Raw genomic sequence first — 72,089 nt, 5'->3', positions numbered from 1 at the left:
TATCAGTAACGCTACCGTGGCCACTAACCGCATGTGTTAGCGGCAAAACAAATAAATGCATTTTGCGATGCGTTTGCTTCTCCCCCTTGCGCCTGTAAAAATGCGTGCTACAGGGCATTTGTGTTAACATGCACCACTGCACATTAGCATCAACACAAACATGATGGAAACCTGTGTACCCTGCATTAACCCTAGCTGCGCTGCATTGCAGTACTGCACCACACTGCAATGGCAGCACGGCTAGTGTGAACGAACCCTAATTCAGTGGGTTGAACAAAAAGATTGTATAGAAATGTGATGAACTAAAGATTTTATTACAAAATCGCTTAATTTCAGGGTTTCAGAAGTAATTGGACAAATGAAAAACTGAAAATCAAATGTTCATATCTAATACTTGGATGAAACCCTTTCCTGGTAATGACAGCCTGAAGTCTTGTACTTATGGACATCACCAGATGCTGGGTTTTCTCCTTTGTAATGCTCTGCCAGGCTGTCACAGTAGGGGTATATATATAAATATCCTGCCATTTCCAGCTTTTAATAAGAAAAACTGTTGCAATGGGCATTTAAAAGTGGCACTTGGTTGTTTTTATAGAGTCCAGTGGATGCAATCTGACATTGATAATGGGCTCTTTCACACTATGTGCACTGCGGCTGTTTTTTGCCAGTAACGGAAGTGCTAGTGGTAACTACTGGTTACCCATGTTTTGCACTGCCCTAGCACCTCCAATACAAGTGTGTCTGGAAGACACAGCAATGTGCAGCTATGTGTGTTACCATAAACAAAGGGCCTGTGTGAAAGATACACAGGTTTTCTATGGAGGAAAGGGGTTGTTCTCTATGGTCAGGGTGTGCCTCTGTCCCATGTCTGAACTTTTTCAGATGATGTTGTTATATATATATTTTTTAGAAGACCAAAAATGTTATAGTAGAGCAAATTTAATCACTTGTTTTTATACTTTACTGTCTTATTTTAGTAAAGAATTTAATAAGAGAACGGTACTGTTGGTTTTAGCCCAATATTAAACATGAGTGGACCAAAGAAAAGGAAAGTGGACAGTGAATGCCAAGTGTTTAAGAGGGAGTGGACAACAAAATATTTTTTTCACCGAAGTCCATCAATGCCGGTATGTCTGATATGCCAGGAAACACTTGCAGTCTTCAAAGAGTACAATCTCAGCCGTCACTTTGACACAAAGCATGGCAACTATGCTAGCAAGCAGTCACCTCAAGAACGGGAGGCTACTGCACAGAGGTTGATGGCTAAATTACAGGCTCAGCAAAATGTCTTTCACAGACAAACTGCAATTCAAGAGACAACTACCAAAGCAAGTTTTATGCTATCATTCAAAATTAGCAAAAGCTAGCAAACCTCTCTCTGAAGGCGAGTTTTTGAAAGAACGTATGATAGAGACAGCAGGTCTCTTGTGTCCAGAGAGCAAAGGCAAGTTTGAAAAACTCAGCTTATCGCGCAGGACAGTGACTCGTCGAGTGGAACTGATTGATGAAGACTTGGCCAGCAAGTTAAATAGTAAGACAGAGTTTTTTAAGTTTTATTCACTAGCTTTGGATGAAAGTAATGACGTAAAGGACACTGCTCAGCTCTTAATTTTTATCTAAGCGATTAGTGACAATTTTGAAATTAAGGAGGAGTTTTTAGCCATTGAGCCACTGAAAGGAAAAACACGGGGAGAGGACTTGTGTGACCGGGTGTCTACTGTCATCGAGAAAATGAAGCTACCATGGAGTAAACTTGCTAATGTCACGACAGATGGATCTCCAAATTTAACTGGAAAAAATGTTGGACTGCTAAAAAGATTTCAGGATAAAGTGAAAGAGGAGAACCCTAACCAAGATGTTATTTTTCTTCACTGTATTATTCACCAGGAATCATTGTGCAAGTCTATATTACAACTTAATCATGTTGTTAATCCAGTCGTAAAGCTTGTTAATTTCATTCGAGCAAAGGGTCTTCAGCACCATCAGTTTATTAAGTTTCTGGAGGAAACTGATGCGGATCACCATGACTTACTTTACCACTCTCGTGTCCGCTGGTTGAGTTTGGGCAAAGTTTAGCAACGAGTGTGGGAGCTCAAAGAAGAGATTGGTGCATTTTTGAAATTAAAGGGGAAGTCTGACGAATTCACTGAGCTGAGCGACAAGAATTGGCTGTGAGACTTTGCATTTGCTGTAGATATATTTTCACATTTGAATGAGCTAAATGTGAAGCTACAGGGAAAAGATCAGTATGTACATGACATGTACACTAATGTGAAAGCCTTTAAATCGAAGCTGATTTTCTTTTCCAGACAAATTTCAGACAAAGTCTTCACTCATTTTGCCACACTAGCCGCACAGAAGGAGACCATCCAAAATGTGAAGAAATACAGCAAATCACTGGATGACCTGCATGCAGAATTCTGTCGTCGGTTTTCTGATGTTGAAAAAATTGACCAGTCCTTTGTCACAAAACCCTGAAACAGCACCAGAAGAGGTGCAACTGGAACTTATCGATCTTCAGTCTGACTTTGTCCTAAAGGAGAAATTCAGCTCTCTTGAACTAAGAGACTTTTATGCTTCACTTAATGAAGCCACTTTTCCAAACATCCGGAGGGTGGCACAGAAGATACTGGTGCTGTTTGGGTCAACCTATGTTTGTGAGCAGACATTTAGCGTCATGAACATCAACAAAGCCCCTCACAGATCCAGCTTAACTGACGAACACCTCAGATCTATCCTGAGAATAGCCACAAAAAAACTAACTCCAGACTTTGATGCATTAGCTAAAAAAGGAGACCAACAACACTGTTCCCACTGAAGTTGATGTTTTAAACACCAAAAACCTTTCAACCCAGTCTACATTGCCATCTACATCTACGTCCCGGGCATAATTTGGAAGTTGCACTAAAGAAAATGTTTAATTTACTGTTTACACATTTTGTTCTTTTCTATTTGTTTTAGTTTTAAATTATTTTATTATATTTAAGTTTAATTTGAAAGGCTTTTGTACCTTTCCTTTGTTAGGCAATTTTATTTTGCCTTTGCCATTTTCAATATAAGGTATGTTATTGTGCTATGATTCCTCCATTTTTTGAAGTTTCAAATTATAATAATTAGTGTTTACATTCTTCTTGTTAAAATGTTTGAAATGAATAAAACTATTGAAATAATAAAAAAAAAGACCGTACCCTTTTATGATTGATGTTTACTTTGAATTTATATTAGTTCACACAAACACTCCATCCATGCTTTTGTTCCGGCCCTCCGGTTCAGTTTAAGAACCCATTGTGGCCCTCGAGTCAAAAAGTTTGCCCACCCCTGCACTAGATTTATTTTCCATTTATTTTCAGAAAGATCAGTTTTCTTTCCTTTACCATCTCTTTAGTTTCTCCATAAGTTTACCATACTTTTTAAAACTTTATTTCATATTTTATTCTTATTTGCTATGAATTTCTTATCCAAAATTACCTGCCTTTCATTCATGGTTTATTTAGCACTTAAGCCACACAACTTAAAAACTAAATTATCTTACCTTATGTACAGAATATTCTGTTAGTTTTAAGGGATATTAATATGTAGACAGCAAATCATGTAAGAAGACTTGGTAAGTGATAACAGTAGCAGTTATTGTTGGTAATAAGAAATATTAAAAATGGTCAATAACTTGGCTACATTAGACTCTTGCAAAAATCTCAGAAAAGAATGCTTTAATGATTTTGGGGGGGGAGGGGGAAACTTTCAAAATTTTCTCCCAAATTGTAAATCAATAGAGAAATGGATGGGGCAGTCAGACATAAGGAAAGAAAACTATTCATTGTATCAGTTGTAAAGCTGATAATAGAAGGAAACTAGATCTGCTGACACAAGCAGGCTATCTGGCATTCCTACCCTTTCTTAAACCTGCATAGTCACAGGCAGACCTGAGAAAATACAGATACTTCTTCCATTTGTGGACAGACTGGTTATTGCAAAGGAGAGGAAAGGAGTATAAGTTGAGAGACAGTAAAGAGAGAAAACTAGAAAATAATTGAGCCACACAAGTTCATTTTCTTCTCTCTATATACCAATCAACCAGGCAAATAACTTTCTTCTCATGGAGAGAATTCAACAAAGGGCTATAACAAAAAGAGAGAGAGAGATGAAAGGCAACTCCAAAACCTTTCACTCCTGGGGAGAAGAATTTCTCCCTCTAGAGAAACACAAGGATGAGGAATGAACATTTTCCCTTTCAGTGGAAGGCATCACAGAGGGTGGAACTGGAGTTGCTCTATGAAGAAATGTTGGAGGAAAGTGCATTGCCTGGTCATTGGTGTAGAGGTGGGAAGTACACTCTATGCTTGAGCAGCAAGACTTTGTGGGAATATTTTCTCCAAGAGGATAGGTTCTTTGTTATAATATAAATATATCCCTTAATACCAAGAATAATAGTTTGCAAGTACTGGGCATTCAGTAAATAGATTTTGAATGAAAAGAAGTAGCAGGCAATTTGTGAGGGTTTTAAATTTGGGATGTAGGAATTATAATTTCATTTTATAGAGATGTGTGTAGATTTTCAAGCAAGGTCTGACAGGGACAAAATATCATTGTAGGAAGATTAATCAGGCAATGGATTGCATTACCACGGGCCTTGAGGGAGGGAGTTTAATTAGTAGATAATTGCAAAAGCCTTAGGATGATCGGACGATGGCCTTGATTAAAGTAGAAGAGGGTGGGTCTGAAAGAGAGTAAGGGACAGTTATGTAAAACCCTATGGAGGAAAACTGGCAGGCCTTGATAAATGACTAGAAGAGGGAGTGTGTGGAGGGGAATGATGATCAACTGACTCATCATTAATTAAGCACTTATCATGATGTAGGACTCTTGGAGGGGTACATTTAATTACACGATATAATTATCATTCTTTTAGTGGAATTATGGTGCTTGTAAAGGAAAGCTCAGGAAAAACAAATGAAAATGTCAGAAATGGATTCTGGGTGTAACTTGGATATCTGTGCAGAGATAGTAGCTGGAAATGTAGAAACCAGTAAAGACTACATATTTTGTAAATAAGAGATTCATAAAGCACAATAAGCTAATGGGGATAATTTAGTAGAGAGACGGACTCAGATTTTTGTGTTGTTTTGAGTCTTATGTCTGTTCTGAATACATGTATTAACAAGTTATCTTCAGAATTTATTTCAGTTTAGTATAATTCTTTATAAATGTAAATATAAAATAGTAATATTAATAAATGCATGATCCTTTAATAACATAACTATTATATTTATATTTTAAAGTCCAGGATAACAACTAAGCAAATATGAAGATGCATATGGAATATGAAAATTGCAAATGTTAAAGAAAAATAATGCAGTAAAGGCTTATGAAGAAATACATGAGTTAAAACATACTCAAGCTGGGTTGAACACACAGAGATGGGATATACCGACAGCAACAGGGACATAGAGTTTTAACAAAATGAATGCTTGATCAAATTTACTTTCATGCTCAAAAGTCATAAAGACATATAAGAAATAAAAGAAAGTAAAGAAGAATTTTTCTCAGTATTTAATTTTATATATAATGATACATAAATATTTCCTGATCCAATTTGATAGTATTCATTATGTCTAAAACTGGAAGCTTCATAATGACAAGATCATGTTTTGGGGAGATTTAGAAACACAATATTTTAAATACAACCAGATTACTTTCATTTTCCTTTTTTATTTATTTTTTATTTTTTTAAAAATATATTTTATTGATTTTTTTACAGAGAGGAAGGGAGAGGGATAGAGAGTTAGAAACATCGATGAGAGAGAAACATCGATTAGCTGCCTCCTGCACATCTCCTACTGGGGATGTGCCTGCAACCCAGGTACATGCTCTTGACCGGAATTGAACCTGGGACCTTTCAGTCCGCAGGCTGATGCTCTATCCACTGAGCCAAACCGGTTTTGGCCATTTTCCTTTTTTAATTTAAAAACTTAATAAAGAGGTTATTGTAGTTTAGTCTGTTACCTAGAAATGTGTCAGCTTTGGCCCTTGGTTTCATTCATAGAATCTCATAAAGATGATTTTTCTAAAGGAAACAGTGAGTATCCAGAAGTTTACTTCTTTTATACTACTAAGGCTCATAGGTACAATGAAACTTCACGAGATTCTTTTTAGATAATTACTTATTCCATGTAATGGGAGAATGATCTATGTATTCAATTTCCTCTTGTTTTATAATTATCTGTGTGTTGTTTTTTGGTGTTGTTTTGTTTTGTTTTTACTTTTTTTTTCCTTTTCATCGACCTCAGAACTTTAATGTACAAATTGTACATTGAATTTATTTGTCCTTTTTCTTTTTTTCCTTATTGACTAAAGTATTACATATGTGTCCTTATCTCCCCATGTGCCCACCCCACCACCACTGCCCCCCTCATGCCCTCACTCCCTGGTGTCAATGTCCATTGGTTAGGCTTATATGCATGCATACAAGTCCTTTGGTTAATCTTTCGCCCTGATCCCCACCATCCCCTACTTTCCTTCTGAATTTTGACAGTCTAATCAATGCTTCTCTGTCTCTGGATCTGTTTTTATCGGGTAATGTTGTTCATTATATTCCACAAATGAGTGAGATGATGTAACATTTATCTTTCTCTGACTGGCTTATTTCGCTTAGCATAATGCTCTCCAGTTCCATCCATGCTGCTGCAAATGGTAAGAATTCCATCTCTTTTAGCGCAGCATAGTATTCCATTGTGTAAATGTACCACAGTTTTTTAGTCCACTCATCTGCTGATGGACATTTAAGCTGTTACCAAACCTTAGCTATTGTAAATTGTGCTGCTATGAACATAGGGGTGCATATATCCTTTCTCATTGGTGTTTCTGGTTTCTTGGGATATATTCCTAGAAGTGGGATCACTGGGTCAAATGGGAGTTCCATTTTTAGTTTTTTGAAGAAACTCCATACTGTCTTCCATAGTGGCTGCACCAGTCTGAATTCCCACCAGCAGTGCACAAGGGTTCCTTTTTCTCCACATCCTTGCCAGCACTTGTCATTTGTTGATTTGTTGATGATAGCCATTCTGACTGGTGTGAGATGGTACCTCATTGTTTTTATTTATTTGCATCTTTTGGATGATTAATGACTTTGAGCATGTTTTCATATGTCTCTTGGCCTTCTGTATGTCCTCTTTCAAAAAGTGTCTATTGATGTCCTTTGCCTATTATTTGATTGGATTGTTTATCTTCCTTTTGTTAAGTTGTATGAGTTCCCTCTAAATTTTGGAGATTAAACCCTTATCTGAGATAACATTGGCAAATATGTTCTCCCATGCAGTGGGCTTACTTGTTGTTTATTGATGATTTCTTTTGCTGTGCAGAAACTTTTTATTTTGATGTAGTCCCATTTGTTTATTTTCTCCTTAGTTTCCATTGCCCTAGGAGCTGTATCGGTAAAGATATTGCTACAATGACATATGTCTGATATTTTGCTGCCTATGGATTCTTCTAAGATTTTTATGGTTTCCCATCTTGCATTTAAGCCCTTTAACCATTTTGAGTTTATTTTTGTATGTGGTGTAAATTGATGGTCTAGTTTCATTTGTTTGCATGTGTCTGACCAATTTTCCCAGCACCATTTATTGCAGAGACTGTGTTGACTCGATGGTATGCTCTAGCCTCTTTTGTCAAATATTAATTGAGCATAATGGCTTGGGTCTATTTCTGGGTTCTCTGTTCTGTTCCATTGGTCTCTATGTTTGTTCTTGTGCCAGTACCAGGCAGTTTTGAGACCCAAGGCTTTGCAATTACTTGTTGATAAAATACAATAAATAATTGCTAAACATTACTTATTATCTAGATAATCCCTTATCTATGCAACTTAACCTTTGTTTTCTTTTGTTAACCCAAAAAAATCTTAAAAATTTTAGAAATAGTAATAAATATTCTCTCATTTTTATTACTAAATATTTTCATCCACATTTAAGTACAACAGCTCTAGGAATCAACAGATACTTACCGATGTCATGGGTAGAAATATGTAAAAAATAATAATCCAGAGAACAAAAAAAAGGGGAGTTTTTTTAATTAAAAAATTGAGACCATATGAGAAAACAGTTGCAATATTAATTAGTACTTCATTTGAAGATACTTTTAAAGTTTGCCTTTTGATTAGGTAGATAAATATGCCTATCAAAATGCATTTTTTGTTTTTGTTTTCTTGGTTTTTTGTTTTTTGTTTTTTAATCTATAACCGAAGTCATTATTTGCAGTGAAAGTGGTTGTTCTACTCATTAGAGGAAATTTTCTGTTTGGACCATCTCCGTGTTTCTGTGAGCAGCAAGAGGATGCTTTCCTGTGAGGCTGGCTGCAGTTTTTTAGATACTGTGATGTCCCACATTAGACACGGCCAAGGCAGGAAAGGAGATACTCAGCATGTTCACAGTCATGCTGCTCTAAATGTATATGCTCTTGGCTTCTTGCACACACCATACATATGTGTATATAGGCCAAGGGCATTTTACTTCAGGCAACAGCCAGCAGATTCCAAATAGTCTGTTTGCAGTGAAGAACTGGGTTCAGGGACAGTCAGTACAGGATGCATCCCTTCCCCTTTGTGGTCCGAAGGACACATGCACACACTAACACACTATTTCCCTGTCTTAAGGAAGGGAAATAGGATGATTTTTTTTAAAAAAAAATTTAAATTAAACTGAATGTTTTACATGTAAGTAAGTGAATGACCAGATATTTTAATTACCCTAGGGCCTCTAGGCAATAGTAGTGTCTTATTTCATTACTGAAAGTTTATTATTTTATGACTATGTATATGAACAAATATAAAACATTGATTAGAAAACCAACAGCACATACTCACTCAAAGTAAAATCTTGAACAGCACTGATTTGATGAGAATCACCACTTTTGGATTAGTACCCCTTGGCTCTTCCTAGAAAACCTGTAGAAGGTGTGTTGTTCTTTGAGGTGTTCTTCACCACTGTTCTGAGTACATGTGGGACTGCAAATCTGTACTATTCAAAATGTGTCCCTTTTCTTTGTATCACTTTTAAAGGCTTTATTTTCCTGTATGTACTGCTATAAAATAATATATTATTACTTTTACTTCCTGGCACTGCTAAATGTAAAGAAACCCAGCAAGGAGACATCAAAGTCATCTTTAATTTCTCCCATTCCTGTGGCCCCGGATCCTTTGTCCAGTTTTACAATCTACCAGTGAGTTGTCTCAGATATCTATCAATCATGTTTTACTGTTGTTTTCCATCCCTATTGTAACTGCACTCACTCAGGCAACATTGCTCTCACATGGATGACTGTGTTTATTTCCTAACCACTTACTCTGCCGCAATCTCTCCCATGCTTAGATGCCAGAGCTCTCACTCCAAACCACTGGTTTGGTGCTCGGGTACATTATTCTCTGTGTAAAAACCTTTCCTATTACTTAGCAAATTAAAAATACTCACAATTAAGGCAGATAAAAATGTTCCTTTCTCCTCATGAACTGATGAGAGTTTTATAAAAATAAGAGGCAGACATCTTTGAAATGTACTAAATATTATTTTTGTCCCAGGGAAGTTAAGGAACACTAGTTGATAGAAAAGGTGATATTTGATCTTGGCCTTAAGGAATGAGTAGAAATTCAGCAGGTCAGATTGGAAAATCAGGAAAACAGAAGAATATTCCAAACATGGAGAAATCATATGAGCAAAGGCACAATTATTTCAACGCATAGTATCTGGTTTGGGAAATCATATTCACACTGGTATACATAAAGCAATGTTTTCCAAAATACTTTTCAAAAAATATCATCAGGCCTAACCAATTTGGCTCAGTGGATAGAGCATCAGCCTTTGGACAGAAGGGTCCCAGGTTCGATTCCAGGCAAGGGCATGTACCTTGGTTGAGGGCACATTCCCAGTAGGGAATGTGCAGGAGGCAGCTGAATTGATGTTTCTAACTCTCTATCCCTCGTCCTCTCCCTTCCTCTCTGTAAAAACTCAATACAATATATTTTTTAAAAAAATTTTTAAGAAATATATTCAGTCCTGAAAGAGATCTCATGAGAAAATATGTGAGGCTTGTGAAATCTTTGGCTAACTTAGTCTGTATAATTCAGCATCGTATGTTTGTTTATTTGTTTCAACTAATAGTGAGTTAACATATTAAAGGCTCTGAGAGGCCATATTAAAGACAGCTTTTAATATTGCTTTGAATTAATGTTATATAAAAACTGCTTTGGGAAATTTGATGGAACACAAATGATTTCTGAGGCTCTTTCACAAAAACAACTACATAAGTGTCATGAAATAACAAAGACAACTGTTACACAGCCTAAACAGTTGATAAGAGCACATACTCTGTGGGGCCTGATATAGAATGTTCTACGTTAAGGATTTAATTTTATACTTATTCTTATTTTAATTTTTTTACAGAAAATTTGGCAACATGACTTACAAACTATGACATATTTTTCAGCCCAGAAGGAGATGAGATGGGGGAAAGGGACAGTCAGAGGTATGAGGCACTGGCCACTATAAGAAACATTAACAGACATTAGTATATTATTAATGTATTATTAACAGATATCAATAAAATTTACTGCTGGTAAATATTAAATTTAAATTAAAAAAATGTTTACCAGTATGTATTATAAATAGCAGAGAATAGTTCATTAACTATATTGTTTCAATTTTTCAGTTGGGTATCATTGAAATCAGAGGGTTCAGAATTAAGCAATTGTATATGCCATCCTACATTCACACTGGTTAAGGACCTACTTAGAATTTATCCCCTTTCCCCACATATTTACTATCAAATAATTCCCATCTTCCATATACAGATATTACTCAGGATATTCTATGTTCTAATGCAACTTATTTAACATATTTAATGGTTTCTTAGCTGAGTAATCATAATATCTACCCCTGTGGAGTTTGCTGTGGATTAAATAATATATAGAAAGTGCTTGGAATGGCCTTGGAGATATAATCACTCAATACATATACATTATGGTCACAGTCATGATGTTGATGTTTTTGTAAATTCTTGTCCAGTGAAGAGGTTTGTAAATATTTATATTCCTAATTGTTTGACTTTTGATAAATAAAGTTTTCATATGAAAATTATACTTGGTCCAGTTAAAACTATTTTAATCTGTGCAATTATATTTATCAACTATGTGAGAAAGTTTTTAGGCATAATTATCTTACTTATAAATGTTATTTAGTAACATTAGTTGGTATCGTTTAAATTATCTTGTTTATAGCTCTGAAGTATGTCTTGAGTTAAAGTCTTTGCCTTATGGATAATTTTCCAGGATTTGTGTGATGTATGCCACTCAGAGGTGGGTAGACAAAAACTAAGGCAAAAGTGAAGCAGAAGAGGAGAAAAAGACCATGAAAAGAGCTTTTACTTCATAAGCAACATAGGCTGGTTTTCTTATCTTTTCTCTAATTCAGTTACTTCAGTTCTTGTTGATTTTTAATGATGTTAGTCAGGGGATGAGAAGAAAAACCCCTTAGGTTTGGAATGTATTTCCTGACTTTGAATATCCTTCTTACAATGGTTTTCTAGCACAACACACCCAATTATTTGGAAACCCGTCAATTATTCATTTATTTTGAAAAAAATTGACATTACAAGTCACCCCTAGGGCACAGTGAAGCAAACCTAAAGAAATAATGATGGAGGCAGGGGAACCCATCATTCCTGGCAAAGGAAGAATATTTTCATGAAAGTTACACAGATTTTAATAAATATTAGCTATGTAAGCAATATTTTTGGACAATGGGAATTGCTTAATTCTGGGAAGATGAGCATGAACTCAGTGTGTAGTTTCTGGTTAATAAGACAACCTACATAATGGGCTCAGGGTCATCGCTGTCCATCACATTGCCAGTCTCCTAGGTGCATGGGCACTGTATCCTTTGTTCTCATTCCCCAGTCTTTTTATCATGACTAAATAACTTAGGAATAGTATACCCTACCTAGGATGTTCCTGCAAGTACTCCTCCTGCCTCAGAAGGGGAATTAGCACTTTCACTGTATTTTTAAAGTAAAGAGAGTAAAAATCTTGAGATATGGATGGCATACCTTGTTTGTTAAGGGCAGAAGTAGGAAGGAATAGCCCTGGCTGGTTTGTCTCAGTGGTTAGAGCATTGAACCTTGAACTAGGAGGCGGTGGTTTGATTTCCAGTCAGGGCACATGCCCTGGTTGCAGGCTCGATCTCTAGTAGGGGGCGTGCAGGAAGCAGCTAATCAATAAATCTCTCTCATCATTAATGTTTCTATCTCTCTCTCCCTTTCCCTTCTGCTCTCTGAAATCAATTAAAATATATTAAAAATAAGTAGGAGGGAATAAAGATAATTCAAAAAGATAAAAATTAATAGGAGAAACTTTAATTATATATATATATATATATATATATATATATATATATATATATTAAATGAATAGGAGAACTTCTTGGCATTCTGGACATGGTTCAGTCATCCCTCCCTAGAGCCAGAAATTTGGTTAAGTTGAATCCATAACTGTCTCCTTTAAATCTTAGTTTAACTTTCCACATAAAACACCTTGAGTAATAGTATTGTTAAAATTAAGAAAAGAAACCTCAACTAAAATGGGAGTCAGAAAGGCCTATAGAGGGATCTCTCACTCTCTATCCCTCCTAGGTCAATTACCACAAGTAGGAAACCATCAATTACCAAAAGGAAAATGCCATCAATTCAAAGTCAGTTAAATCAGATACAAACCTAACAGGAAGAGATGTACCATGCACTCCCAAATAGGAAGCATAACTACTTTAATACTCAATAGAAGGAAGGAAGATATTCCTCTTCCCCAACAAAAAGCCCAGCAGATGGAAATGCCATGGATCTGCCAGTGAGAAGCCATTGCTACCTGACCTCTTACTTTCCCCCAATAAACTTTCACTTATTTTTGCTGATAACTTCCTTATCACCCCTCCCTTTTCTTAAGCTTTCCGTCCTGTATAGATGAGATGCTGCCATGAATCATTTAATAAAACCAATTAAACTTTCAAATTCACTTAGTTAAATTTATTTTATCAACAGAATTCTGGTAAAATGAATAGCAATTTTATGCTAAATGCTGATACTTCCAAAGCTGTATTTTTGCTATTTTATTTTTTTTTCAGTTTATAATTGTGCCTTAATATCTTTATTTACTATAATTTGAATATATTTAGGAAAACAATTTATACTGCTTATTGAAAGAGTCCTTCAGTTGGCATCTGATTCATCTATAGTGTTAAATTTTTTATCTCTTTTAATTTATTTTTTATTATATCAGGATTTTTATTGCTAATATTAAATATATTGCTTAAATTACAATAATATTTTTATTAGAAAACAGTTAAAATATACTGTATAGTTTTATGAAATGGTACTTATACAGTATTTTCTCTTCTTGAATGTAGTATTATACATATTCAAATAAATACTGAACATAATATTTCTCCAACAAGGAGTACTTTAGCTCTTAAATAGTACATGTGATTCTCCAGTTACCATGATAACTAGTCTTTATTTTACAAAAGCACAGATGTACAAAGCAAGAAAAAATAGACAAGAAAATGGCAGTTTTTCCAGAAATGGCACATTTTATTTAATCAAAACATTGAATCTCTTTTCTTTGCAACTGATAACTTTAAAATTTTTATTACAAATAAAGAATAAAAATAGATTTAAACTTTAGATTTTGTAATACATTTTCAATTAAAATCTAGTAAGTGTGTATGAGGTACTAAAGGACCTTGGACTATATCAGAAGGTGCCGAGTTATTTGATTAGTCATTCATTCTGTGCATTATCAGGTATCCTTGTGGGCATTGAGGAGATTTATAAAATGTTTCTCAAGCCCATTGTGTTTATAGAGAATTGCCATTCTGAAATAAAAGTGAAGGTATAATTTGGCTTTCACTATATTGCCCAAAATTTTGTCTTTTTAATTATCTTTAATAAAGTGCCACCGATATGCTCTACTCATCAAGCAGCATTGTATTTTTCTCTCACCCTTGGGGACTCTCCAGCTCCTTCAAAATGACAATCTTACCTAATAATCGACAAACATACAAATTGACCATACTTTTGCTATGCCTTAAGCTATGCCCAACAGCCAATCAGAGTGACTATATGCAAAATAACCCAACCAAGATGGTGGCCAGCAGCCATGGAGCTGGAACAACAGGAGGCTTGCTTGCTGCAGTGATGAAGGAAGCCAGCCTGCCATCAGCTCTGAACTCCACTCAAAAGCAACAAAGTTTCAATTATAGAAGGTAAATAAACCCCAGATACGTGCTTCCATTTGCCATGGCCTCAGAGCTGGAGCGAATAAAAAAAAAAAAAAAAAAAGGAAAGGCTGGGAGCTTCAGTCACCAGGGGGCTTGGTCAGTCTGAAAACAGCCATCAGCCCCTCACCCAGGCTGGCCAGGCACCCCAGTGGGGACCACCACCCTGATCCGGGACACCCTTCAGGGCAAACCAGCCAGCCCCCACCCGTGCACCAGACCTCTATCCTATATAGTAAAAGGGTCATATGCCTCCCAGCACCGGGATCAGCGGAGCCGCGAGGCCTCCCAGCACCGGGATCAGCATGATGGGGGCAGCGCCCAAACTCCCTGATCGCTCTGCGGCTCTGTGTGTGACAGGGGGCGGGGCCACAACCTCCCTATCAGCCCTGCTCTGTTCATGACAGGGGAAGGTGCCCCAACCCCCTGATCAGCCCTGCTCTGTGCCTGATAGGGGGGAGCTCCCCAACCCCCTGATCGCCCTGCAGCTCTGTGTGTGACAGGCTGCGGTACCCCAACCGCCCCCCCACAGGCGCTGCCCTGAGTGTGACAGGGTGCGGAGTCCCAACCCCCGATCCGCCCTGCTCTGTGTGTGGTAGGGGGGAGCTTCTCAACCCCCTGATCAGCCCTGCTCTGTGCATGACAGGGGGGAGCTCCCCAACCCCCTGATCAACCCTGCTCTGTGCGTGACAAGGTAAGGAGCCCCAAACCCCGTGATGGGCCCTGCTCTGTGAGTGACAGGAAGCAGCGCCCCAACCCCCTGATTGGCCCTGCTCCGTGCATGACAGGGGGTGGCGCCGCAACCTCCCCATCGACCCTGCCTTGAGTGTGACAGGGGGCGGTGCCCCAACCCCCCAATCGGCCCTACCCTGAGTGTGACTGAGGGTGGCATCACAACCTCCTGATCTGCCCTGCTCTGTGCATGACAGGGGGTGGCGCCCCAACTCCCCAATCAGCCCTGCTCTGAGCCAGACCAGGGGCTGCACCTAGGGATTGTGCCTGCCCTCTGCCACCCGGGAGCAGGCCTAAGCCAACAGGGCGTTATCTCCTGAGGAGTCCCAGACTTCGAGAGGACACAGGCCGGGCTGAGGGACCCCCCCCCCCCCGAGTGCACAAATTTTTGTGCACCGGGCCTCTAGTCTATATATATAAAAGCCTAAGCAACCTAAAGACTAAATGACTGAACGACCGATCAACTGGTCGCTATGACGTGCACTGACCACAAGGGTGCAGACACTCCATGCAGGAGCTGCCCCTGGTGGTCAGTGTGCTCCCACAGAGGGTGCACTGCTCAGCTGACTGACCCATCCTGGCGGCCCACCAGCCCGGCAGCAGCCACTCACTCCCTCAGTAGTCCTGCAGGTCCAATCTCTGGAGAACAGGCCAGGCACCAACAGACCAGCACTGCTGGCATGATCCTGACAGTGCTGCTGGCCTCCTGGAAGTCAAGGCCAGTTTCCCCCCCTATAAGAAATGACACAAGGAAGAAATGACATAAAAGCAGCTGCCAGGTGGCTCCCAATAACCGGTGTGAACATCAGCAGGATGGATCTGGATCCTGGGCCAGCAATGGCATCTCACCACCTGCCTGGAGGGCCGATCATGCCCCACCCTCCCTACACCCCTTGGGATGGGTACCAGATGCAGGGCTAATGGTTGGCAAGTGCATTCTTCTCCCAATAGGGACTGACTGGGTACAAGCCCGCAGCAGAGGGACAGGGATGTGCAGGAGTGGCAGGCAGTGTTGGACTGCCAGTTTCAGCCCGATCCACACATACCACCCTGAGGGATCCCACCCATGCACGAATTCATGCACTGGTCCTCTCGTCCTATCTATTAAAGAAGGAATATGCTAACTGACCCTCACACCATCACAAAGATGGTGGCACCCACAGCCAATAAGAATGGAACATGCCAATTTACTGCCCTGCCCTCAAAGATGGTGGTGCCCACAGCCACAAGATGGCAGTGCTTGGTCCCCTCAGCCTTACCAGGGTGGCAGACATGCAGCAAGGCTGGGCCCACCCCCAGACCACTCCGCACACCTGCCTCCAGAGTCCCCAGTCCCCTCAGCCACCCAGCCACCCAGGGCCAGCCCAGGGACAGCTAACCAGGGTCGTCTGAGGCTTGCACTGCCGGCAGTGGCAGCAGCAGAGGTGTGAAGGGGGCATTGCCTTCCCCTGAACACTGGGTTGCCTCCCACCCTTGAAAGTTCCCAGACTGTGAGAGGGGGCAGAGGGATCCCCTTCCAGTGCATGAATTTTCATGCATCAGGCCTCTAGTCTACACTAATAATAGACAGATATGCAAAATGACCGTACCTCCATGATGCCACACAGCCAATCAGGAGGGAATATGCAAATTAGTGGGACAAAGATGGCAACAGCCATGGAGCTAGCCAGAGCAGGCAGGAGGCTTGGGTTACCCCCAGCAACCCAACCTTCCTGTCTGCCCTGGCCGGCCGTTGAAGGAGGGGCCTGTGGGCGGCGGCCACAATGCTGGCCTGAGTGCACGAGATGCTTGGGTGGCATGGGCCGGCCACTGAGGGAGGGTCTGCAAACTGCCCTCAACCCCTCACCCAAGCTGGCCACATCCCCATGGGGTGAGGGTCCCCACTGAGGGGCGTGGCTGCCTGCAAACAGCCATCAGCCCCTCACCCAGTCTGGCCAAGCATGCCAGGGGGACCCCCACCCCATGGGGGCGTGGCTGGCCTGAAAACTGCCCCAGCCCCTCACCCAGGCTGGCACTGTCCCCAGTGGGGACCCCCCAATGGGGGCATGGACATCCTTCAAACCACCATAGGCCCCTAGACCAGGCTGCCCTGCCCCCCATGGGAACCCCCACCCTGATCTGAGACACCCTTCAGGGCAAACCAGCTGGTCCCCACCCATGCACCAGGCCTCTATCTATTCTAATAAATGGGAAATATGCTAATTATACTGGGAGACCTTCCAGACATTCTTCTGGACAAAGTCATGGTGGCAGGGTCAAGGTAAAGGCCATTAGGGGCCAAGAGAGGATAGCAGTTGTGGGTGATCAGGCCAGTATGAGATGGCAGTTGTGGGTGATCAGGCTGGTGGGAGGGCCCATTGGGGGTGATCAGGCTGGCTGGGGGGCAGTTGGGGGTGAGCAGGCCATCAGTGGGGGTCAGTTGGGGTAAGCAGGCTGGTGGGAGGCAGGTGGGGGCAAGCAGGCCAGCAAGGGATGCAGTTGGGGAAGAGCAGGCCAGCAGGCAGAGTGGTTAGGGGCAATCAGGCAGGCAGGCAGTGAGCAGTTAAGAGCCAGCAGACCCTGATTGTGAGAGGGATGTCTGACTGCTGGTTTAGGCCTGATCCCTGGGTCCCAGATAGGAGATGGTGCAGGCCGGGCTGAAAGACACCCCCCCCCCCTGCACAAATTTCATGCACCTGGCCACTAGACTATATATAATCATTGTAAGCTAAGGAAAAGGGGTTAAGGGTTTGGGGCTTCAAAGGGTAGGAAGATAATTCATAGGAAGAGAAGAAGAGCAAAGTCTTGATAAACTGATGAACAGATGTTTGCTCTGCCTTGCAGATACATTTTTCTAATATAAAAAGTTATCTCTGGTAATAGCTCTCTTCATGGTATAAGCCCCCTATCTAATTTATTTCTGGCAGTTAAGGGAGGGTAAAGTCTGCTGGGTCTTAATTACCTCCAGCTCACTACATTATGCATGCCAAAATGGCACATTTTAGAGCATCATATTCTGCTTCACCTCAACCCACACTGTTGTTGTTATTATTATTACTATTATTTTTTTCCTTTTTATTGAATTTACTGCGATGAGACTAGTTAAAAAGATTATACAGGTTCCAGGTGCACAGTTCCACAACACATAATCTGTACACTGTATTGTGTGTTCACCTATTATTATTATTTTGGAGTCACATTCTGCTTCCCTTCAACACACACTTTTGTTGTCAGTGTTGTTAATATTTTAATTTATATAATAAAAGAGGCTCAAAGGTAAATTGAGATTGACTTTCCTAATATTGTACAACTATAGATCTCACTGATTTCAATTTTATTGTTTCATACTATTTCCAGAGTAATTTTTCTCATATGTATATCTAATCTTACCAGTTACCTGCTGAAAATCTGTAATAGAGTCCCATATCATTTAGAAAAAAAACCTTTATTGACTTTTCCTTACATGTCTTTCTTTCTATATGTGTTGCTACTATAATTTTAGACTTTTATCAAATTAAATTATTCTAGCTCCTTTAATTTGTTTGTGTTTTCTTTCTGCTGCTAAAAAAAAAACCTTACTTCTTTTATTCAAATGATCAACTTCAATTCCTTTTCTAAAACCTATTCTGTCATATCCTCCAAGAAGTCTTCCACACTATCTCAATCTGATATAAATAAATCCTGCATCAACCTTTATCAATCATTATCTCATGTTATTAGAATTATTTCTTTTCTAACATTCTTACCCTTGGAACCACAGCTTTTGAAAACAAGACATTTTTTTTTTTCTATCTCACTAGTGTTTAGCACAGCATGTGGCCTACAGCACGTTTTACTTAATGTTTATTGCATGAACTAAAGTACACAAACATTTAGTAGGACAGAATGGATTTTAAAGATCAATATTTAGATCAAGTAATGATATTTCAGAAAAAAATGAATTTGGTCCTAATCCTAAAACATTATATTCCTTTTCCTTCATTTTTGTCACTTTCCTGATATCCATGATGTGATTCCACCATGAGAGGGAGAGCCAAAAATCATCAGGTGGATGCTCTTCTTGATAATAGCTGAAAAAAAATGTGTGAGGAGGTTCCAGTCAAGAAAACAGTATTTGGTTTTTATATCATACAAAACAATAACAATTAGGTTTTATCAAATTTTGTTATGTGGTAAGCACATTGTTGTTACTTTATAGTTTTCTAGTTAATGTTAATTTAAAAAATCTCTGGAGTTTATATTGTCATCTATGTTATAGATTATCAAACGGACATTTAAAGAAATTACTGTGTTGCTCAGGATCACACAGCCTGAAAACGACAGGACCCAGGATTTTTCCAAGTCCAATGTGACTTTGACAGAGTTCAGAAACTCTCTACTCTTCTGCGTCATCACTTTAACACAGATTAAGCCTTGGGAGGATCAACTACATTCCTCTAGGAATGATTTTCTTGGAACCACACTGTAAAGTGAGGGGGTCTGTCCTTCTGCAAGCTTTCTGAGCTGGTAACTCATCCTGACACTGACTGGGGTGGGTGTAGAGGGAAGGAGATCATGCTTTGCATCACAAATGAAACTAACATTCTTCACAGGATCTTCTCTGATTCCTTCAACTGGAAGTTCTCCAGTTTATATACTCAGGTTCTATTTAAGCATTTTGGTACCTAGTTTCAAAATTTTCACTGATAACCTATTGCTTCCCACTATTCTTGGGCTACTTCCCAGAGAATCTGGAACATGTCTTGGCATTTGCATTAAGGTCTTTGGACGTCCAAGGAATGTTGCCTTTCACCCCCATTTTTTCTACCTGTAGGCATTTTTGTTTTTCCAGGAAATAGAGTGCAGTGTTCATGGAAATTGTCACTGTTATGCTGAGACAGCTCATGCTCATACTTAAGTGAGCCACGACTGTAAGTCCATGTGGCACAATTTTTTTTTAATAATTTAAGTCTAAGTAAGGCATTAAAGACCTTTAAAGTGTGGAAGCCATTTAATTATTTTGACATATTCTGCTACTTAATATTCCCTTAGATTTCACATGTTAAATTTCAGTCTACAATGAATTTTCCAGCCAAGTTTAAAACTCTCAAAATAGAATTTTAATGGAAATGCTAAGATATTCTCAAGTGTAACAGCATAAAAGCTGCAGCTTTTAAAAAACCATTTCCATCACGGTTTAGACATATGGCAGCTCTTTTTTGGAAGTTTTCTGATGGTATGTAGAATTTGTAGTTACAAATATTCTGCCATTAAAATAAGCTCACTCAACTTCACCTTTCTGAATTAGCAGAACTTAACTATTCATTGTCAACTGATTCATGAATATAGAACCAAGCTCATTTTGGAACATATGGCCTAAAGATAATAAATTTAAATGCCTGATGTAAAGTAAATTAGAATTGGGATTGTAATGCTGATAGTTTTTCTACAAGACTCTTTTAACATCTGTCCAGAAACTTTAATTTTTTTCAGATGTTTTTACACATATGCTGCTCAAATCTCTATATATGTATTGTAACTTTCCTTCAAGAGAACAATTAGAAAACTTAGTTATTATTTAAGAATAAAGTGGCATTTGTGTGAAAAGTAAAATTGTATAATCATCACTTTTATAAGGCCCTTAAGTTTTATCAATGTACCTAAATAAGAATATTAGGAGGAAAAACTACGTTTTTGGTTGAGCTTTGAGGACCTAAAATGCCTCTAAATGGATTTCTTTATTTAAAAAAAAAAAATCATTATATCAAATAGACCTTTCCCTTCTAAGCTTTCCCATGCATGACAGGATCTAGGATTTGCAAACTGGATTTCCCATTATCTCCTTCCAGTATGGTTAGATTCCATCAATGAGAGGTATTCTCTCAAAATATTGAGGGCATTGAAAAATAGGGAATATGAATATTCTTCAGCCAACTGCTGATAACAGGCACATACCTTTGGCAGATGTCAGTCATGATTTTTTGTAGCAACTTCCATGTTCTCCTGAGAGTCACCCACTTCATTGCTGTAGTCCTGAGTCCTCAGCAAACATCAGTGGCAGTTTTTTATAATCCTTACACTCACTGGTTTTGTGAAGTTTACTAGGAGCTTCCAGATCATCACTGTCCTAGCTTTTCCAACAATTATGTAAACTTCTCATTTCCATATTAAATCCCTCCTATCTGAAATACCTTTAGTAGTTTCTGTATTCAAGATTTAATTGACTGATACATCTACTACATGAACTTCAGATTTGCTTAAAGAAATTTGGCTAAATTTCTATCATTTGGATATCTACACTAATAAAAGAAAAAACATGCAAATTGTGTCACTCTGCTACACCCACCAGCCAATCAGGATGAGTATGCAAATTAACCCAACAAGGATGGCGGTTAATTTGCATACGCAGGCATGGAGCGAAGACTGAAGGCTCAGGCCGGAGTGAAGACTGAAGACTGAAGACAGAAGACTGAAGAGGCTTGGCTTCTCTGCTGCGGCCGGACCAAGGCCTGGGTCACATGTGCCGGAGGAAAACCGGTGCCTGCAGCCAGGGGAAGGAAGGCCTATTGTGCGAATCTTCGTGCAATGGCTTCTAGTATTAGTATATGTATACAAATGTAGACCAATTTTTTCAACAGTTTAATGGCTTTCCAGTATTAATGTATATATAATTTTAAGATGGAAAATGTGTTAAAATATCATTGACAATAATATCATCAGAGATTACCACTGGTATGGATGGCTCCTTAGCCACCAGCATTTACAGTCAAAGCCCCTATGTTGCAGAACTTTAGAGTGACTCATTTATATCCAAGACCATATAAATGGCACTCTGAAGTTATGTAGGACAACCTCTCTAGCTACACCTAATGGCCCTGTTACATTGCTGTTTTTGTTAAAAAGTCATGCTTCCAAATGTTACAAATCTTTTTAATGGTATACAATTATACCATCTAGTTTTCTTGAATAAATTTGAGTCATAAGTATATGCCTGAATACACATACTCACATACACATACACAGAGTTTCATAGTTGCTTAAAGCCATGTGCATAAAATATGAATTTTACATCTCTATTTAATCAACAAATGTATATTGAATGTGTGCTCTATGCCAAGCACAGTGCTAACAGTTGTGTATATAATAAAGAAGAAGTCAAATGTTTTTCTGTCCCAATAGTTTGTACAGTTTAGTGTTGGCATAAACATTAATAATATATAAATGTATAGATGGATAGCTCAGTAGATAGATAGCTATTATCAGAAGAGTGATACTGAAAGTATAAGATATATAAGAGAAAGACTGATCTAGTCTAGGTGATATAAGGAGTGGGAGACACTGAGTAAATACTTCTCTACAAAATTTCCCTTAGTGAATAATATTTGAGCTGAAATCTGAATGCTAATGTATCCGTTGTGGTTCAGCCAGAGAAACAGAGCCATTATAATGGTTATGGAATCAGCTAACAGTAAAGGTATTAAACCTCACACAGTCCTGAAAGGAGGGAAGGGAACCAACAGGTGGAAAGGAAGACTTAGAGGATAAGAAAACAAGTCATTAACTTCTACCTGAAGTTGCTTTCTTGGGTAAACTAGTGGAAGCCTGCAGAGGAATTTGAGAAGCCAAGAAAACCCAATCTCCTATGGTAAAGGAAATTTGAGAGGAAACTATTGTTTCTATGTAACTTCTACCTGTTTAGGTCTGGGTCTACTATTAGTTATCAGATTGTCAGCAAATGGGTAGAAGAGAGGGACATGAGTGGAGGAGACAAAGAACAAGCTGGAACCCACCTGTACCTGGACATCTCTCTGGCACCTATGTAACCACAAAAAGACATTTGGAGTATAGTGACTGTTACTTCAATTTCACCTCTCAATTGTCCCACAAGTTGCTCTTTGGGTCAATGCTAACCAGGAATCTACAGGAAAGGGATTTTAGGCAATGTAGGTTCCTATTGAACAAACAATGCAGGTCCCAATAGAAAAATATAGTATACATGAGTAGGAGTAAACTAGATGGGGATTTCAGGAATAGGAAAAATAGAAACTAGAAACAGAGAGAACAGTCAACATTTGTATTGTTTAATACAAGGTAAAACCTTGCTTATATGCAACTTTTGAACAAAACTCTTATTTTCTAGTTTGATATTTATGAGACGTGAATTAAGAATTAAAAGCTGGATTTAAGCAACTTACATAAAATCTTTTTTGAAAAAGAAATCAATATCACAAGCAAAGATAATAAAAGGAAAATCTAGTCTTGTCATTTCTAACTTATGTTTAATGTACAGAGTATTAAATAAAAGAACAACTCAAGAGTAAAGAAATGGTAAATGAGAGAGCTGGCAATTCAGGCCTGCATTGGGTCTATTGTATGGAAGCTAAAGTAATCCTCAGTTGACTCTCAGAATCTCTGACAGGCACACAGATTTGCCTTCCTCTAGACAATTTCCTTTTTATTTTGTCTGAGACCATGGAATTATTCACAGATTCACATTCTTTCACAAAATTCTTATGTATGGAGGAGCAAATTCTTATGTTAGGATTTTCAGAAAGTTCTACAGACTTTCTTCTTTTACTCCCCCAATCCCTGCCACCACTCTTGTTTACCATTTGGCTATTATTTCTAGGTCCAATAATGAACCAGGCAATTTTTTATTAAAATATTTATTTTGACTGTTTATTATATATGAGAAGGTGAGGCTGTTAAAACATCACTTTTATACTTCCATTAATACATAGTAAGCAACAAGTAAAAGAAACCAGCCCTTGAAAGAAAAAAAAAAATAAGGACTTTTATTCCAACTAGAAGATACGGTACCATTTGGTTTTTATTCAATTTTAATGAAAACATCAGTGAGAAACCTCAATACCATATGTTTTGTCTCATTTAGTCAATGAAGTTGAACCAAAAGAAAATTAATAAAACATCATGTAAAAGTAGTTAGTATGTAATTTTAAATTTAAATTAACATAGCAATAGCAGTATCTGATCTCTTCTTTATTTTTTCTCTTTTCAGGGAGTATACAAATGAGGTAATTGCAATTTATAGACCTCATGAATATTTCCCAAATCAGATGTGGGTTATTATGAGAAAGGGTAAGAAAAGACCATTTTCTCATATTTCTAATTTTTTTGATAAAGTGAAATTATTTCTCATTTCTACTTTTGTTCGCCAGATGTGCACACAATTACATGAGTCTGTACCAATTTTTTTCAGTAATATGGTGAATATTAAAAGGACCTAATACAGTCAATGAATTATTTTCTATTTAATAATAGTGAGAAAAATATTATTCAATGCAACCCAGATTCTTTGCTCTTAGTTGCTCTCCGTTTTCAGTTTATATTATACTTCTAAGGAAAAATCATATGACAGAGTAAATATCTACAGGATATTTACCAAAATACAGGATGGGGCAAAAAAAAGATTTACAGTAGTTTGTATGCAAAATAATACCATAATTAATAAATAATAATACAAGAATAAACTGTTTTAAAGACTCACAACTATAGACCTACTTTTTCCCTGCCCTGTATTTTTAAACTAGAATGAATAATATACATGCACAACCAACCACAACATCCCAACAAATTATGAGACAAAAACTCCTTCTCTTTCATGTAAACCTATAGAGTGTTTTTTCTTTTCTTTTCTTTTTAAATATTTTATTGATTTTTTACAGAGAGGAAGGGAGAGGATAGAGAGTCAGAAACATCAATGAGAGAGAAACACCAATCAGCTGCCTCCTGCACACCTTCCACCAGCGATGTGCGCGCAACCAAGGTACACGCCCTTGACAGGAATCGAACCTGGGACCTTACAGTCTGCAGGCCAACGTTCTATCCACTGAGCCAAACCAGTTAGGGCTAGAGTGTTTTTTCAATATGAGCTGATGGTGAATTCAGTCTGTGCTCAAATATTATTGAGAATATTTAATAAGATAATCCAAGTAAGGTCATTATAAATTCTAGGTATTAGTCACATTTTCAATATATGTACACTATTAAAATAATATTTTGCGTACACCTCTAAAGAAGTCCTTTAATATTATCTTATATTTTATGTAGATAACATACATAATTGTTAGCAGACATAATGCCTCTTGTGAACTTTAATCAAGTCACATTGGCCTAAAGATTTCAATTCCATTTAAGAAATAAATATTGAGTAACTGCATTGTGCCATGTACTTTTTTAAGTGCTTAGAATAAATCAGTGAATAAAACAAATAATAAAGCTCTGCCTAGTAATTTTCCCATTCTAAATATCCTTAAATGTTTCACCTATATTTTTTCAACTCAAATGCAAATTATTGCAATCAAATTCGTTATCTTTAGGAAAGGTGTTACTATTCTTGCCCTCCCTGTTTTTGAAAACATCTCAAGCATCTGAACTGCATTTCTAATCTTTTCTATCCTCCTTTTCCAATTACTTTCCAATTCTGTCAGCTCATCGTTTGTAGTTATTTTCACATCCATCTCAGTAAATGGTGTTTCCTGTTATCTATTCCTTTATTATTTAAGGTATTAATTTATTGAGTAAACATGTATTAAATACTTTTAGTCTGTACTATATATCATGCCTGAACTCTTATAATAGTTAGGACATCTTTATCTCTAAAACCTTATCTAATTTATTCTTTTTTGTTGTTCTGACCAAAATTTTTAATTTTTTTATTATTTTCAATTATATTTATATTCAATATTATTTTGTATTAGCTTCAAGTGTACAGCATAGTGGTTAGACAATCATATACTTCACAATGTTCCCCCTAATATTTCCATTGCCCACCTGGCACCATACATATTTATTACAATACTAGAGGCCTGGTGCATGAAAGTCGTGCATGGGCGCGGGGGGGGGGGGGGGGGGAGGCACTCCACCCAGCCTGCACCCTCTCCGATCCAGGACCCCTTGGGGGATGTCTGACTGTTGGTTTAGGCCCGATCTCAGGGATGGGGCCTAAACAGGCAGTCAGACATCCCTCTCACAATTCAGGACCGATGGCTCCTAACTGCTCACCTGCCTGCCTGCCTGAAATCCCCTAACAGCCTTTGCCTGCCTGCCTGATTGCCTATAAATGCCCCCCCATTGGCCTAATCATCCCTAACTACCTTTGCCTGCCTGCCTGATTGCCCCTAATTGCATCCCCTGCTGGTCTGGTCGCCCCTCACTGCCCCCCCTTCCAGCCTGGTCACCCCCACCCCCCCCCAGCCAGCCTGGTCACCCCACACAGCCTGCTGTTCAGTCACTATGTGAGGGAGTCCTGACTAATTTGTATATTCCTCTATTATTAGTATAGAATGAGGCCCAGTGCACGAATTCGTGCACAAATGGGGCCCCTCGGCCTGTCCAGAAATCAGGGCCAATTAGGGCCTTCTTGCCCAGTCCAGGGGGGAGGGACTGCTGGAGGTTGGCTGGCCTAGGAAAGTTATCTATGAGAGCAAAGTGACCACCAGGAGGCAGCTACTTCATTAAGCATCTGCCACCTGGTGATCAGGTGGTCAGTGTACATATAGCTACCAGCCAGTTGTCCAGTCATAACAGTTGCTTAAGCTTTTATATATAGAGAGACTAGACGTCCAGTGCACAAAATTTGTGCACTCAGGGGGTTCCCTCAGCCCAGCCTATGCCCTCTCACAGTCCAGGAGCCCCATGATCAATTGTCCCACAGAGGTAGGCTCCACCCACACAGTCGGGGCTCCGTGATGGATCGTCCCCACAGAGGGAGGCCCAAGCTAACCCACCACAGAACTACCACTGGGTAGCCTGGGTCTTCCTCTTTGGGGTGATCATGGAGCCCCCTGATTGATTGATTGCCCCGCTGGCCAGTAGCCAGGGCCTCCCTCTGCAGAGTGATCATGAGGCAATGTCCGGACCCCCGACCAATCACATCGCACCCACCTTGGCTGGCCAGGTGTCAGTGCGTGTCATAGCCCAGAAGGTCATCCGGACAGTCGTTCCGCTGTTTGGTCGTTTGGTTGATTTGCATATTACTCTTTTATTATTATAGACTAGAGTCCCGGTGCATGAAATTCATGCATGGGGGGAAAAGGGGGTGCTCAGCTCAACCTGCACCTTCTCCAATCCAGGAGCCCTCAGGCTTTGTCCTACTGCTGACTTAGGCCTGCTCCCTGTTGTTCTCTGCTGTCAGCAGGCCTGCTTGGCCACTCCTAGGTTGCCAGGGCAATGGCCAAGCAGGCCCTGCTCTCAGTGGCTGCCCCCCAGGACTGGAGGACACCAGCAGGGATGAGAGGACTGGGCGCCACCATCTTGTGGCTATAGACGCCGCCATCTTTGTGATCGAGTGATGGTTAATTTGCATATTACTCTTTTATTAGATAGGATTATTGACTATATTCTCTATGCTGTGCTTAACATCCCATGACTATTCTGTAACTACCAGTCTGTACTTCTAAATCCCTTCACTTTTTCACCCAGTCCCCCAAACCCCTCATCTATGGTAACTGTCAGTCTGCTTTCTGTATCAATGTGTCTGTTTCTGTTGTTTATTCATTTATATTATTCTTTAGGTTTTAGATATAAGTTAAATCATATGGTATTTGTCTTTCTCTCACTGACTTATTTCACTTAGCATAATCCAAGTAAGGTAATTGTAAATTTTATGTCCACCCATGGCATTATTTCAAGATAGTTTTTTTCTTTTAAAACTAGTTTCATCAACTATCAGTGATACCCATGTGCCAGAAGGATAAAGGTAATAGTTGTTTATTGACAGCAACAGATCCACATTTTCTTGTTCAATGCCTGTTTTAACTGTATTAACATTTTTACTTAAAGGAACCTTTATTCCAGTGAGATGGTCTCTTATACCAATTCTCAAATGCACCTTTCTAGTTTTCTTCCTTTGTGTTTTTTTTAATGCAAAAGTAAAAATACTTTCCCAATTTTTCTATATAAATCTGATCAATCAATTACAAAAAAAGCTTAAATCTTGCCTCTTCTATGATATCTTTCCTAACCATTTTAATAATAATCTGAACTGCCCTTCTATCACATTTCAATATCACTAAGTACCTTTATTTTAATACATATATTTTATTGTTTTTTTACAGAGAGGAGGGAGAGGGATAGAGAGTTAGAAACATTGATGAGAGAGAAACATTGATCAGCTGCCTCCTGCACACTCCCTACTGGGGATGTGCCCACAACCAAGGTACATGCCCTTGACCAGAATCGAACCTGGGACACTTCAGTCCACAGGCCGAAACTCTATCCACTAAGCCAAACCAGTTAGGGCCAAGCACCTTTATTTTATAGTTACTCTTACACTGTTGAAATTTCTATCTGTAATCATGACTATCAGTGTGATGTACACCTCACAGATGCCAATCTACTATTAATTTATACTTTACCTTATCCTTAATGAGTTTGATTCACAAAGACTTATTGAATTTGATTCACAAAGATTAAATCAAATGAGTCAAATGAATAAAAATTACTAGATGAAAATTTAGCATCTAATGTAAATAAATGTTAGAAAAATGAGATCTGGATAAAAATGTGTATGGGACAAGAATGTGTCAATCTATTGACATAAATTTAACTTTCAAATCCAAGTAGCAAAGAGGAAAAATTTCATGATTGTTTATATGATTCATGATATATCAATATAATAGCTTAAGTATTGTTTCAAATCACAATTCCATTGTTGAAACCAGAGAAAGATATGATTCCTATGTATCCTCACAGAGAATGCAGTATATAGTGAATAATATCCTCAATCATGTAAAATACAGAAATTAGTTACTTAGAATTTATTTTAATAACATTTTTTCAAACTAGGATTATTAGACCTTGCTAAAACATAACTCAGGAAATAATACTACATTGGGATTAAATTGAATCTGTTTCATATATGCAACTATTATGTTGCCTGTATAGTCCTACTTGATCTTAGACAAAAGGCCAAGTGAGATTGCCTTTATAGCCCTAATAAATACTTTGGAATATCTATGGGACATGATGGAATATCTCTCATATTCCTCATAATTCTGTAGTTTAAGGAATTTTCCATAGTGATTTTACTGAGTTCAATTTACATCCTGCATGCTGGCAGTAGGATTTATGCATGTGTCTTTAAAATATGTGACAATACAAGAGATTTACCGAAAACAAATTGTCTAAGAAGGTTGAATGTAAATACTGCTCGCATACACAATAAATAGATGCAAAAAGTAAAGTAATATTGTAAGTCATGAAATTATAAATATGTTTGTCGATACAAATTCTATGGAAAGAGAAACAAAGGAGAAAATAAACAAATGGGACTACATCAAAATAAAAAGCTTCTCGAGAGTAAAAGAAACCATCAACAAAATGAAAAGGGAGCCCCCTGTACCAGAGAACATATTTGCCAATGATACTTCTGATAAAGGGTTAATATTCAAAATATACAAGGAACTCATACAACTTAAACAAAGACAAACAAACCAATTTTTAAATGACAATGATACAATTTGAAATGACAATGAGGGATCTCTTCACACCTGTCAGAATGGCTACCATCAACAAATCAACAAATCAACAAATCAACAAATAACGAGTGCTGGCAAGAACGTGGAGAAAAGGGAACCCTAGTACACTGCTAGTGGGAATGTAGACTGGTGCAGCCACTAGAGAAAACAGTATGGAGTGTCCCTAAAAAATTAAAAATGCAACTGCCATTTGACCCAGTGATACCATTTCTAGGAATATATCCTAAGATTCCAAAAACATCAATCAGAATTAATATACTAGTATTAACCCCTATGTTCATAGCAGCATTATTTACAATAGCTAAGATCTGGGAACAGCACAAGCGTCCATCAGTAGATGAGTGGATAAAAAAGCCGTGGTACATTTACATCATGGAATACTATGCAGTAAAAAAGAAGGATCTCTTACCCTTTGAGAAAGCATGGAGGGACCTGGAGAGTATTATACTAAGCAAAATTAGCTTCTCAGAGAAAATAAGCTATCACATGATGTCACTTATAAAGTAGGTCCTCGGGTTACATTCGGAGATCCATTCCTCTGGCTCAACGTAATGCGAGTTTCACCATAAGTCAGAACCCACCTACATAAGCACCTACCTCACTCACATGGAGCACATACACAGCGGTAATGAAGTGAAACAGTAAAAAAATTTTAAAAGATAACAATTCCTGACCTTTACTTGTGGTAAGTAAATAATAAAAAAACATGAAGCACATATGTACATATATCAATATGACAGAACTTGATAAAGATAAATTTTAAAAAAGAAAAAGAAATGACTATATTTAGAATTTATGATAAAAATTAGCATCCAATAATATCAAAGAAGTGACTTTCTAATTATCAAAGGGAATAATATAATAACAATATATAAGTGCAATGACTTTTATATAACAAAGAAGCAATAAAATACATAAAGGAAAGCTGATACAAATAGAATGACAGAATAAAACAAAATTTTAATGAAAGAATTCAACCAATACAATTCTTATATCAAAGAGAGAAAATTAGACAATGTTATGATGCACACAAAAGCATATCTTGCAAACCATAATCAAGAATTGGATGATGCCCTAGCCGGTTTGGCTCAGTGGATAGAGTGTTGGCCTGCAGACTGAACGGTGCCAGGTTTGATTCCGGTCAAGGGCATGTAACTTAGTTGCAGGCATATCCCCAATAGGGGATGTTCAGGAGGAAGCTGATCGATGTTTCTCTCTCATGGATGTTTCTGACTCTCTATCCCTCTCCCTTCCTCTCTGTAAAAAATCAATAAAATATATTTTTTAAAAAAGAATTGGATGATTAAAATGGAATAGGTGTTGCCCAGCTGGGTGTGGCTCAGCAGTTGAGCATTGACCCAGGAACCAAGAAGTCACTAGTTGGACTCCTGGTCCAGGCTTATGCCCAGGTTGAGGGCTAGATCCCCAGTGCAGGCATATCCCCAGTGGGGGCTGTGCAGGAGGCAGCCAATATTGATTCTGTCTCATCATTGATGTTTCTATCTCTCTATCCCTCTCTCTTCCTCTCTGAAATCAATAAAAAATATATTTAAAAAATAATAATAAAAGATAAAATAGACTAGGTGTTTGCTCTACATATTAGGCAATTTTAAAACTATTAACATTAAGTTAATTTTTTGCTATATTAAATCAGAATGTTTCTCTGCCAAAAGCGAAATATGAAAAGGGCTTTGTCAAAATGGCCACATTGAAATCATCTTATGAAATTTTCATGTTCCTAGATATATTTGAGGCAAGGCTGGTATTTTGCCTTAGTATTTGGAGGTAATCTGTTTTCTTCACCTGAATTTTTATCAGGTATTATTGTTTATCTTTGAAATCCAGTGTTTTCATCATAATATATCTGGTTGAAGCTTTTAAAATACATTTTTGTTAATAAAAATTTTGTTTAGATTTTCCTTAATTTTAATGAAGTATTCTTTTATATCTTCAAATATGTTCCTTGATTTGCTTTTTAGTTTACTTCTGCAGTCATGCTTATTTCCGATCTGATGGATCAGCTTCATCTATCCTCCATGCAAATTATCTTATGTTTCATTAACTTATCTCTTTTTGCAGTGCATTCAATTACAACTGTTTTCCACATGGTTTTCTATATCTTTTATGGTGGGTTTTGCTGGCAGCAGTGTTGATATATTTGTTTTTGAAGTAAATTCTGAAACCCTTCCAATTTAATTCCCCTTTTATCTCTCATTTTATAGATTTCATTAAAAATTTCCTTGAGTGTGCAGTTATACAAATGTGTCTTCTTTTCCTGTGGTGTCTCCTTCAAAAGTGTATTTGCATTTTACAAATATTTACATAGTCTCATATATTCTTTTTTTATTAATCCGATTAACATTTGCAATTTTCACAAAAAAAAAATACTACTGTTGAGATAGATTTTACATTCTTCCCTCTCTATTTACCTGAGTATGATTTCAGTCTTCTTTGCACCATAAAGAGCTGCCTGAATGCCAATGGTTTCTCAAAACCTATTCAGCAATGCAATTGCTTGAAGCAAGCATTAAAGGACTTGGTTGGAGGGTAGCAGCAGTTACAAAATTTTTCACTCTATGCACTTTTCTTTTGTTAAAATCTCTATATTATAGTATAACTTTGCTAAATTGAATGTAGGTCCTGTATATAAGAAAGTGTCTTTTATGTCCTACCCGGTTTGGCTCAGTGGATAGAGCATTGGCCTACGGACTGAAGGGTCCCAGGTTCGATTCCGGTCAAGGACATGTACCTTGGTTGCCGGTATATCCCCAGTGTGGGGTGTGCAGGAGGCAGTTGATCGATGTTTCTTTCTCATCAATGTTTCTGACTCTCTATCCCTCTCCCTTCCTCTCTGTAAAAAAATCAATAAAATATATTTTTTTAAAAAAAGAAAGTGTCTTTCAGATTTATATTTGTTCATTATTTGTTCATTATTTTAGTGTACGTCAGCCTCTTTAGTGGGAGGTTGAGTTTGGAAATGCTTTATAATATCTTGAATTTCCATTTGGTATCCCTCATTAAAATAAAAGTAATGCATGAGAAATACAGAGAGAAATATGCAAGATTGCAATAAGACACCAACTTTGTTAATGAGAATTAAATTTGGAAAGCAACCCATTAAAAACAATTAACATTAATCACAAAAATGCCACATTGTAAAGCAATGGCAAAAGGCTGAATTTACAATAGGATGTATCCATAATAAAATAAAACAGTTAAAAAATATGGAATCAGGATCTGTTACAGTGAGTCAGGAAAGAGTAAAGAAGACCATTTTTAGAGACCAGCCTTACCAGTTCTTATGGAAAATCTAGGTGGAGCAGTTTTCCAGTTGAGGGTTTCTTGCTTTTACATACTGTGAGATAAGTTTCACAGGTATAAGAAGTGTCATTTATTTTGATCTGAAGTAGCTTACACATACATTTTTTTTAATATGGTTAATGGTTATATGGGAGGGTTTCTTTCATTTGAAGATACTCCTATTATCAGTATTTTCGGTAGCTAATCACCACTGTCATTTTTGATAATGTGTGATACAATTTTGTTTCGTGAATATAAGTTGAATATTGTATAATGGGTAGATCAATGAATAACAATGTAGCTGTCCTTTCCTACTTATAATATAAGACTTTCCAGTTAAACAATAGAAACATGAATACATTTGAATTTATCTGTGAAATATCTTATTAAAAGAAAAACAGGCCTTGAAAATTGGCAGCCGATTAGGCAGACCTGTCCTGCACCTCGACCCCAGGGCCAGTCTGGAAATACAGCTAAATTGGAGAACATTCACTTGGAATTACCAACTGAGGTCCACCTGAGGAGGAAGGACCAGTAGGAAGGGATAGGTCACGGGAGGAGCTGACCCAGCTTCCAGGAGTGGCAAGGTGAGCAGGCTGAGAGAGGAGGAAGTTACTGGCTATAGGAGAATCTGCTCTCTCAGAAGATAGAGGTCCGGAACCCAGGTTGGGCTCCACAACCCAGAGCACCCGTGGCCCAGGTAACGTCTAGCTGTGAAAGTCTGTAGGGCTGCTGGCAGCAGGGGAGGCTGGAGCTGGTAGATCCAAGCCAGTCAAAGAGAGAGATAGCCACAGTTTCATATTTTTTTTATTTGTTTTGTTTTTGTTTGTTTGCTTTTTAAATTAAGAGCACAGGACTTTTCATTTGCAGCTACTCACCTAAAGCTTTGGTTCAGGGAGGGAGACTTGGATTCAAGGGGCCTAAGGAGAGGCTGGGGTAGCAAATATTGTGGGAGAGGTGGAAAAGCAGCAGCCAGGAGTATTGGGTCATAGTCCCCCAAACGAAATGGCCATTTTCCCTGATGAGCTAGCCACAGGGCAGGATAGGAAAAAAAAAACAAAACACCCCAGGTGATACAGCTTGTCCCACCCTCAGAGGCCATGCATGCCACGCCCTCATTTTAACCTTTTCAGAGGAAACAAAAACAGAGGCCACACCTATGGGTTTGAACAGTCTCAGGAGCATCAGTGACTGGACTGGGAGAGGTACTGTCGGCCCACTATTCTGGGAACCAGGCTGGTAACTTCCCTGCACAGAAGAGCTGATAAACACTCCAGGCTTCCAGCCGATCCCACTGGTCTCCATACAGGGTTCACTGTCAAGCCAAGGGAAGGGTAATATTTTGGGCCACTTATGGAGGAGTATCACTGGGACAGGGAAACACACCCATCACATTCCCTATAAGCTAAACAGCACCTCCTTTGCCTAAAGCCCTTTCAGAAAAGATTGAGAGCTGACTAGCAGGCAAATGAGTGCAGAAGCAGAGCCCAGGAAACCAGGGAAAGGGTGCTGACCCAGCCCTGGGCCCATGCTTCTAACAAACCTGCTTTAGAGGGCAGATTGAACCCTCCTGGTTGCAGCCAAGGCCTGTGGAGACACAACCAGTGGATCAGTGGATCACTTCCAGCTTCCAGAAGGTTGCTGAAAGCCAAAAGACAGTGCCTGACAGTGGTTAGTACCTAAGTACCTAACAGGAAGCCCAGAATTGGCAGAGAGAACAGAATAGCAGGATCTAAGGTGCTCCCACTAAACTTAGCTGAAACAAATGGAACTTTACTTTTTTCTCTTTTTCTCTCTTTTCTTTTTAAAATTTTTCTCTTTCCTTTCTTCTATTTTTAAATTTGTATTCTTTATCTACCTGCTTGATTTGTTATTATACTAGTCTTTGTTGTTTCATTCATACAACTAATTTTCCTCTTTCCTTTTCCAAGTCAATTTTTTTTCCACTAAATTTTTTTTCTATCATTTTATTCTCTCTTTTCTTTTTCTCCTTCATTCTCATTTATTTCACTTTCTTATTTTAGGTCTATCTGCTTTCTACTCAATTTTCCTTTTCAATTTTTTTCTTATTTTCTTTTGCTTGCTCTTCTTTTAATCTTCCTTTATTTTATTTATTTATATATTTTTTCTTAAATATATTTTATTGATTTTTTACAGAGAGGAAGAGAGAGAGATAGTCAGAAACATCGATGAGAGAGAAACATTGATCAGTTGCCTCCTGCACATCCCCCACTGGGGAAGTGCCCACAACCCAGGTACATGCCCTTGACCAGAATCGAACCCGGGACCTTTCAGTCCACAGGCCGACGCTCTATCCACTGAGCCAAACTGGTTTCGGCAATCTTCCTTTATTTTAAAATGTTCTCCTTCCCCTAGTACCCTAATTCTTTATTCTTATTTTCTTTATTTCATTTCTGCATTTACATATTTCTTCCGAACCCTTTTTTTGTTGTTTTTTTTTTTGTTTGTGCTTTGTCTTTGTTTGTTTTGTTTTCTCCTTGTATTTTTTTTTCCTCTCTTTTTTCTCTAATTCTTGATCTCTTTTCTTTTTACTAATTTTCCCTTCTCTGGTGGTTGCTTTTGTTGTTGCTATAGTTGTCTTTTGTATGTTTTTCTTTTGTTTCATGTTTTGTTGTATTGTGTTTTGTCCCATTCAATCTGCAACTCAACAATAGTCTGCACGACATAGTCAGGGGTGTACCACATAACTAGCCAGCCTGAGAGGAGACTCCATCCATGAATAGGACAGTAACATTTAAGACCCAACTATAACAGGAGAACACAAATAACTCAAGTAAGGGGCTTTCCTAAAGCTCTCAGCTCAGGAAACCTAAGAAATTACATCACTGGGTCCCCCAGAACATCAACTACAAAAGGCCACACCACAAAGTCTGGGATAATTAGCAATTTGATCTAACACATATAAATAAACACAAACATTAAAAATGGGGAGACAAAGAAACAAATCCCAAATCAAAGAAAAGGGGAAATCACACCCCCCCCCCCAAAAAAAAAAGAACTAAATGAAATGGAGGCAAGCACTTTGTCAGATAAAGATTTCAGAATAATGATAAGTGTGCTCAAATAATTAGTGAGAACTACAAGCAACTCGATGATAATTATAAGGAACTTAATGAGAATAATAATGGACATAATGAGAGCTACACTAACTTGAAAATAGAGGTTGAAACATTAAATAAGAATAAATTGGAAATGAGGAGCCATAAAGCTGAAATAAAGAACACCCTGGAAGGATTCAATAGTAGACTAGAAGAAGCTGAGGACTGAATCAATGAATTAGAAGACAAGGTAGAAAAAACCACCCATTCAGAGCAGCAAATGGAATAGAAAAAAAAAGCAAGAGTGTCTAAGGGAGCTATGATATATCATGAAATGTAACAATATTCACATTCTAGGGATATCAGAAGAAGCAGAATCTGAGAAGGGAACAGAGAACATGTTTGAAGAAATAATGGCAGAAAATTTCCTTACCTGGTGAAGGAAAAAAAATCACTCATGTTCAGGAAACATATATTCCAAATCAAAAGGAACCCCAAAAGACCCATACATAGGCATGTATAATGAAAATGGAAAACATTAAAGACAAATAAAGAACCTTAACTGATACATGAGATAGGATGTTACCTAGAAGAGAGCTACCATTAGACTATCAGCTGACTTCTCAATAGAAACACTTCAGGCCAGAAGGAAATGATATGAGTATACAAAGTAATGAAAACTAAAGGACTGAACCCAAGACTACTCTATCCAGAAAGGCTATCTTTCAAAATTAAAGGTGAAATGAAGAGTTTCTCAGATAAAAAACAAACAAACAAAAAAACAAAACAAAAAAAAACAAAAAAAAAAAACTAAAGGAGTTTATTAACACCAAACCAGCACTGCAAGAAATGCTAATAGGACTGTTGTAGAAAGAAATAGAGAGAAAGACAAGGACACAGGCATAAAGAATAAAAATAACAATACATAAATACCTATCAATAATAACCTTAAATGCAAATGGCTTAAATGCTTCTATCAAAAGACATAGGGCAGATAAATGGATTAGAAAACATGACCCATATATATTCTGTCTACAAGAGATCCACCTGAGCACAAAGGACTTACACAGAATGAAAGTGTAGAGATAGAATAATATCTTATAAGCAAATGGAAATGAAAAAAAAAAAAAAGTTTCAGTAGCAACTCATACCTGACAAAATAGACTCCAAAGTGAAGGCCATGAAAAGAGATGATGAAGGACATTTCATAATACTAAATGGATCAATACAACAAAAGGATATAACTGGTAAACATATACACACCCAATACAGGAGCATCCAAATATAAAACAGCAAACAAACAAACAAATCTTTTGGATGATTTTAAGAGAAAAATGGACAGATATAAAATCATAGTTGGTGATTTTAACACCCCAATAACATCAATGTATAGATCTAGATAAAACATCAACAAGGAAACTGCAATCCTAACTGACCCACTAGATCAGATGGAATTAATTGACATATTCAGAACAGTTCACCCCAAAGCTACAGAATATATCTTCCCAAGTGCACATGAAACATTTTCAAAGAGAGTACATAAGCTAAGTTTCTACAAGTACAAGAGTGAAATCATTTCAAGCATCTTCTGGGATCATAATGGCATGAAATTAGAAATAAACTATAATAAAAAAAACTCTGAAAAACATTCAAACACATGGAAGCTAAAAGGGCATCCAAATTGAAATGGAGGAAGCAAAACTATGATTATTCACAGACGACATGATAGTGTACATAGAAAACCCTAAAAACTCCACCAAAAAACTATTGATTTAATAAATGAACTTGGAAATGTAGCAGGATACAAAATTAACACCCAGAAATTGATGGCATTTCAATAATGAACTCTCAGAAAGAGAAATGCAAAAAAAAAAATCCCATTTTCAGAATTAACAAAAAAATTAAGATACTTGGGAATAAACTTAACCATGTAGGTAAAAGACCTGTACTTAGAAAACTAAAGGACATTGAAAAAAAGAGATAGAGGAAGATATAAACAAGTGGGAGAATATACCATGCTCATGGATTGGTAGAAGCAATGACATTAAATTGACCATATTACCCAAAGCAATCTATAGATTCAATACAATTCCATTAAAATGTGGATGGCATATTTAACAAATCTATAAAAAACATTACAAAAAATTATATGGAACCAAAAAACACCCAGAATAGCCACAGCTTGAGAAAGAAGAACAAAGTTAGAGGAATCACAATAGCTAGGATATCAAGTTATACTACAAAGCCACTGTACTCAAAACAGCCTGTTTACTGGCACAAGAACAGGCATATAGATCAATGGAACAGAACAGAAGACCCAGAAATTGACCCAAGCCATTATGCTCAATTAATATTTGACAAAGAAGGCAAGAGCATACAATAGAGTAAAAACAGTCTCTTCAATAAATGGTTTTGGGAAAATTGGACAGGTCCATGCAAAAAAAAAAAAAAAAAAAAATAACCTAGACCACAAACTTATATCATACAAAATGATAAACTCAAAATGTATAAAAGACTCAAATGTAAGTCATGAAACAATAAAATCTTAGAAGAGGCCATAGGCAGCAAAATCTCAGACATCTCTCATAGCGATATGTTTACTGACACATCTCCTAGGGCAAAAGAAACTAAGGAGAAAATAAACAAGTTGGATTACATCAAAATAAAAAGCTTCTGCACAGCAAATAAACCACCAAAAAACTGAAAAGAGAGCCCACTTCATAAAAGAACATATTTGTCAACATCTATTATAGGGTTAATTTCCAAAATATATAAGTAACTCATAAACAATCCAATTAAAATATGGGCAAAGGACATAAATAGACACTTCTCCAAAGTGTACATACAGAAGGCCAAGAGACATGAAAAAATGCTCAGTCACTAATATTCAGAGAGATGCAAATTAAATGACAACGAAGTATCATTTCACACCTGTCAGAATGGCTATCATCAATAATTCAACAAACAATAAGGGTTGACGAGGATGTGGAGAAAAGGAACCCTCTTGTACTGCTAGTGGGAATGGAGACTGCTATAGCCACGGTAGAAAATAGTATGGAGTTTCCTCAAAAAATTAAAAATAGAACTTCCATTTGATCCAGTGATCCCACTTCTAGTAATATATCCTGAGTTACCAGAAACACCAATCTGAAAAACTATATGTCCTCCCATAGCAGCACAATTTACAATTGCTAAGATCTGGAAACAGCCCAAGTGCCTGTCAATAGATGAGTGGATAAAAAAGCTGTGGTACATTTACAGCATGGAATGCTATGTAGCTGCAAAAAAGAAGGATCTCTTACTCTTTGAGATAGCATGGAGGGACCTAGAGTGTATTATACTAAGTGAAATAAGCCAGTCAGAGAAAAATAAGTATCACATGATCTCATCCATATGTGGAATCTAATGAACAAAATAAACTGATATACAGAATAGATCCGGAGACATGGACACATGGAACAGGGGGACAGATTTCAGAGGAAAGGCAGGAGGGGGGGTGGTGGTTGGGGAGTGATTAATTGGGGAATTTATATGCATACTAGAGGCCTGGTGCATGAAATTAGTGCACAGAGGAGTGTTCCTCAGCCCAGCCTGCACCCTCTCCAATCTGGAACCCCTTGGGGGACATCCAAATGCTGGATTAGGCCCGATCCCACAGGGATCCCTAAACCTGCAGTCAGACATTCCTCTCGCAATCTGGGACTGTTGGGTCCCACTTGCCTACCTGCCTGCCCGATTGCTCCTAACTGCCTCTGCCTGCCAGCCTGATGCCCCTAATGGCTCCCCTGAAGGCCTTATTGCCCCCAAACTGTTCCCCTGCAAGCCTGACTGGCCCTGGGCAGCTGGGTAGCTTCCATTCCCAGCATCCCTGAGCTTGCAGCTGCCATCCCTGGCTTTCCTGAGCCTCGGGCAGGCCCTGGGCAGCAGCAGCCATCATCCGTGGCTTGCCTAAACATCAGGCAGCCGCTGCAGCTTTGTCTGGAAAGACATCCGGATGACCATCTGGAATACATCCAGTCTAATTAGCACACTACCCTTTTATTAGTATAGATATGGACACAGACATGAGAGTCTTAAAGTCCTGAGTGGGGTGAATGTGGGGGTTAGGGGGTCAAAGAAAAACAAACAAAAAAAGAAATAAAGAGGATGTCTGTAATACTTTCAACAATAAAGGAGAAAAAAATAAAAACAAACCTGTGTCTCACCTTATGGGATTGGTAAGTCCTGATGCTCACTGGTCAACCTGTGAGTGGATGTCTATAGACATGGAGATGGGAAACCTGCCAAACAGAATTTTCCCCCTACATAGGGAAATGGACATTTTGAGAGAGCAATGCAGATATAAAGCACAAACCTCAAGGATTTGAAGTTTGGCAAACTCAGTAGTAATAAATGTTTTAAACTTATGCTGAGAGAGAGATAGAAACATTAATGATGAGATAGAATCATTGATTGGCTGCCTCCTGCATGCCCCCCACTGGGGATGGAGCTGCAACCCAGGCATATGTCCTGACCAGAAATGGAACCGTGACTTCCATGTCCATAAAGGTATTACATATGTGTTCGTATTGCCCCCTTGCTCCCCACACCTCCACTCATGCCCTCAAGATTTTCTTGAATAGCTCTGACTCAGTGACTCTAGCCTATTTCTCAATCCCTATTACCTGATTCTCCATGTCCTCTCTATATCATGCTCCAACAGCACATACTCTTACAATTCCCACAAAGGTAGTGTGGTTTTCTGTATGTCTTAGTCTTGAACTATCGATTGTTGCCTCCTTACCTATAGTCAACCTTCTAAACCCACCTCAGAAGCCATATCTTCTGAAAAATCTGACATTCCCTCTAGTGAAACAAGCTCTCATCTGTGGTACCTTGTGTCTGTGATTACAATTCTTACTGCAATATAATTGCCTATCTTATATTACCTCATTGTTAGAATCTTTGTAATACTTACCTCTGTTATCTTTGATACCTAGCAGAATGCAGAATAAATTATAGCTATTCAATAATCTGATTAAATATGTTAGCACCTGTAAAGATATTTAGCACCTGATGTATATGCAGGCAGAATAGAAATCTTGCCATTTGTGACAATGTGGATGAACCTATTGTGCTGAGTGAAATAAATCAGAGGAGAAATACCATATATACTAATAATAGAGGAATATGCAAATTGTCTGGGACTCAGTCACAGTAACAGTAATGACCAGCGAGCTGCCTGGGGTAGCAAGGCCGGCAGAGGGGTTAGTGAGGGATGACCAAATGACTGAACAGCGGACTGTGTGGGGTGACCAGGCCAGCAGCGGGGAGGGGCAGTTAGGGATGATCAGGCCAGCAGGCAGGTGAGCAGTAAGGAGCCAGCAGTCCTGGATTGTGAGAGGGATATCATACTGCAGGTTTCGGGCCTAAACCAGCGGTTGGACATCTCCCAAGGGGTCCTGGATTGGAGAGGGTGCAGGCTGGGCTGAGGGAAACACCCTCTTCATGCACACATTTTTGTGCACCAGGCCTCTAGTATGATTTATATGTGGAATCTAGAAAACAAATAAAGAAAGCAAAACAGAAATGACTCATTGATAAAGAGAACAAACTGAGGGGTGTCATAGGGGAGTGAGGTGTGGGATAGGTGAAAAAGCTGATTGTGGGGAAGCACGGGACTTGGTTGGAATGTCTTTTAGGAGGATTCTCTGTAAGGTCAGGGCCTCTGAGGGGACCTTGCCGAAGGCAGAAGCTTCTACCTTGACTTTTCCAAACAAGTCTGATCCCCCAGGGGTATTTTGCTAAAATCTCTATGTTTAGTCTTTAAAGACCTGACTTGTAGAAGCATATACTTTCTCAAGGATACTTGCCCTACTGATTTTATCTAGAGGTTAATGTGAGTTCAAGCTGTTGTTACAATAAAAATCCAATGAGGCAGGCAAACAGCACTGCTTTTACTACTGAAGTAAAAGAGTCCCTTAGCCCTCTCTTTCACAGAAACCTGTGTAGGAGTAATCTGTCCATCCATTGCTCAGGGTCTGCTGGTCAGTCCCAGCAGCTGATGGGGAATAAGAGGTACAAACTTCCAGTTATAAAATAAATAAGTCCTGAGAATGTAATTTACAGCATGGAGAATATAGTCTGCAATGTAATAACTTTGAATGATGGCAGATGATTATTAGATTAATCCTGGTGATTATTTTGTAAAGTATATAAATGTTGGATAACTATTTTGCACACCTGAAACTTGTATAATATTGCATGTCAACTATACTTTAATTATAAATAAATAAATACAAAAATAAATTCCCTAACATCAGTCAAAGGTGGTTATTTGTTGCTATTTTTGACCATGTTATGCATTACTCTGAATGAAGCTAATACAGAAGGATGTGATTTTATTAAACAGATATTATATAGTAAAAGAAAATAATGAAAAGTTACTGTTGAGCATACTATGATTATAGTACTTACCATATTCTAAGCATGGTAGGAGGTAGCTGACATGCGGATTTCATTTCATTTTTACTATAATCTTGCTGGAGAGAAACCATGGGGCTTAATAAATGTAGAAACTGAGGATCAGAGTTATTTGTTCAAAGCCACTTTGGAACTTTGTCTGATCTATCTAATCTGTCACTATTTGCCTTTTGTCCTCCTGATTAAGGCTTTGTTGTGTCCCTGTCATAATTTTGAAAACAAAAATTGTAAAGATTGGAACAAATTTAACTTGGAATATACATATTTTTATTAAATGTATTGGGGTATATTGCTTAATAAAATTATATGTTTCAAGTATACAATTCTATGATAAATTATCTGTATATTGCATTGTGTGTTTACTACCCAAAGTCAAATTTCTTTCTATCACCAGATAGTTGACCTCCTTTATCTTTTACTACCTCCACCACCATTTCCTTCTGGTAAAAAATTCATATATATGATAGATCCTCCCTTCCCCCAACTGGTGGGCGGGGTATGATGTAACCTGCAGCCCAGAAATACCTGAGTGACTAACCAGGTACCTTATATGGACTATACATTGGACCACCAATCCACACCTGCCAAATACCCTAAGCCCTTGTCCTATATGGACAATACAGTAAACCACCAATCAGTGGGCGCCGAGTACACTAAGCCCCCCACCCCTTCCCATTCCGCCCCTCAAAAGGCGTGCCCACCCCTGCACGTGTTGCTGTCTTCCCCTTGTGAGGCAGCCCGGCAGGTCCTTCTCCTCTGATAAAGCCTGTAGTCCTGGTTTTAGGCCTCCGTCTGATCTTTCATTTTGGTGCCGAAACCCGGGAGAGGTGAACAGGAGCGTGGACGATCCTCGAACCTAGGCCCGAGCTTCTGATTCCTGCTCTGGCTCTGCTCGGTGGTACGGTTCTGAGTTGATTGGCCTGCTCCAGACACCTTTCGAACCCTGCCGCACCAGGACACGTGGGGATCTCGTCGCTTCCCTTCTCCGGTAGGCTTCAGGAACCCCCCGCCCCCCCCCGCCACTTTTTTTTGCTAGCTCCCTGTGACCTGGAGGGGCATTAGGGCCTACAGAGTTTCCCGTCTACTCGGCTACACGTTTTGTGCGTTCTACGAAAGCCCAGGTACCTGGCCGGGAATTCTCTTCTACTTCGCGGGAAAGGTCTCGGGGTGACGACCTTGGAACCTTTTCTCGTCTCTCTCTCGCTACAGGTTGGCTGAGGGAACAGGAGGACGCTCCTTGTTCCTTCCCCAACTTCCAATCGCCCTTCCCTCTGGTCATGGGGACCTCTCAGTCCAAACCCCCTCGAAACACACCCTTAGGGTGTCTCCTCGCCAATCTCTCGACCCTTGGTCTTTCTGGCTATATCAAACCAAAGAAGCTCATTTTTTTCTGTAACACTGCCTGGCCACGATATAAACTCGACAATGGTTCTCAGTGGCCTGAAAACAGCACTTTCGATTCCAATATCCTCCGAGATCTAGATAATGTTGCCACCGGACGGGGAAAGCTTTCGAAATCCCTACAAACAGGCTTCTTTTTCCCTCTGCTCTCGCTCCTCGCTTTACTTCTCATGTTCTACTCATCAGATCCTCCTTGCAAAGTCCTCTGCCTCTCAAACTGATTCTCAGCTCCTTTCTCTGTCTTCTGACTCTTACAACCCTGCCGTAGAAACCTGCATCCTCTACCTTCTGAGATCTCTAACCGCCAGCCTTCCCCTGTGTGCTCTCCGTCCAATCTCGGCCCCCGTGACTGCCAGCAACCAAATTCAGGTGGCTGGCCAGTTCCCTTTGCTTGAAAGTCTCAGGGGAGGGTATTATCTGGGTAGTCATTCCATTCTCACTCTCTGATCTTTCTCAAATTGATATTTCTCAAAATATCTTGACTCTTTCTCTTCAGACCCTTTAACCAGCGGCCACCTTCTCCCCAGTCTCTGAGAACCCAAATCCTGGGAACGTGAGCTCTAAAACAGCTTTTCCCACTAACACTCACTCTCAGGCCACCCACAGACTGCCTTCCTCAACAGCCTCTTTCATTCCTGCATCCATTCTACCCCTGAGGGAGGCAGCAGGAACTGAGGACATAGTCTGAGTCCATGCCCCATTCTCTGTGTCTAGCCTCACAGATTGCGAGGCATCTCAGGTTTCTTTTTCCACTGACCTGACCACCTTTACTCCCACCGACATGCGCAGCAAACTTCCACAAACCCCTCAAGAAGACCTCGTTAATATGATCTTTAAGGTCTTTAATAATAGAGACGAGGAAACCCATATCCAAAATCAAAGACGAGGTCAGGCCAAGGCTGAGGCCCATTAGGAGCCTTCCAGCTCCTAGCCACCGCTTTCAAACCCCAAACGAAGTGCCGGTCCTCCAACTGTGGGTAAGTCAGGGGCTAAGCCGCCTCCGGGCCCATGCTTCAAATGCAGCAAGGAAAGACAGTGAGCCAAGTCCTGCTCAAACCCGAGACCCCCGCCTGGGCCCTGCCCAAGGTGTGGAAGGAAAGGCCACTGGAAATCAGACTGTAGTCTGGCCTCTGGTCCAGGCCTCAGCCAGTCCAGCATGGCCGCCCTCTGGATCCGGTTTGGAGCTCCCAGACCTCCTGGGGCTGGCCACTGAAGAAGCTGCCCAGGCCCCAACAGGGCCCCACAGACTTACATCACCAGGACAGAGCCTCGGGTAAGGACTGTGGCGACAGGTAAGCCGATCTCCTTTTTAATTGAGACTGGGCCACTTATTCTGCCCTCTTCGAATTCGCTGGGACCCTTGTCCACTCCTCAGTCTCTATTATGAGGGTTGATGGATTAGTCTCACAGCCATTAGCCACCTCATGTCTACACTGCATCTGGCTAAATTCCCCCATCCACTCTTTTCTTATTCTACCTCGGTGCCCAGCCAGGGCTACCATGTATCCCCTCATAAAGCCCAGTTGTCCCAAACCACAGTCACCTACCTCAGTTTCACTGTCTCACCCCACAAGGCTGCGCCATTCCTGGAACTGTAAATGCCTTATCTTATCTCCTCTGTGACTGTCCCCTCCTCTGAAAAAGAAATCTTCTTTCTCAGGCTCACTGGGTACTCTTGCCTCTGGGTTCACAACTGAGGTCTTCTTGCAAAGCTCATCCATGACATGACATGGCGAAGGGACCCCCCTCACTGAGCCTTTAGATCCCAAGGCCACCATTCCCACCCCTTTAATGCTCTGAAAACTCCTCTGACCTCAGCGCCTTCTCACCCCACCCCTCTCCCCCACTCCACCCTTTCCAAAGGACTCAACAGTCCAGCTACTATCAGAAACTGAGATCGTTATCTCTAGGAAAAATGTGGCGGTTTTAAAATCCAAGAGGCTAGAGGCTTGAGAACAGATTGCAGGGCCTGCTCCCTCCTCCCCCTGCATTTTCTCCAGCCTCATATACCTATACATAATTTTCCAAAGTCTTTATTAACTTAAAGACTTTGGAGCATTGCTGGGTTAAATGAATTCGCCTGATCTTAGAATGTATACTTTATTGAAAGTAATGGAAGGTCTGAGGCATGGTTATGCATTTTTGAAGGACATAGAAAGAAGGTTTGAAGGCTAATTTGAAAGTGTGAAATTTACGAAGGTTGTGTATGTGATGAGAAGGAAAAGAGAAATGTTGAAAGAAAGAAAGAAAGAAAGAAAGAAAGAAAGAAAGAAAGAAAGAAAGAAAGAAAGGAAGGAAGGAAGAAAGAAAGAAAGAAAGAAGTTCTAAATTAACTATTTACAAGAAGTGTAAAAGGGCCATTTTACTCTAAGCAAGAAAGTGAGGTTTCAGTCTCCAAGCCTGGCAGGACAAGGTAGCTGAATACTTCCTAAACTAAACCAGAATATTCAGAAAAACAGCAAGGATTAAGGTTCAGTAAAAATTAGAAGTTAAGCCAGCACAGTGTTGTACTTATTATCCAACCATCCAGGTCCCCGGCTTCCACTGCTCCTTTCCTTCCTATTTTCTTTTCCCTTGGATACAGCCCATTCTAACATTCCCTCCCACTTTCACTGCAATACCTTCCTCTCTCAGGCTCACCAAATGCCTCCCACCATCCCCGAAGAAGACTCCGTGACACCATCCAGGACCCGATGACTTCTCACTCTTCACAGGCTCTTACCTGGCAAGGGACCCTCCGACTGTTTACTCTGGAAGAAGCTCAGGTTTTTAATATTTTCAGATGAAACGAACTTGGGATGTTGAGGGAGTCATCAATTCTACTATAATTGTCTTTATTAATCCTGACCTATCCCTCCCTCACTAAAGGACATTCTTTCTCGCCCTGCAAACCCTGGACTTACTCCTTTGCCCACCCTCCTCAACACAACTTTCTATCTACTCTCTAACATCAATTCCTCCTTCTCTACATCCTGCTGGATTTGTCTGTCACTGGCTCGAACCCTCAACATAGCCACTCCAATCCCAACCTATTGGACCACTAACTTAACTCTTACCTATACCAGACTTCAATGCACCCTATACAACATCTCTCTCTTTAATATGGAAAACACTACCTGTTTAACAAATACGTCTCAAACCACTACCTCAACTACTCCAGCACCTTACTACTGTACACAATCTATAAATTTACCCCCTCCTTTAGCCTGCCCTCCACCGGGTATTTTTCTCCTCTGTGGGACTACAGCCTACACCTGTGTCCCCCAGGACCTGTCACACTTGCTCTGCCTTTATGTCTTCCTAACTCCCAACCTTTCTATCAGAACAGAGGGAGAACTCGAATCTTCTCTTGGTCTTCTCAGGTCTCGCCACAAAAGGGGGGCCCTTGTTCCCATCTTAGTGGGTATGGGAGTCCTCACTGCAGTAGGGACAGGCGTAGGAGGCATTTCCTCCTCTGTTCATTTCTACCACAAATTGTCTGCTGAATTTTCAGAAGATATCTCCATCATTAGCAATTCCCTTGAATCCCTTCAAAGGCAGGTAGACTCCTTAGCAGCAGTAGCCCTACAGAACCGGCGTGCTTTAGATCTCTTGACAGCTGAAAAAGGAGGTACCTGTGTCTTTCTTGGGGAAGAATGCTGCTACTTTGTAAATGAATCAGGAATTGTCAAAGATCACATTAAATCCCTCCGGGACAGGATTGACCAAAGACGACGTAACCAGCTAGAAGGGGGATATGACATCTCTGGCTCACTTATACCATGGCTCCTCCCAATATTAGGCCCACTGGTGTTTATTCTTTTAATCTTGCTCTTTGGCTCCTGTCTCATGCGCTGTTTCACTAGTTTCTTGCAGAACAGAATGCAGGCGTTCGCCAACCAGAAGGTGGGAGAAATCTATCTGGCCTTGAATTCAGAACCTAGAGACACCTATGTCACCAGAATCTTTGAGACCCCGGGCAGATGCCCCTGACGACGTCCCCTCTCAGCAGGAAGTAGCTATGGAAGACAGACCTTCACCCCCTGACCTTGCCAGGACTCTTAATTTTTTTTTACTATTACCAAAAGCCTGGAATGATAGATCCTCCCTTCCCCCAACTGGTGGGTGGGGTATGATGTAACCTGCAGCCCAGAAATACCTGAGTGACTAACCAGGTACCTTATATGGACTATACATTGGACCACCAATCCACACCTGCCAAATACCCTAAGCCCTTGTCCTATATGGACAATACAGTAAACCACCAATCAGTGGGCGCCGAGTACACTAAGCCCCCTACCCCTTCCCATTCCGCCCCTCAAAAGGCGTGCCCACCCCTGCACGTGTTTCTGTCTTCCCCTTGTGTGGCAACCCGGCAGGTCCTTCTCCTCTGATAAAGCCTGTAGTCCTGGTTTTAGGCCTCCGTCTGATCTCTCTCTCTCTCTCTCTCTCTCTATATATATATATATATCATGAATTTAAAAATTTCAGATAAACCAACTTTAGCTTTTACCTATATGTGTACACTTTGATAAAAACAGGATCATACCGCCCCAGCCAGTAATGCTCCATGGTTGAGCATTGACATGTGCACCAAGAGGTTGCAGGCTCAATTCCCTGCCCAGGTTGTGAGCTCAAACACATGGAGGAAGGCAGCCGATCAGTGTTTTTATCTCTCTTCCTCTCCTTCCTCTCTCTCTGAAATCAATAAAAAAATAAAAAAGGATCATATCATAATATATTTTGTGGCTTATATTTTTATACAATAGTATATTTCCATGTCATTAAGAAGTATTCTACTGCTCCATTTTTAATATCAAGTGGATACATCTTTATTTATTCATTGTATCTCACACTTCTGAACATTTCATTTTTATTCAGGTATGCATTGTACTTTGCCTTAACATTGATTACATTTTTCTTCAATATCTTTAGTGCTGAATATTTAGTAGCTTATAGGAAAATATATGAAGAGAAAAAACATTAGAGCTTGATTTTATTCCAGATATTGTATTAAGTTTATAGATCTGTTCCTCAGTCCTGGCTTTGTTTTGTTTTTATTGTTTCTTTTCTTTGAGATCTTTAAATGTGATTTTTTTCCCTTTTGAAGAATAAAATATAGTTAAAAAAATAAGCAAAGAGAAAAACAAAACACAGGAAACACTTTCACCCACCAAGGAAGTTACATATGTTCAGTGGGTAGTTGTGGAATGAATCAGTACGTAAATCAGTGGATCAGTAGGTGGAAGAATGAAGCAGAAAAAGTCTGTCCATATGCTTCCATTCGACAGATACTTTCCTGTTCTCTTTCTATGTTAGGAATTAAAGGCCATGTGATCAATGAAAGGTGGGGAGTTCCTGGGTGAGGAGAGGGTGGAATATTGCCTTGGGCTAATGTCTCCACATAGGTTGTACCTCTACAATTGGAAGCTGCTTTCTTCTGCAATTTACCGAGTCTTTATAATGTAGAGGCTCTCTGAAGCTGTCTTTATCAGCAACATCTTTTGAAAAATAATTTTAAGTTTCAGCAGTTAAGTTTTAAAATGCTTGACTTCTTTCTCAGCTTGAACTTCTCGCCCCCTCCCTTGTCATATCTTTTAAAACAAATTTCCTGTCAAGTTGCAGTTTACTTTATATTCACTTTTAATGAGTATATAGGCTTATGACTAACTCAGAGATAATCACAGTGCCAATCCGATTGACAAAACTGAGATTCTGAAGTGGAAAAGGGTGCATTTCTGCTCTTTTTTTCTCAATATTATTAATCTCAAACTTCTGTGCTATATCAAATATTCCTTGGCTTTTCCCCTTAGATCAAATTTGTCCAAAGCCCTGAGAAATCACATTTTCATAAGTAACTTAGGCTACATCCACAAGTCCCTAGAGTGAGATGACCTCATTGCCCCATCAAAAATGTTTCTTATGTGATATTAAGAACTTTGAAAGCTGCTGTATGCTTCTCTACTAAACCCATCCTCAGAATGTAAGGGATTTCTTGATTAGCTTCTTATGCTCTTAATGTGCTAACTGGTTGAGTTTCCATTTCTGAGGCAATATGTTGGAAATATGCATGTTTCTCATTTAGGAACTACCACACATAGTCACATAGTAATTTCATATGAAAATTTCGCATCATGGGAAGTAGAACAACTGTAAGAGCTACAAACATGGAGAAAATTTGCAAGAAAGGAAGACAAATATTCATGAGATAATTGAGATAACACCTTGTTACCTAATTTGAATTTTAACAGACAGATTCCTACAATAGTCACATGCTGAAAGGAGGTATTGAGTGAAAAATCCAAAAAAAAGATATTACCAGATAATTACCATACAATATAAAATGCACATTCCATTGTTTATATACAGTGTGTTTTTTTTTTTTAAATATCAGTATATCATAGCACATTCAGAGGTTAGAGCAAAAACACAATATCAAATGCAAAAAAATAAAATATAAATTTCTGTATAATGAACTTTTTCTTTTCCCTTATAAAGCAGAAAGGCAAGAGAAACAGCCTTCAGTGATCAAGGCAAATGTAGTACCAATAAATATTACATGGTTGTACCTTGCAGAGCTGTGCATAACACATGAAAAACCACAGAGAGAAAGCGAGGGCCTGAAAGAGAGAAAGAACAGAGGCAGTACAGAGGAGAGAAAAAAGAGGAATGCACATTAAAAGCATTTTAGAGCTTGTGATTAGCAAAGGCATCAATAAATATCCTAAAATCAATGTAAGACCATTTAAAAAGCTTTTAAATGCTCCTGGCAATGGGCAGGCCCATTACCAGCAAAAATCTCCTGAACACACAGGAAGAATACTCTTGTCTAAACAAACTGAAAAGCAAACTAAAAAGGAATTTCTTGCAGTGACTTCTGCCTAAAGAATCAAGATAAATGTGTAACTCCCTGCCATGTTACCATGAACAATGTGCATATACCTGCAAACGCCCTTCATGTATCACTATTAATCAGAATGAATTCCTAGATGCCTAAATCTGTGTCTCCAAAGAAGCAGTAGATTAAAAGAAAAACACAGAACAAAATAAAACAAAACAAAAAACGTTTCTCCTACCAGAAAGGCTTCAGCTGATAAATGATATGAGAACTTTAATTAAAAACACCTGTTAAAGCCAAAATTGATTTTTTAACTGTTATTTTAGGATTATTACAGAATATAGCACAAAATAAGAGTATTTAGTCTTAGCTTGTTTGTATCCTTACTTCATACATACTTATATTAACTGTGTGCATTTTTATACATGTATAAATATAATATATTTAGGTGTGTATGTATAATTATATATGCTTTATATTATTGGTAATGCCTTTTTATGTCTGTACTTCCAGAGACTAAATCTAAATTGACTCCAGAAACACAGAGAAGGGAAGAGGCAATTGCCATAGTAGCTAATGATATCATTGTAATTAACCTAGTTTATTAATAACTGGAAAGGAGCAAAGGGAAGGCCAAATATTATAGGCATGCCCAAGAAAAGCCTGGTGACCTAGGGAAGGTACTTACTTGTCAGTCACACCTGGGAACAGGTCATTGGCCAACATAGGCATGGCCATTGCAAGCACAGGAATTTGAGATACATAAGCTCTGAACAAAAGATTTATCTCTCTTGCTATCTTTCTGCTCATGTCTGGTTCCTGGCTTGCAAGGCTTTCATGCTCTCACACTCGCCCACATGGCCCACAGCCATGTGAACCCCGCACACAATGGACTGATGGACTGGAACTAGTATGATGCTGTGCTGAACCTAGCCCTACCATGGAACAGAAACTACGGACACTGGCTCTGCTTTTAACTCTGTTGAGTCACCAGCTACACCTCTTCCAGGACTGATTTCAAGAAAATGGGACTTCACAAACTAAGCGATGTAATTCCATGAAAATAAAGCTTACTCCCACATCTCATCCTCCAGCAGGGCCCCAAAGACCCACCTCCCACTAGCAATGGAGAACGGTAACTCACCCAATTATCCAATAACACTATGAGTTCCCACTGCCCATTGCCATTTAGGAGACAGATATGTAAAAGATTAGCCCAAAGCCACACATTTGTCATCTTGTCAACCCTCTATCACCTCCTTTTCTTCCTTATATCTCTCCACTTCCCTATATCCCACTTCTATTTTTTGGAGGGGTGGGGTGTGGAAAAACCAATCATTTTTTTAAAAAAAAAATTACTTAAATATATGGAATTACTTCTGTTGACTTAAACAATTGAAAAGCTTTCTATCCTTTTCGAAACTATAGTATAAAATATAAAGACCTTCTACACACTCCTGCAAGCTGCTAATTGAAAATATGTATGTAAAAGTAGTCTCTGGCCCAGTTGGCGTGATCAGTGGTTGAGAGTCGACCTATGAACCAGAAGATCCTGGTTTGAGTCACAGTCAGGGCATATGCTTGGGTTGTGGGCTAGATCCCCAGTGTGGGATGTACAGGAGACAACTGATCAATGATTCTCTCTCATCATTGATGTTTCTGTCTCTCTCTTCCTCCCTGAAATTAATAAAAATATATTTAAAAAATAAAAGTAGTGTCTGAATTATTAAGATTTTATTTGAGAAGAACGTGTAAATACTTGATCACATCATATCCATAAATTGGTGATTCCAGACTAAATTTGCCAACAAATTTAGTAATTTTACTGTAATGAAAAATTACAGAATTTAATTGGACCTATCCAATGTCTTTTGATTGTTGATTAGATTGGTTTTTTGTTTGTTTGTTTGTGTGATTGTCTCTCTTTTTTTTTGCTTCAGTTTTTCCTCTCCTCGCTTGTTATTAGTTATTGTTTGTAGTTTACATTCATATCTAGGTGTTAGTTGTTTCCATTTTTTTGGATTAGTTGTTGTTCTATTGGAGTTTTCTTCCCATATAAATAGTTTTTCCCCCTTATTTTTTATTCTCTTCCTTTTCCTCTTATTTTTTTCTTTTCCCAGTATCATTTTTGCACTCCTTTTTTTATCCCCTAATTCTCTTTTCTCTGGTGGTTACCTTTATTTGGGGTTATTAGTATCATGAATACATTTGTGTTCAGTGCCTTGTGTGTTGTGCCTTGTTGTGTTGTATTTTGTGCCGTTAAGTCAACACAGGAGAGAGAGAGTTACATATGCAGACACCTGAAAAGAAGAGATCATGGGGAGACAAAGAAACAGCTCGCATACAAAAGAAAAAGAGGCATCACCAGAAAAGGAAGTAAACGAAATAGAGGTGAGCAATATGTCAGAGAAAAAATTCAGCGAAATGGTCATAATGTCACTGAAAAAGTTGGAAGACAAATTCAACAACATGTGTAAGAACCAAGAGGAAATGAAGAAGAACCAAGAAAAATGAAAAATGACATCACAGCAATGAAGAACTAAATAGAAAGCATCAACAGTAGAATAGAAGAAGCAGAGGACTGCATCAGTGCAAATGACAATGAAAACACAACAATCCAAAATCTATGGGACACAGTGAAAGCACTCTTGAGAGGGAAGTTCATAGCTCTGCAAGCCTATCTCAAAAAACAAGAAACAATGGTAATAAATTACCTAACCCTACAACTCAAAGAGTTAGAAAGAGAGCAACAAGAAAAGCCCAACATAAGCAGAAGGAAGGAAATAATAAAGATCAGAGTGTAGATAAATGATATAGAGACCAAAAACAAAAACACACAAAAAAACAAAAACAAAAAAAGATCAACAAAACCTAGAGTTGGATCTTTGAAAAGATAAACAAGATTGATGAACCTCTTGCCAGGCTCACCTAGAAGCAAAGAGAGAGGGCCCAAATAAACAAAATCAGAAATGAAAGAGGTGAAGTAACAACCAATCCCACAGAAATACAAAGATTATGAAAAAATACTATGAACAACTCTATTCCAACAAAATGGACAACCTAGATGAAATGGACATGTTCTTAGCAGCACAATTTACAATAGCTAAGATTTGGAAACAGCCTAAATGCCCATCAGCAGATGAGTGGATTAGAAAACTATGGTACATCTACACAATGGAATACCACGCTACTATAAAAAAGAAGGAATTCTTACCATTTACAGCAGCATGGATGGAACTGGGAAGCATTATGTTAAGTGAAATAAGCCAGGCAGTGAAAGAAAAATACCATATGATCTCACTCATTTATGGATAATAAAGAACATTATAACCTGATGAACAAAAAGATAGATACAGAGGCAGAGAAGCATTGAACAGACTGTCAAATTACAGCAGGAAAGCTGGGGAGGACTGGTGGGAGCGGGGGGTGTAGGTAAGAGATCAACAGAAGGAATTGTATGCATGCATGTAAGCATAACCAATGGATGCATGGCACTAGAGGGGTGGAGTAAGGGCATGTGCCAAGGGGTAGGGGAGGCCAGGAGAAGGTCAATAAGGGAAAAAAAGGAGACATATGTACTACTATTAGTAATACTTTAAACAATAAAAAAAAGGTTAAAAAAAAGAACTGTAAGGACTGAGGTTTTACCCTACTTGTAACATAATAAATTGGCTTGCCGTTCTTTCATGAAAGCTGATGGAAGCCATGAAACTCCGTGGTCAGAAACAGTGGACAATTTCTCTTAGTCACAACAATGAAAGTAGTCAGACTATAAGCATTTTCTCACCGAGTTCCATTCCCTCCTGGCAATGCAAACAATACCAGTTGACACTAACATATGTATTTGATTGTGTTGCAGAGGAGGAACCTATGCTTAGTGAACCCAGATATTTTACAATGGGCATTAACCATGCCTGCCCTTTATTTGGGAGGGAGAAACTATTTATCTTCCAAGGCCATTAGCTATACAAGCATCATTAGTTTGGAACAAAGGGTAATCCTTACTTCACTCTCATGGTATGCAGAAATGTGAGAGACCCAAGGAGAATTATCTGCTAACAATTAGTAGCATATAAGGATCTACATAGAAGGACTTTACTCTCTAAAGCTAACGAGAAGAAACAGAATTTCAAGCCTAGGAATTATTTATAAGAAAGAGGTTGATTTCTCAAGTTGAGAGAGCCTGTTATGTCAAAGACAAAGGCTTAATTGGAAAGATACCACATCCTGATGTATGGGAAGGAATATTGGGTTTATGTACTTGAAAATCCTGAATCCATAGTTACTGAGTCCTCTGATCTCACATACACGGCCCACACCTCTCTGTTAAAGACTGTTTTGATCCCTTTCTTAGTGATCATGCACACACCTCTAACTTGCAAAATACTAAAATATCCACTTTAGAATATATTCCCACTTCTCTTCCTGGCCACTGGATTAATAACTAGGTTTCAGTCACTCAATCTAGTCATCCAAGTGTTGGACTTTGCTAACTTGCTTTGAACTCACATTTCAGTTTATAATAAACTTGAACATACCTTGTTAATAACCATTTGAGAGGTCAATGCCTCATTTATCTCCTTTCACCAGTGAAAATGTCTTAACAAATTCAAAATTTTCTTTACCATTGGCATGATAGATTATATTAAGCTGATTAATTATAACAAAATGTAATATATATACATATATATATATATACATATATATATATATAATTAAATGAATTTAGTGATTGAATTGAAACCCCTAAAGATAAAAATTCTATATTTTTCTATAGCAAGAGAACTATTTAATTGGTAATCAATTCATTTCCATGGTTCTTTCACAATTTAAAGAGTTATTAAAGCTACTAGGCCACCTAATTTCTTCTAGTTGTCCATTAAATTTTTAGTAGTTCTTCTAGCTCTCTCCATTTCTGAGTCGTTTTTAATTAACCATCTGAATATTTCTACTCACTTTATGAGATTTTTTTCTATTCTTTTTATTTTTATGGCCTCCTCTCTTGAATGATCCTAGTAAGTTTCCACTATTCAATCCTATTTAGGGGAGATGGGTTAACAGGTCTCCTACAGCTTCACTCATATCACCCTGCTCTTCTAATGGTAGGTGAATCCTACATATGCACCAATTGGAGCCCACTTTATCAAAGAACCAATCATCACTTAGGTCAATAGCATAAATTTAGAGGACACTTTATTTTCACCATATGTCTAATCCAACATTGCTTGCATTCTGAGTGACCACAAAAGCAATGTGCCATTTAGTATGTAACAGTGAAATTAGATAGTTACTCTTTTCAGAGTATACTTTGTGTGCCCTCACTTTTATGCAGCTCAACTTATTGAGAGTTTATCTATTTATGTTTCTGGAAAGGTTGCAACTAATGAGAATCATGAATAAAAACAAATATGTCCTTCCATTTGGGAACATCTTATGCAAGGGAAATAACTCACTGGCTGCCAAAATGTAAACTCCATTTTAGCATTAGCTTCCCAGAAATGTATTCATATAAATGACTTAAATGTTTGATTATACATCTGTTTTATTTATATCTTAGTATCTTTCCTTCACTATATATGTATTAGAGCATTCAGATCAAAACACAAATTTGTAGAATTCCTTCCTGGCATCATGTCCCTACCATTGTAGACAGGGTCACCAGCCAAAACTCAGCGGACTTGGAGGCCACAGCCTCTTTCTCAGTTATTTTCATTTTCACCAAAGATGACAGTCATTCAAAGTAAAAACAGTTATTGCCTGGATTCACATTGGTCTAAATTTCTTTTGTAGTTCATTCAACTATGTCCCCCACTGTGTTTCTACAGCTCAAAGTTCCATTTTATTTTTCTTCTATCACTGATGTCACCGTTTAGCAACTTTAAGTCAAGGGTGGCCTAGGAGCCTGCCTAACTCCTCTTTCCCATTTCCCTCATCTTTCTTTCTCCCAAAGAAAGTCCTGTATTAGCTACCACTTTATCGTCAAGTTGGACTCATTTGAATTATCACTGTGCCAACTGTGGACAATGATATAACTGAAGGTCTCATTTAAACAAGGCATGTGACCCGCTGGCAGCGAGTTTGACATGCTTGTGTATACTCAAATAAGCTTTTACTAAAAAATACCTTGAACCAAGAGAAAGAAAGCACAGACATACCTTACAGAGATTGAAAACATTCAGAAGCAGTCTCCATATTTCTATTATTTATAAAAAAATATTTTGAATAATTGTAGATTCATATGCAGTTGTATTAAATTAAACAGAGAGATTCTGTATATTCTTAAATCTGTTTTCCCAATGATATCATCTTGAACAATTCTAGTTAGATATCATAACCATATAATTGACATTGATACAATTAACCAATCTTATTTAGATGTCCCTAATTCTACTTGTACTCATATATGTATATGTGTACTTACTTCTATGAAATTACCTATAAGTTCATGAATCAACCACCACAGTCAAGATACACAATACTTTTAGGAGAACAAGGATTCCTCGGGTTGTCCTATTATAATCAAGAACACCTTCTCTCCTGCCCCTTGACTCTCATACCATGGCAATCACTAATCTCTGCATTTTTATAATGTGGCAATTTCAAATGTTATATAAATGTAATCAGTATATCACATTTTGGGATATGCTTTTTTATTTTTTACTCAGCTTATATACTTTGCCATAACAGTTGCTATGTGAATGAACAGCTTGTTCCTTTTATTGCTGAGTAATATTTTATGATATGGTTTTGCAATGCTAAACTAGCCTTGAACATGTGAAATAAATCCCACTTGGTATGGTGTTTAACTGGTTTCATGTATACTTGTATTTTATTCGCTAATATTTTGTTAAAGATTTTTGTATCAACGTTTATGACAAATATTGGTTTGAAGGTATGGTGCTTGTGTTTGTTTGTTTTTGTTCTTTATTTTGGGTCTGGTTTTGGTATCACAATAATACTGCCCCATAAAAAGAGTTTGGTAGTGGCCCCTCCTATTTTATTTTCTCAAAAAAATGTGTAAAGGCCTGGGGTGAGATGCAGGGATGAGCTAGAAGGGGTCAATAGGGAAAAAAGAGGACATATGTAATACTTTCAACAATAAAGATTTTTAAATAAATTAATTAATATAATATATAATATATATATATGAAAGAGAGAGAGAGAGAGAGAGAGAGAGAGAGAGAGAGAGAGAGAGAGAGAGAGAAATTGGTATTAAGTCTTTTTTAAATAGTTGATAGAATTCTCCAGTGCAACTACCTGGGCCTGGAGATTTCTTATTTTAGAATTTAAGTAAGAATTAATAAATTTAGTGTCAATAGGACTAATAGATTATATATTTAATCTTGGTTGAGTTTGGTAGAATAAGGTTTTTGAGGTGTTGATTCATTACTTATAAGTTGTAGAATGTAGAATCATAAAGTGTTTTGCAATGTTTTCTTACACTTTTAATGGATGTAAGATTTATAATCATATACTGGTTCATTCCTGATATTGGGGATGTGTGCCTTCTCTCTTTATATTTTTATCAGTCTTACTAAAGTTTTAGTCATTTTATTGATTTTCAGAAGGATAAAACAATGTTTTGTTTCATTGATTTCCTCTATTCCTGTTATGTTTTGAATTATATTAATTTCTGCTCTTATTTTTATTAATACTTTCTTTGTTTACTTTGCACTATTTTTATTGATAATGAGACACTCCCTACTTAAAAATAAACTTTGTAACAATTTTAGATGTTTAGAAAAATTACGAAGATATTACAGATAATTTTCAGATATTTTATATGTAGTTTCTTCTATTATTAGCATCTCACATTAGTTTTCTACATTTCTTACAATTAGTGAACCGGTATTACTACATTGTTATTACCTAAAATGTGTGCTTTATTAGCTTTTCTTCATTTTTACTGAGTGTCATTTTTCTGTCACAAGACCTCTTTTGGGAAATCATATTACATTTATTTGTCATATCTCCTTATACTTCTCTTGACTGCACAGTTTTTAAAATTTTCTACATTTTTGATGATTTGACAGTTTTGAAGATACTGGTCAGGTGTCCAGTCAAAATGCCTCTTTTGCCAAGGTTTTCTGATGTTTATATGATTATTAGACCACATTCCGGTATTATTAGGAGAAAGAGCATAGCTGTAAAGTGTCATAGTCATCGCATTATGTCAAGGGTACATCCTATCAATGTGATTTACATGGTCGATCTACCAGTAAAACAATCTGAACCTGGTGCTTTCCGTTTCAATTCCTTTCATAGATATGGGCCTATTTAGATGACCTATTTTTCATTTGTGAAGCTTGATAATTTATATCTCTTAAAAATTGGTTCATTTCACTTAATTTATCAACTTTGTGAGCATAAAATTGTTCATAGCAACCCTTTACTATTCATTTGGTGCTCATGCCGTCAGCAGTGGCTTTTGTTTCATTTCTAATAATGGTGATTTGTTTCTTTCCTTTGTTTTTTAGCTAGCGTGGCTAAGATTTATTAATTTTATTGCTCTTCTTTAAAAACTAGCTTTTGTCTTCATTGGATTTATTTTTTCTTTTGTCCCTATGTTTCTGTTTTCAATTTTATTTATTTATGCAAGAGTTTTTCTTTTAAGTTTAAATTATTTTTGTCTAGTTTTCAAAGGTAGACACTTAGATTACTGATTTTAAATCTTCCTTTGTTTCTAATAAATGCATTTAATAATGTAATTCTCACTCTAAGTAATACTTTGCATCCCACACATTTTGATGTTTTATTTTCATTTAAATATATTTTTAAAATTCTCTTGAGACTTTCTTTTTTATTCCTTTTTTTTTTAGAAATGTGTTTTTTAATCTCCAACTATTTGTGGATTTCTAGCTAACTTTATGATATTGGTTTCTAATTTAAGTCAATTGTGGTCTGAGAAAATACTTTATATAATTTCTATCTTTACAATGCGTTCAGGTATGTATTATGGCCCAGGTTTCAGTCTATTTGTAATGCTTCGTGTAAGCTTGAAAAACATGTATTCTGCTATTGTTGGGAGAAGTGTTCTATGCATTTTGATTAGTTCATATTGATTGAAAATTCTCTTCAGGTGAGCTGTATCCTTATTAATTGTATGCCTCCTTGAGATATTAATTACGGAACGATGTATTGAATTGTATAAATACAATGATAGTTTTTCTTTACACGTTTTCCTTAGGTCCTTAGCATCCTCAGATGCTTTCTGAAAGTTACCTCACTGACATAAACTCAGTTGGAAAGAAGCATTTTCTAAATAACAAGATACGCTTTTCACCTTTATGGTTCGTTCTGTAACATTTTCAAGAATGGACAAAAATAGACCAAATATTAAGACAAAAAATGCTCTCATTGATCTTACCACTCAGGAAATTCCAAGAGCTTTGGAGCTGTGAGTCAGGAAATATGGACTATGACCAAATACTAGTATACATGAGAAATATGGCAACCACGCACACACACAAAAAAATCTTCTCTAAGGCCAAAACTCTGTGGTTTGGTGGTTTTAGCTCTGGCAGTGTCTCATACTAATAGAACTTTTCTACTTGGTCCTGGAAAGACTCAGCCTGAGTACTTTTTGCTGGAGTTGTTTCAAATTACTTTTCACATGCTCCCTGGAGGATCAGAACTGTGTAACCTTCACATCTGCTGAGCATTAATTCCACAATCAGGGATTTCTGTTTTCTTTCTAACTGTGCCCTATGAATCTGAGCTGAACTGTAGAAAGAAATAAAGGAACAAAATACAAATAAATACACATAGCTAAATATTTAACTTCTTAAGACTATCAGATTAAAAAGCAGTCATGAATCTATATTTCTACATTGAAAAATGTTTTCTCTTTCCTGCTAATAACGGTTTGTGTTTATAGTCATAATTGTCATGTCCCTTTTTTATTGTTTTCTCCTCTGTTGGTTCTATGAACAGAGCTATTTTCTTTCTGTTTTGGTACCAAAGGAAAGACATCCATCTGTTTGAAATAGAGTAAGGCTTCAAAGTGTAAAATATTTATCTAATAGCAAGACAGGAGCTGCAGAACAAACAAAACTGATTAAAATAGAAGCATCCTTTACTTGAGTAATTCAGCAGCTTTGCCAGGTGTTTGAGGATGTTAAAGGGACTAAGAAATTTCAATCTCTGTTAAAGAATATATTTTTGTAGACATTCATTTGAGAAACAAAATAAAATAAAATTTATATAAGATTTCAAATTGTAACAAGTAGTTATTATTCCCTGGACCATTCTTTTGTCCATGTTTTTTTTTTTTTTTCTCTATTGGTGAAAACTATAAATAATATAGTGATGCACCAAGCTATAGTAAGTGTACATAGAACTGAAATATTAAGACATAAAGAAATACATTTTAAAAAGAGCTACAAATAAAAGCTCTACCATTCCAATGAATCTTTGTACCTAGTTTTTATTTCCTCAATTGTATCATACAATAAGCAAGTCTCCCAGACTTCTCCATTCCCACTAATATTTTGTATTAATTCTGGCCACGAACGTGCAAGTACTAGACATTTCAGATAATTTTTTTCAGATGGTATTTCCAACATACTGTCAGTGACTCCAGAGACTCAGAATTCACAGTTTAAACTCTGAAAAGTATATGAAAGCATTATTTTTAAAGGGTTTGCTGAAGAAATGCTTTAAAAACAACAAAGAACTAGATTTTGATGTAGTCCAATTTATTTTTTTCCCTTTGTTTCTCTTGCTCTAGGTGATGTGTCTGTGAAAATTCTGCTACATGAGATGTCTGATATTTTGCTACCTACATTTTCTTTCAGGATTTACATGACTTCATGACTTACATTTAAATCTTTTATTCTTTTTAAGTGTATTCTTGTGTGTGATATAAGAATAATGGTCTAGTTTCATTTTTATGCATGTACCTGTCCGGTTTTTTCAACACTATTTATTGAAGAGACTATCTTTACTTCATTGTATGCTCTTGCCTTCATTGTTAAATATGAATTGAGCATTGTGGCTTGGGTCAATTTCTGGGTTCTCTGTTCTGTTTCATTGGTCTATATGCCTATTCTTGTGCCAGTTCCGGGCTGTTTTTTCTAGAGTGGCTTTGTTGAGAGAAGCAAAGGAAAAAATAACCAAATGGGACTACATCAAACTAAAACGCTTCTGCACAGCAAGAGAAACCAGCATCAAAATGAAAAGGGAAGCCAATGTATGGGATAACATATTTGCCAATGTTACATTTGATAAGGGGTTAATTCCAAAAACATATAAAGTACTCATACAACTCAACAAAAGGAAGACAAACAACTCAATTAAAAATGGGCTGAGGACCTGACTAAACACTTCTCCAACAAAGACATACAGATGGCCAACAGATATATGAAAAAAAAAAATGCTCAAAGTCACTAATAATCAGAGAGATGCAAATCAAAACGACATTGAGGTATCACCTCACATATGTCAGATGGCTACCATCGACAAATTAATAAATGACATGTGCTGGCCAGAATGTGGAGAAAAGGGAACCCTAGTACACTGCTGGTGAGAATGCAGACTGGTACAGCCATTATGGAAAACAGTACATGTTTCCTCAAAAAATGAAACTGCCATTTGACCCAGTAATGCCAGTTCTAGGAATATACCTTATGGTTGGGGTGCGGGGGTTGGAGGAGTAAGAAATCAACCAAAGAACTTGTATGCATATAAACATGACCAATGGACACAGACAATAATGGGTTGTGAAGGCTGGGCCTGGTGTGTGGGGGCAGGCTGAGAGAGGACAATGTGGGGGGGGGGGGAATGGGGGCATATGTAATATTTTCAACAATAAAGAATTTTTTAAAGAGTAAACATTTTTGTCTATAATGCACATAATGTTTATTTTATGTTTTATGACCACTGCCATCTAATATTGGTGTACGTTCAATATGACTTGAAGATACTAAATTGTATTAGGTCTCTTCAAATCAATAATGGTAAATAAATTCCTAATAAATTATCTCAATTCAGAATAAAGAATCTCCAAACACAAGTCAGAAAGAATGTATGTACTCCTATGTTCATAGCAGCGATTTTTACAATAGCTGAGATCTAGAAACAGTCCAAGTGCTCATCAGTAAATGAGTGGATAAAAAAGCGGTGGTACATTTACACCATGGAATACTATGCAGCAGTAAAAATAAAGAAGGATCTCTTACCCATTGAGAAAACATTGAGAGACCTGGTGAGTATTATGCTAAGTGAAATAAGCCAGTCAGAGAAAGATAAGTATCACATGATCTTACTCAAATGTGGAATCTAAAGAACAAAATAAACTGATGGACAAATAGATCCAGAGACACAGAAACATGGAACAGACTGACAAATCTCAGAGGGAAGGTGGGGGTGAGGGTGGATGGAGAGAGATTAACTGGGAAACTTATATCCATATATATATATATGCCCATGGACATATACGATAATGTGGTGAAGGACTGGGAGGGGGTCAATGGAATAAAAAGGGGGAACATCTTTCAACAATAAAGATAAATTTTTTAAAAAAGAGTATATTACTCATAGATTATTCTAGTTTGGTAGTGCAAAGTTAGACAATTTTTACTGTAGAGAATGCTGTCTACACTACCTATATTACTCATTACAATTGCCTTAACATTATTTTTCTAAGTCTTATAAGTGTTTTGATACTCCATTTAGACAAAATAAAAAAAAATAAAAAACAGAAAATTGAAGTGATTTATTCAGGGTCACACAGCCAAGAAATGACAGTAGAATCAATGTCTCTTGTAAAGCCCCAGGATTTTCAACCTATACTGTGTCACCTTTGAAATTAATTCCAACAATAAGGGAAACAAACAGGATGTAAAGGTAACTCTAATTTTTAATCAAAGGAAATAAGATTAGGCAATCTAGAGTTTAAGTTTAAAATGTGTCTATATTTCTACATCTATAACTTTATATCTTCAAAGTCTTACAGAACCTCAATATCTTAGGTATTTTGTTTGGTGTCACCTTGAATATCTGTGCCCAACCTTCTCTTAGAGGGAGATGAAGAGAAAATTAGGAGAAATAAAAGTTCATTCCTGATTTTGCTTCATTGTGGCCTAATATATTTTTAACCCTACCATACCGCTGTACCGATTTTTCAGTAATTTCCAAAGCTGCCGCTATACCGCCGTACCTAATTTTCGATACTTTGCCTAGACCTATTTTCTACAATGTCTCCAAGTTCCATCTTATTCTAACCACTTGTTTGCATGTAACTAACATTTTTCTATATCATGTTGGTTTTTCTCTTTAATGCTCAGGAGACCAAGTATAGGGGACAGTTAGGTTCAGGGCCTCAGGTCTGGTAGGGTTAAGGGTTGATAGGGTGGAGTGGAAGGAGTCAATGGAAAAAAAAAAAGAATAAACAAACGTCAATTGTCATAAAATTTTCAAATGCCCCTTCAGCACGCTGCCTGAGGCAGTACTGAGGGTTGTAAGACTCTGAATGGGAAGCAGTGTTTCCTGTAGGCAAACACCCTCCACTCCTTTCTAAATCCTCTGCCCTTCCCACAATACACCTCCTTAGACTCCCATTGTTGTTCATTCCAGAACAAGTACTCTAGTACTGACTATGGATTTTACATAGAAACCACATCAATACTTCACTTCATTTTATTGAAGTCTCCAATTAACAGCATTTAATGTTTATTAAACATGCAACAACCAGTGGCACAGAGCACTATCTCAGTACTGTGCCCTAAAGACTCTTCTCTTAAGTCACTCATGGGGATTTACTGGAGAACAGCAAGAGAGTCATTCTGGGTTCCAACTCACAACCACCAGCTATCTGAGGCTGTTTTCAGATTCACTTTTTTCAAATCCTCTAAGGCAGTGTTTCTCAATCTGTGGGTCATGACCCATTTGGGGGTCGAACGACCCTTTCACAGGGGTCGCCTAAGACCATCAGAAAACACATATATAATTACATATTGTTTTTGTGATTAATAACTATGCTTTAATTATGTTTAATTTGTAACAATGAAATTGGGGGTCACCACAACATGAAGAACCACTGCTCTAAGGTATCATCTTATACTTCTCACATAACAGCTGCTGTTTGTCCCCATCTCACTCCCAACTGTTTGAGCCAAATTCTCTCTCTCTCTCTCTCTCTCTCTCTCTCTCTCACACACACACACACACACAACACATGTTTGCTTTATCCCAGCTTTCAAATACTCTCTTACTCATATTAGTTCTTTCAGAATTTACAAACCTACTTGCTCATATATTAATCACTTAGAAGGACTGAACTTTTGAATTTCAAACTGCTTCCAGTTTGTAACATTACCAAACATGGTGCTTTCAACTACAACTCATGGCCTTTTATTACACTGTAGGCCCAAGGCCAAGAGGACCTTCTTGGGACCCAGCAGCTATAAACCATCTCTTCCTGACATACTCCAGCTCTCAGATTCTCCTAGCAGTTACTGCTTTGACACCTATTCTACTGCTTTGAGAGCTTGTCAAAGGTACTGGAAGATCTTCATGGGCAACTGTTAAAAAGGAGAAAAGGAATTAACTGAGAAGGGTCATAATTCTACTTATTTCACTTCTTGTTCTCTAAGCCTAACGGAGAAGAAAGACAAAGCCATCTTTAACCTTTATAATTCATTTAAACTATCTAGCTGGCTGACAAGGAGAGATATAGTGTTCTGAGAAGTGGAAATGTACCTAGAGTTAGAAGTTTTAGCAACCATGACATAATAGTGTAAGGTTCTTAGAAGAGTGGGAGTGTTCAGATAAATTGTAGATTACAGTAATTTATTAAAATGTCTGTTAGGAAGTCATCTCCTTTTAATTGCACAAGATCTAGTTAAGAATCTAAAGAAAGGGAAGCACTCACCCTCTCTCGGCCCTACCCCATCAATATTCTTTAATTTTATAGATTAGAATTACAAGTCTTTATTGGCCAAATGCCATGATGATTTAAGGTACCATCATCATAGGGCTTTGAGCACTCAAAGGAATTAATGATCACAACTGCAGCAGATGAATCAAGCCTTAGAGAGGTATGGGTTTGGGCCTTTTCTTCATGTAAATACAATTCATTTTCCTTCCTTTACTCTTTCTTTTTTAGATTCTTATAAATTTCAAATGATGGCATTGAGACAAACCTGAGGGCAGTAGTGATTCCCTAATGTGGAGGCCTTAATTTCAGTTATTGTAGGTTTACAAGTAGTTAAAGGTAAGAGAGCATGTGAGCATGCTCTTCTCACTCCATAAACTTTCCATGGGTTTGTGGTCTCAGCATGTGCGTGGCAGGAAGGAATCTCAGGTCAGCTCTGTTCTAAGCATTTGGATTAGCTTTCCTTTTCTGCTTAATCTTCTCATTCACAAATTTGCTCAGGATAGGTAATAAGAACTGGATTCAGGTTTATTTTCTTTTGTCTGTATAGAACTGGTGTCTAGTTATGAGGCAAACTACATTGCATCTAGACCTTCAGAACTATGTTGTTGTGGGAAAAATATCTAAATTCTTTCCACTTCATTCACTAATTTTTTTAATTGTTATTAGAGAATCGTGTCACTTCATAATTTGTTCTTCAAGGATATTGAAGGGAGAAGTCATAAATCAAGAAAAGGATTTGGAAATCCCCATATGCCATGATATCCTTGAATACATGAATTGAATCCTTTTTCATAGGTACCAATTCTATAAACGGTATTTTACAGAGATATTACTAAAGAAGTTTTTTAATTCATTCCAACTCTTTAACAAAAGGCTCCAACCGTGAACTCCTTCAAAGTCTGTTCTAGCTGCAGAGAGCCCTTTCATCCCAGTTTATGCCCTTCCTTGGGCAGTCTACACTCAATCATTGAGCAAGGTGGGGAAGAAATGTCCAGGCATTTCCACCTGACACGGGCCACCTGGGCTGGTGATACTCTAAATTTCCCCTCCAGGTTAGTTGTAGCTCTGTCGGTCCTGCATCTTCTCCTACCCAATCCTGCATCTTCTCCCTTCCTTTTAAAAGTTTTAAATTTCTAACATACTTCTTGAATCCCAAACTATGTGTCAGCCTGCCAGCCTCTATATTCTGGGGAACTCAACTAGTGAAGTGTGTGTGTGACTGTGTGTGTGTGTGTGTGTGTGTGTGTGTGTGTGTGTGTGATTTTTACTTTAAAGCAGAAGAAACTGACTTCTTGCCTTGGTCTCTTGGTTGGGGTCCTAGTTGAGAAGTTGCAGTCCATAGATAATAAACCCAAACAAGCATTTTTGTTTCCTTAATTGTTTTAATTAATTTCTCTGAATTATTTCAATGGAATCTTAGCTACTGAAAATTTTCATCAAAGTCCTGGCTGGGTAGCTCAGTTGGTTACATCATCATCCATATAAGCCAAGGTTGAGGGTTTGATCACTGGGCATGGCACATGCAAGGATCAGCCAATGAATGTATAAAAAAGTGGAACAAAACTTTTTCTTTCTAAAAATCAATCAATAAAAAATTTCATCATATGCTAATGTTTGATCTATATTCACATTATCCATAGCCATCCCAGCCAATGCTCAGAGGAATAAACAGTTTAAGCATTATCATATTTTACCCATATTTAAAACAGATTTAGCTCTTCTTGAGGTTATTCTGCTTTGAGAAGGTTTAATAGCCAGAAGCCAGCTGGGGAAGGGAAGGATAGTTAAATGGATGTTGTTATGGTCATCTGATTAATAAGAATATGGAAAGGAAAATAAGTATTGTCAGTGCCTGTCTGCTTATGAAAATATATCTATTCTACTGCATCTGACTTAAGAGTTGGTAAATTTAAAAAAAAAAAGTGTAGTGAGAGAGATGGGACAAGAAAGGGGAGGGAGGAGGAGGAAGAGGAGGAAGGGAAACAGGTGGATGGATGGATGGATGTTGAGGCTTTGAGAGCTGATTACATGTCTACAATGGTCACTTTAATGATAGATCACTATCACCCACAGATTTCTATAACAGCCACATCAATGCTTATTTATGAACATCTAGAAATAGCTATACAATCTGTGGTTATATTTAATCTACATCAACTGTATTATTACCACAAAACATTAACTAAATTTTTAAAAATTTGCTCCAGTTCTTTGTTTGAAACCTCATTATTTCTCTCCTAGAAGCATATAGTTTGCTCTCTCTTTCCTGTGGTTTTTCAACACACCCACAGAGTTAGGTTTGTAATATGTGAACTTATTTTTCTAGCCATAGAGCATAAATCAGTATCAATTTAATGATCTCTGAGCACCTGGACTTAGAAGTTTTTATGATGATTAGTTAAATATCTGCAGTAAGCAGCATAGTCCATGTTAGACTATCAATAAGTGGTAGTCGCTGGTATACAGATATATTATTGATACAATTATCCCATTTTAACTATCCTTTTAACTTTCTGATTATTCCTATTCTACCAATTTCTATTTTCTTTTTAATCTTCTAAAATGACATGATTAATTACATGGGATTCCTAATGTTTCATCTTTTTCCTGACTTTCCCCTCTACCCAACTCTGCCCTCTTTTTTGTCATTCCTTCTTCTCTTCTTTCTCTTCTTTACTCACTTCTCCTCTCCCAACTCTTTCTGTTTTATGATGTCAACCACATTTTCAAAGTATTTTTCAATCATAGTGTCTAATTTGTTCTCCAGTTCTACAGTCTCATTCCCATTAACTATCTCTAAAGGCTGAAATTTTGGAATTGATTTTCTGATGATTAGCAAAATAAAATATGGAAATAACAAGTGCCAAGTTGCTGAAATGATGAGTTCTTCTCTCTCTCCTTTTTACTTAAAAACTAGAGGACTGGTGCACGAAATCGTGCATGGGTGGGGGTCCCTTTGCTTGGCCAGTGATTGGGGCCAATTGGGCCTGTGTGAGGTTGGCCAGGGGGAGGGGTTGTGCAAGATTGACTGGCGGGGGAGAAACCATGGGAAGTTGGTTGGCCACAGGAGGTTGGCTGTGGGAGTGCACTGAATACCAAGGGGCAGCTCCTGCATTGAGAGTCTGCCCCCTGGTGGTCAGTGTGCATCATAGTGACCGATCGACTGGTCGTTTGGTTGTTTGGTCATTCTGTTGTTTAGGCTTTTATAAATATAAATGAGAGGCCCAGTGCATGAATTCATGCACCAGTGCAGTCCCTCGGCCTGGCCTGTGGGACCAGGCTGAAACCAGCTCTCTGACATCTCCCAAGGGGTCCCAGATTGTGAGAGGGGCAGGCCAGGCCAAGGGACCTCACCAGTGCACAATCGGGTCTGGGGAGAGACACGGGAGGTTGGCAAGCTATTGAGGGACTGCAGGAGGGCTCCAGGATGTGTCCGGCTGGTCTCACTCAGTCCTTATTGGCCATACCCCAGCAGCAAGCTAACCTATCAGTCAGAGCATCTACCCCATGGTGGCCAGTGCATGCCATAGCAAGCAGTTGAGTGGCCTTAGCATATCATTAGCATATTATGCTTTGATTGGTTGAACAGCCAACTGGTCAACTGGACACTTAGCATATTAGGCTTTTATTATATACTAGTGGCCCAGTGCACAATATTCGTGCACAGGGGGTGGTTCCCTCAGCCCAGCCTGTACCCTCTCCAATCGGGGACCCCTTGGGGGATGTCCAGCTGCTGGTTTAGGCCTGATCCCTGTGGCAGTCAGACATCCCTCTTGCAAACTGGGACTGCTGGCTCCTAACCGCTCATCTGCCTGCCTGCCTGATTGCCCCTAATTGCCTCTGCCTGCCTGCCTGATGATGCCTAACACCTCTGCCTGCCTGCCTGATCACCCCTGACCTCTCTGTCTGTTTGCCCCTAACTGCCTCTGCCTGCTTGATCACCCCTAACTGTCCTCCCCTGCTGACCTGATCTCACACCCAACTGCCCTCCCTTGCCGGCCTGATCTCTACTCCAATGGCCCTCCCCTACTTGCCTGATCTCGCCCCTAACTGCTCTCCCCTGCTGGCCTGATTGCCCCTAACTGCCTCTTCCTACCTGAATGCTCCTAACTACCCTCCCCTGCTGGCCTGATCTCACCCCCAACTTCCTTCCCCTGCTGGCCTGATTGCCCCTAACTGCTTCTGTCTTAGCCCCCACCACAATGCCTTTGTCCAGAAGGAAGTTGGGTGTCCAGAAAATGGCCAGTTGACCTAGTTTAATTAGCATAGTACCCTCTTATTAGTATAGATTATATAGGATAGGACTGCTTAAGTGGTGGTGGTGGGGGGGGAGCCTTTTTCAGCAGAAGGAGATGCTCTTGGCAGACAAAAATACATAATCTCTATATCTGGACTGCTAGCCAGCCATATGCACTATACTGCCAAACTGGTCATTAAATAATTGAACTGCTTTCTTACACCTTACACCAAACAGCTGTTTACCTTGAAACCCCTCCTCAGCACCCACCTTAGGTTCTGCCTTGGTAGTTCACCTAGATTAGATTCTGATTGGTCAGTTTCTATGCCAGTCAGCGTCAAAAGCTCTGCCTCCTAGGCAACCATTGGCTCCTCGCAGTTCACCCAGATTTGGTTCTGACTGGTTGGTTTCTATGCCAGTCAGCATCTCTGGGTGTATCTCCGGGCCTGATCAGAGAGGCAGGGCTGATCCATAGCCACTCCATGCTGCTGGTGAGCAGGCTGAACTGCTGATCTCTTGTAGAGAGGGAGTTACGGCTACTGGCGAGACCCAGAGAGAGAGAGAGAGAAGCATGATCTGATCCGCAGCCAGACCCCATCAGCAAGCTAACCTACAGGTTAGAGCATCTGCCCCCTGGTGGTCAGTGCACATCACAGTGAGCAGTTCAGCAACCTTAGCATATCATTAGCGTATTACGTTTGATTTGTTGAAGGGCTGACCAGTCGACCAGGCACTTAGCACATTAAACTTTTATTATTTAGGATATATAAAAGCCAAGCAACCAAACGACAGAACAACTAGAACTACCAGAATGATGGGTCACTATGATGCACACTGTGGCAGCCAACCAGCCCGATCAGGGCCCCAATTGGCTCCCCCACCTCAATCGGGAGTGGGACCAGCCAGCCAACCACCCATGTCCCCTCCTCCCCACCAGATGGCCCCCATCAGGGCAGGCCATCCAGGCCCCACCTGTGCATAAATTCATGCACCAGGCCTCTAGTATAGGATAATAATTTCCCTAGGGAAAAAATGAAGGCAGAGGAGAAACTATAGTTCTTGAAAGGAAATTAGCAGATACAAATAGAGCATTGCCCTCTAGAAATAACTAATAGAATGATAGATTTTTGTTTGCGGTATACTTTTCATATGCCTAATGGCTCTATTTATGCAGATGCAAATGCTGAGGACAGAGGTACTCAGAAAGGCTGAGCACCTTGGGTGAGATATTTCCTACACCCAGTGAACAAGGAAAGAACCTAGGTCTTCAGATGGAGTGCAATAGGGTGTTATTCCATTTGACAACAAGGAAGATCTGTGTGAAGAATAAAACATGGCATCACTTAGAGATGTCATTGTTTCTATCATCTGTAAATTAATTTGGTGGTAGGGCTTGAGGTAAAGGGACACTCAACAGTTAAATGGGTTTGTGTGAAACTCTCTGTTGTACCATGATTCATTGTACAGGTTCAATATGACATTTCCATGCATAGCATGCCTTGACCATGGCATCTTCTTGTGGAGTTAAAAGAGCAGCCTTTTTTTGTGGAGTTAAAAGAGCAGCCTTTTTCTTCTTGTCAGTGGAAGTCTTGAAGAGGAATTCTCTTGGATACTCTCTCATGTGAGACAGACAAATTAAATCTGGCTTGGTAGTACCCAAAATCAGATTATAGGTCTCATTTTTTCCTGTTCTTTTTAAAAAATTATTTTTTTTCCTATCAGAGTTAACATACAATTTGTTAGTTTAAGGTATACAACAGAGTGATTAGATATTTGTATACCTTGCCAAGTGATCCCTCTAATAAGTCTAGTAACCACTTGTCACATTAATGACAGCTAAGAGTATTAATTCCATTCATATATTTAGACTGTATTATTTATATCTGTATTCATCAACTATATGACTGGTGTGTTTTTTGAAGGTTTGACATTACTCATCTTAAAAATAACTATATCTTTATGTTTAGATTTTTAATTACCAATTTAGAAGTCAAATTTAATTACAATTTTAAATATTTTAAATGTTTTTATGTTTTTTCATAATTAACTGTTTGCTTAACTTTTTGCTGTAATGGGCATAAAGTTGTCTATGTAATTTTCTCTCTCCACTGCATCTGTAGCTACACACTTCCGTTTAATCCCATTGTTTATTTATGCTTTCTTTGTTTCCATATGGAGCAAGAATTATCCTATCTAATAAAAGAGAAACATGGTAATTAGCCATACCTCCGCTACCCTTCCCATTGGCTAATCAGGGTGATATGCAAATTAATTGCCAGCCAAGATGGCGACCGGCAGCCAGGCATCTTGAAGCGAACATGAGGCTTGTTTGCTTCAGTGACGGAAGGCTCAAACGTTCCCCACCTGTCACTGCTGGCCTCTGAGCTTGCACTTTGAAACATTGTTACAAATATAGAGGCTAAACAAAATCCCAGACACCT

This window comes from Myotis nattereri (assembly GCF_964212035.1).
Source record: "Myotis nattereri genome assembly, chromosome: 3".
NCBI lineage: Eukaryota > Metazoa > Chordata > Mammalia > Chiroptera > Vespertilionidae > Myotis > Myotis nattereri.
Note: the sequence above shows the minus strand (reverse complement) of the source record.